The 72,089-nt window shown below is 32.5% G+C and overlaps 3 protein-coding genes and 1 long non-coding RNA gene across 6 annotated transcripts; 1 reads left to right on the top strand and 3 right to left on the bottom strand.

Moving 5' to 3' along the window:
- Window positions 1-1,136: 1,136 nt before the first annotated feature.
- On the top strand, window positions 1,137-2,880 carry LOC129881433 (uncharacterized). The gene is made up of 3 exons (XR_008765578.1): window positions 1,137-1,219; window positions 1,888-1,965; window positions 2,652-2,880. It is a non-coding gene; the product is annotated as an uncharacterized LOC129881433 (long non-coding RNA).
- Window positions 2,881-44,823: 41,943 nt separating this feature from the next.
- LOC129881971 (ubiquitin-conjugating enzyme E2 7-like) lies at window positions 44,824-45,606 on the bottom strand. Its single transcript, XM_055956080.1, has one exon. It carries the CDS (start codon window positions 45,604-45,606, stop codon window positions 44,977-44,979), a length of 630 nt encoding a protein of 209 aa, XP_055812055.1. The 3' UTR covers window positions 44,824-44,976.
- Window positions 45,607-46,264: 658 nt separating this feature from the next.
- LOC129882138 (uncharacterized) lies at window positions 46,265-60,616 on the bottom strand. 3 transcript variants are annotated; one of them, XM_055956303.1, is made up of 16 exons: window positions 60,255-60,616; window positions 59,857-59,983; window positions 59,416-59,456; window positions 57,952-58,045; window positions 56,070-57,070; window positions 51,967-52,098; window positions 51,269-51,341; window positions 50,911-50,950; window positions 50,598-50,670; window positions 50,137-50,202; window positions 49,258-49,338; window positions 49,000-49,172; window positions 48,683-48,793; window positions 48,529-48,575; window positions 46,802-47,021; window positions 46,265-46,697 (listed from the first exon to the last, which is right to left on the bottom strand). In XM_055956303.1, exons 1-16 carry the CDS (start codon window positions 60,530-60,532, stop codon window positions 46,429-46,431), a joined length of 2,826 nt encoding a protein of 941 aa, XP_055812278.1. In that variant the 5' UTR covers window positions 60,533-60,616; the 3' UTR covers window positions 46,265-46,428. The 3 variants fall into 3 exon arrangements, with proteins under 3 accessions (XP_055812278.1, XP_055812280.1, XP_055812281.1); XM_055956305.1 differs by lacking the exon at window positions 48,683-48,793; XM_055956306.1 differs by lacking the exon at window positions 46,265-46,697 and having other exon boundaries at window positions 46,889-47,021; window positions 48,672-48,793.
- Window positions 60,617-62,109: 1,493 nt separating this feature from the next.
- LOC129881970 (cytochrome P450 94C1-like) lies at window positions 62,110-63,722 on the bottom strand. The gene has a single exon (XM_055956079.1). The coding sequence runs from the start codon at window positions 63,720-63,722 to the stop codon at window positions 62,244-62,246; it is 1,479 nt and encodes a 492-aa protein (XP_055812054.1). The 3' UTR covers window positions 62,110-62,243.
- Between the last annotated feature and the right edge of the window lie 8,367 nt (window positions 63,723-72,089).

Here is a 72,089-nt window from a genome sequence, read left to right as displayed (position 1 = left end):
TTTGATTAAGGAATGAAGGATCCCATCAATCTCTTACACATCCATAGGTGGTTATAAATATTAAATAGAAAAATATCTAAATATTTAATAAGATTTTTCATTGGTCAAAGTTAACTACATACTTAGTCTAAAAGATGAATTTAATTTAGACGAGTTAAAATTGACTGAATTAATAAATGAACGAGTCATTAATTTGGTCAATCTTGTATGAATTGAACAGATTTTTTTATTACTACAATTTTTACCTTTTTCTCAAGTGTATAGGGAAGTTTTACCTCCTTAATGAGATTACATTAATCATAAGTGATATCTGCTTTTATCCCTATAAAATGTTGTTGAATACATTACTTCAACTCAAAATCAATTAAAAGTTATAATTAATTAGTAGAAATTGCAGTGCTCTTATGAAGTTGCTAATATCTCTATTTGATTTCTTACAATTTGTTTTATTAAACGATAAACTTTTTATTCTTCTTTACTACAACTATATATAAATAATATATCAAATAGAAAAATATTTTTAACAAATGTTTTCTGAGTCATTTTTGACTTTATACTTGGTCCAAAAGATGGATTGAATTTGATAGGTGAAATTTCATAATTCAATATTTTCCAAATAAATTTTATTTACATTGCAAGGTAAAAAAGTAACTTAAACCACAAAAAGAAATTAAAGTTACTTTTAGAAAATTTATAAAAGAAACTTTGTGATCTTATTAGATATTTGGTAGATTAGTCAATTTTATTCTGAGAAAATCATTTAGGTACTTTAGGCATATTTAGAAAGCTTTATAATTTTATGTCCTAAGAAGCTTTTAGAAAATATATTTACTTTATTGAGAATTTCCCAAATTAGATCCTATAATTTAAAAGTCTATATGAACTACTGTAACGACCTTTTAGGTCGTTTTGTATACTATGGCTTTGTATTTCATAAAAGACTCACCCCGTAAAATTTTAGTGGGTACTTTGGACTAATTGATAACTAAGGTTATTTAATTGAGGGGTAACTTTAGATATTTAATTTAATTAGTGGGTTAAAGTGTTAATTTAGTTAATGTCCTATACCACTTGTTCAATACATATAAAAATATATTAGTGGGTTTAGCTTTTATTTATTTATTAATTCATGATTAGTTGCCCTAATTACTTAAAAGAAAACAAACAAAGAAAGATAGAAACTTACCTGCGGCGTTGAGACGAGAGCACGGTGTGTGAGGTAAGTGCTTCGAATTGTTTTTATCATCTGAATGCATATTAGATTGTTAGGTTCATAAAAGTTGCATCAATTTGATATCGTTAGTGTATGTGTCAAATGCTATATTATTTTATTCTCTTTTTTTCCCTTCTAAACGACAAGACAGTGACCAAACTTGTTATTAAGAAAGTATGTAAAGGAGATTTTCCTTTAGTTTCTAGATGATGATACAATAGACTACTAGTCTACTGATTCTACAAGCTTGACATAGAGATACACTTTCCATCAACCAATAATATTTCTAAACTTGTATTTTTGGTAATCTCTTATTTTCAGTAAGTCTAAATTTGTCTTATATATAAAGGTGCCTTTTAGTAAGTCATTAAGGACAATAGGTTGAATTCAGTATAATTAGTGGAGTAGTTTTTTTCAAAAATGTTCATATATATTTATATTTTTGAAGTAATATTACCTGTAATCTTTGTATTATATTATATGAATATTATTAGATTTATGTTATTCAAAGGAATTGAGACTTAACCCTTACCTAAGATTTAGGAATATGAAACTTGAGATATTAGTTGGTATAAAAATTTTTAGGAATTTGAAGGAGTTATTGAGTCTAGGCTAGATATATAGTAATATGGTGTTTACAGACTCGTGTACTTATTAATATCATACATTGATAGGGTGGAAACGTTTTGAGACATTGACGAAAGAAAAGACATTGGTGGATTAGTTTGCTTGATTGCGGTTCTTCGGTTGAGGTAGGTTATGGTTTTTATTCTATATCATAGATAGACTCTTAATAGTGATTGATATTCATGGAGTAATATGTGTGAAGTTTACTACGCATTTTATTGTTGTGGTTTGGATGGTTGATATGTTGTTATGATTGGTCTAAAATCCCGAGGCAATTAAAATCCATAATCTTGAACTTGTCCTATCAAAAATGGTGCCTTGAATAAAGAAGGCTTGATGAAATATTATTAATGAAGTGGAATATAATCATAAAGAATGATAAATTAATTACATTTGGATCGGGTGTCACGTTCCGACACGGTACATTTGGATCGGGTGTCACGTTCCGACACGATATATTTGGATCGGGTGTCACGTTCCGACACTGTATATTTGGATCGGGTGTCACGTTCCGGCACGGTAATATTAAAGGGAAATAAATTAAAATTACTTAATGCTACCCAATCTCCAAAAAATCATATTTTAAAGAGTGTGGTGTGGAGGCTTGAGTCCTCATGTGTGATCTTGATATTGTTGATCGGTTATGTAATTGTTCGTTGGTTGCCACCTGTTAAGTGTTGTTGTTGATTTTCCACTATTATTTTATGTATATTGATTTCTATTTTGAGTCGACCGATGATACCTACTCAGTACGTGTTGTCCTGTACTGACCCCTACTTGTATCTTTCTTGTTTTATTATGTGGAGTGCAGCGAGTGTTCCACAGACTTCGACTCGACCTCAGCTCTAGTCAGTCTCAAGATCATCGGATTTCAGGGTGAGCTATCCTTCTAGCTGCGTGATGGATTTTCTCGGTTATGGCATAGTGTCTTTAGTTTTCAGACACATTTTATTATTTGTTCATTTTGGTGCTTAATGTTCCAGACTTAGTTTTAGAATTTAGATGTCCTTCATGTGATGACTTTCAGATTTTGGGGAACGTCAAGTAAAATAGATTTTAGTGGCTTTTGTTATTTTTGACTTTAATAGGATTGAGCTTCCGTAGTATTATCGTGATTTATAAGTTGAATCGTTAATGTAAGTTAGGGTTTGTATCGTTGGTTCTCCCACCTAGGAGGTTAAGTGTGGGTGCCACTCATGGCCCAGTTTAGGTCGTGACAACTACTATACTTTATACCACTATATATAATATTTCTCCAAACAATCCCAAAGTTCACAATATTTCTTTTTTAAAGAAAGTGCAAGAGTTAGAAAGAAAAAAAAGGCCAAAATTGTGATGAAGTCTGCCAATTTCTTTGTTGCTTTTGTTAATGATCACCATGGGTTTATTTCTCAATTGTTATTAACCCTTCATATTCTATTTTATTTTTTTATTTTTCATTGAAGCAATAATTAAGTTATTTTGGTATCTATAGATCACAAATTCTAACGATAAAATCAGTCGTTGATACTCGCATCAACATAAGCTACACACTTCATAGAGTGGGGAGGGGGATCTACACTGTGGTTCTCACACACAACCATGAAAAGATAAAATACTTATTAAGTACTTAAAATATTATTAAAAAAAACAAATAAAAAATGTAATTAAAAAATAGGTTGGATTTGATTGTGATCCATCTTTTAGTCCATTTTAATCTAACTCATTTTAATCCAAATAACTTTCTACATATTATTTATTAACTCACCATTTAATACCCCCTATATGAGATTACATTAATCACAAGTGGAATTTGATTTTAGCCTTATATAATGTTGTATAATACTTTGCTTCAAATCAAAATCAATTAGTAGAAATTGCATAGCAAAATAAAATAAAAATATGGGGAAGGCTCTTATCAAGTTTTCAACATTTGTTGTTACTGTGTTGTTAATCATCATGGGTAATTTTCTCCCTCTTTATTATCATCTCTTCCTAATTTATTACTGAATAATTTGTTATTTAATAGAATTTTTTAATAATTCATCACTAAATAAATTAGTGATAGAATTTTATTGTTTTTTATTATAAAATTTACCTATCATTAATTTCAATTCTTTTTTTGATAATTTGCCTGTTGCTAATCATCATTGTTTTGTCCCCTTTTTCTTACTCTCTTTGGTCATAATTTATAGTTAAATAATTGGTTGCTTAATATAATTTTTTAATTATTCATTACTAAATAAAATTAGTGACAAATTTTTTCTATATGATAATTTAATTTGTTTAAATATTTTAGTTGCAGATTTTTCATCCACCAAGGTGGAAGGGTTTTATTGTCTGGAGCATCAAGATTGTTTTTTATATTGTGAGTTTCAAGGTTTCTATGGCTCTTGTCTTTTTAATAAATGTTTTTGCTATGCCAGGTCAAAATTTGAAGTGGCTTTAGTACCTAATAATTGATAATGTCGCGATAAAAATTTATTTGCATTTGATATTTTCTGTTTACATGAATTAAGCGTGGATAAATTTTTACTAATGATGTATTGACTTCCGTCATATATGTATATTTTGATTTCCTCAATAAATGTGAACTTTAAAACTCTTATGTTAGAGTAATTTATATTTTGCTTAAAATGCATATATTTAATTATTGTCTCGCGTTTTATTATTTATATCTTTGTTCGAATATAAATTATATTAATTTAATAATTTAAGAAAACAACCTTGCAAAAATTACAAAAATACAAAATAGAATGGTAAAAAAGGAATAGAAAAACAATTGCTGCCAACCAAACCTCACGTAAACATAAGACAAATGTAAAAAAAATAATAAATATATTTTCCTCAATTGTGACAATTTAAGGTTTAAGATTTAGTAGGCGTTTGTACATAAAAAAGAATATAGGGAAAACTACATATTTATCTTCCATAGTCTATTCTTAAAGAGAAATTTACGTAAATATACTATTTTAAGAAAATATTTATCATTTATAGTAATAACATTTTTTTACTGAATATTTATAATGCAATTTTAATATAATTTTAACACTATTACTGTTGCGGCCATCGCCGCCACCGCTGTTATTATTATTACTACTACTACTAGTGTTGTTGTTGCTGCTATTACTATTATTACTATTATTATTATTATTACTATTACTACTATTACTACTATTACTACTACTACTACTACTACTACTACTATTACTATTACTATTATTATTACTACTACTATTACTACTACTATTATTACCACCACCACCAGCAACACTAGTACTACTACTACAACTACTACTACTACTAGTATTACTATTATTATTTTGTCACGATCCACACACGGGTGTGATGACACTCATCTAAATCCACCAAGATAACTCAGCCTAAAACTCAACGGAAAGTGAATGCGGAAGTAATTGAGATAAAGCGAGGTTTAACTTATTCAAAGACAAATAAATAATCTCAAATTTCCCCAAGACTGGTTGTCACGTATACAAGCCACTAATATTTTATCGAAGTACGAAAGAAAATACAGTCACAATGTCTTTGTCTCTAGAATAGGACTAAAACATAATAAAAGAGTAAGATGTGTCCGCTAGATGGATGTAACAGCTACCTCAGCACTCGAAATGATAGCCTCAGTCGTGGTAGAGAACACTAAGAGATCAATCAGGCCCGGACTCACAACCTACGCAAGTGTAGAAGCAAGAGGTAAGTACCAAACAACACAGTACTCAGCAAGTGGACAACTAAAACTAAGTAAAGCTCAATAGATACAAGTACTCTTGTCCTCCCAACCGAACCTCCTTAACTACAACCTGCATAAAATCAGTCCAACTCTACACTTGTACAATAATAACAGTAATATAGTCCACGAATACTCATCAATGAATCATATCAAGTCAAGTTCAGCATATACAGATCAATAAAGGGGTAAACATGAATTCACAAATATCAATAAAATGCGATGCAATGCAATGAGATGATGCATATCTGTCCTATCGGTACAAATCCGCTGAATTACTATCCGGAATCCATGGGGGACATTTTTGTCCATGTAACCTGTCATGGAGCGTGTGATCCGTCCCCTCAATATATGTATCCTGCCACAGAGCGTGTGGCCCGACCCCTTTATTTCATAATACATGGAGCGTGTGGCCCGACCCTTTTGTTTCATAATACCTGTCACGGAGCGTGTGGCCCAACCCCTTTTATTTCATATCATTTTCAGTCTCAACACAATATGTCAGAACCAATGCAATCAATTCATGTTCATATAATTCACGATAATAACATGATAACAACAATAATTTTTCCTATCTCACATCAACTTAGTCATTTCACATGTCCAAAATAAATCCATAATCACAACATATCAATTCCATCAATACATGTCATTAGATCACCATTTTATACCCCTCATCTCTATTTTTAAGGCCAATCATACAGTCAATAACCCAGTCTAATTCTCATTACTCCAATACACATAACACGGAAATACAAGCATCTACAAGCTTAAACTGATGTTTAAAAATTCACTTACCTTAATTAATCAAGCAATCACTTTGGGACTTGAGCCTTCCCTTTTTGTTGGGCCTCAAAATCAACGTAATTTAATCAAATAAATAATCACAATAAGATTTTGAAACTCACAACACCCTTATTACCATATGTCTAGCCTGGACCAAAAAATTTAAGCAAATCTATAAACACGTTCCTAATCTTGATGTCACTTAACATGTCAACTCCCATATTTTCTGAATTTCAAAACTAGGGTTAAACCTCAATTAAATTGAATAATCACTTTAAAATTTGAGTCTTTTATAACGCTTCCTAATGATTAAAATATGTTCAAATACATAATCTTCATAAGAATACGAATTCAATGACACACATATTGTTATATTTATTTTCGGATCAAAAATTGGATCAAAAAGTCATCCCGAGTCATTGAAGTCAAATCTGAATTTTTCTTTCCAATTATGTTTACTCATGATAAAATAAACTCACATGTCAAATTTCAGCTAAAACGGATCGTTATTCGACTCACAAATCAAGATTTTATGTGAAGAATCCTAGAGTCATATTTTCTTATTTCAGCGTTATTTCTCCACCAATATACCCTAAAAATATGTTCATACTCGCATAAAAATTTAATGGAAATGATGAGAGTAATTACATTGACGCTTTGGAATGAAAATCCTTATTTTTCTCTTCTCCTTTATTTTTCTTTTCCCCTTTCTTTTCTTTCTTCCTCCGTATTTTTTTCTCAGTTTCTGCATTCTGCGTTCATCGTCGTTGTTCTCTTCTTTCTCATTATATATATATATATATATATATATATATATATATATAATTCTTTTTCTTTTTTTTTCTTTTATTATTTTTTTCTTTTTCTAAACTAATTATGTATTAAGATTTACAAACCCTACTAACATATTTTAATAAATATAAGAAAAGTGGTATAAGATATTAAATAAATTAACACTTTAGCCCATCAGTTAAATTAATTCTCTAAAATTATCCCTCAACTAATTAACCAAAGTTACAGAAAGGTCCAATATTTTCAACTTAAATTTACGAAAATGGTCTTCTATAAAAGGAGGAGGACTCGTTCTCAAAATTACCTAACGGGTCATTACATATTTCCCTTTTCTTTTGTCATTTTATCTATTTTTAGTAGCAATTAATACAACCTTATTGTAGTAATAATTAATGAACCATATAGTCTTAGTTTAAAAAAGTTGTTATCTTTGTAACTAAAAACTTATTATGGATTGAATACTTCTTTACTATAACTACATATAGTATATCAAATAAATAAAATATTTTGATAAAAAAAATTATGGATCAATTTTGACTATATATTATCCCAAAAAGTGGATTAAATTTGAATGGATTAGAACAAATTGAATTAATAAATGGTCGAGTTATTAATTTGATCAAATTTGAACTAATAAATGGTTGAGCCATTAATCTGGTCAAATTTAGACAAATCATATTTTCATATGTTTATTTTGCAGTTTTTACTCTAAACCTCTGTATTATTAAATATTTTCCTAATAAGTTTTATTACATAAAAAGGTAAAAGAAGTAAATCAAACCACACCAAGAATAATTACGGTTAGAAAAATTACAAAAGAATATTTGTGATTTTATTATATTATTGGTAGATTAATTAATTTTATACTGAGAAAATATTTTTTTTCTTTCACGTGAAACTCCTAATTAAGATAGCTAGGTAATCGATTTCTTATTTAGTCATATTTGACAAACTTTTATATGTCCTAATTGTTATAAACTTTAAGGGAAACTATGTACTTTATTGAGAAAATTATATCCTATAATTTTAAATATCCTAAAGATGTTAAAATTGATTGGTTTTGATCCACTTTTAGTCCAAATAATTATTGACAACTGACAAGTCATTTATTAATATATCCTTTAACACCCCTACATGAGATTACATTAATTATAAGTGAGATTTTCTTTTACCCCTATATAATGTTGTATAATACCTTGCTCCAAATCAAAATCAATTAGAAGAAATTGCATAGCAAAATAAAATAAAAATATGGGGAAGGCTCTTATGAAGAATTCAACATTTGTTGTTGTTCTGTTGCTAATCATCATGGGTAATTATCCCTCATAGTTTATAGAATTTAATAATTCAATATTAAATAGATTAGTTATAAAATTTATTGTTTAATTATAAGTTTTGTCTATCATTAATTTCAATTCATTTTTTATAATTTGCCCTGTTACTAATCATCATTGTTTTGTTCCCTCTCTTTTATTCTCTCTTGTCATAATTTATCGTTAAATAATTGAATGTTTTATATAATTTTTTGATTATTCATCGCTACATAAAATGTGACAAATTTTTGCTGTATGATGATTTGATTTGTTTATATATTTTAGGTGCAGATTTTTCATCCAGCAGGTGGGAAGGGCTCAATTGTGAGAAGAATCAGGATTGTTCTTTATTTTGTGGGTTGAAAGGTTTTTATAGTTTTTGTATTTTTAATAGGTGTGTTTGTTTTGCCAATTCAAAGTTTGAAGTTGCTTCAACACCCAAGAATTGATAATGTTGTGATAAAAAATTATTCGCATTTGATATTTTATGTTTACATAAATTAAGCGTGAATAAATTTTATTATTGATGTATTGACGTTCGTCATATATGATGTTTCGATATCTGAAATACATGTGGACTTCAAAATTCTTATATTAGAGTAATCTATTTTTACTTAAAATATGCATTTATTTAGTTATTATTTAATCTTTGTTTGAGTACAAATTATATTAATTTAATAATTCAAGCAAATAATTTTGCAAAGGATTAAAGTGTAAGTTGATATCAAAGCACAAGCGAACATATAATAAATACATCTATTAAAATCATGTACTCCCTCGTCTATTTTTATTTGTTAATATTTGACTTGACACACCTTTAAGAAACAATAAATAGAGAGGTAATTTATTATTTCAGTCCCTATTAATTAATTATAAGTCATCCAAATTTGAAAAATGAATAACATTTAATAACAAGGGTAAAATAGATAGAAAGAGGTAAATTATCTTTTGATATTTCAAACTGGTCTGAACAAGTAAAGTTGGACAATTATTTTTAATATACTCGACAAGTAAAAATGTACGGAGGAAGTAATTAGGTGAACAGGCCCATATTCACTTTTTTTGTGTCTATTTTTTTAAAATTGTGGGATCTAATCCAGTAGCATGCCTTTGAAACTTAATAAATTTCTGTTGAGACTTACTACAACACTAATATTATGAACAAATTCATTTCTTCGATTAGTAATACATTAGCATTTTCAGAGCTCTCAATTAAATTTGCGTACTTCAACATATTTTATAACACCATCTTTATGGTGAATATCTTCTTCAAGGAAAAAATTATATAATTGCGGACATGATAAAAAGAATATTATAGACAAGATTTACTTTTTGCTTTTACTCTTTGATAATGCATGATAAGATATATCAAAATATTTGTGATGTACTACAAGTACTTAATCAAGAAGCATTCATATCAAGCTAATTTTTTATTTCTCTCAATTAACCTCCCACAAAAATGAATTATGGTATTCATCTAACCATACATGGTCATATTCTTGTTCATAATTTTTATTATATATTGACACATTCATTTTCAAAAATGGCCTAGCATTCGTAATGCTTATCACAAGTCTCTTTCTCTCGAAGGAATGAACTATAATCAGGTGTATGTGCTTCATAAATTTTTATTAGAAGTTTATTGTCATATCTTGAAATTTATCATATTTATATGATATGCCTTAATATCACTTTGAAAGATCAAGTGCACCACCGCTTTATATTGATGGTGAATTTATAAAACTTATCAATCTAGATCGCAAGATAATTGTGTATCCAATGGCATTTGATACTATATTGATGACAAAAATTATCTTCACCTTTTGAACAATCACTATGAGAACCCATAATAGTTTTACACCATAATATAATAATGAGGAAAGACATAAATTTCCTCCTGAAGTTGTACCGAAAAGTTAGTTACACAATTAAATTATCATGGCGACTTATTACACACCTAAACTACATAACAGTAAATTTATTACCCCTCTAAAACTGACGTGGCAAAAAAATAATAATAAAAAAACAACAAAATGACCGCACCCTCCACGTCCTTTCTTCTTCACAATCACCTACCCCCTCTTCTTCTCACCCACCTCCATTTAATCCCCATTTTGAATCTTGATTTTTTTTCTTTCAAAACGCATTAAAGTAAAAAAAAAAAAAAAAAAAATCACCCCCCCCACGTCCTTTCTTCTTCACACCTACCTACACTCTTCTTCTTCACACCCACCTCCATTTATTTCCCATTTTGAATCTTGATTTTTTTTTTCTTTCAAAAATCATTAAAAAGAAGAAGAATTCTAGCTAAAAACTTTTAAGTCAAACTTATTTTTTATTCCACTTTAGATATGGAATACAAATTATCTTTCATTTAAATTGTTTAGAATCAAGCAAATTAAATTTATAGGCAAGAACATTTAATATATTTTGACTAGAAAAAATAGAGAGTGTTTGGGTATGGCTGAAAAGACGAAGGAGGGTGAATTTGATTTTGGTGAAGAAGACGATTGGGGTTGGGGAGGAGGGGGGTTGGATGGGTGGTTAATAATTAATTAGGAGTTAATTAGTATAAAATATAGTTAATAAAAGAAAAGTTAATTAATAAAGAAAAAATATAAAAAATTATAATTTCCGATATGGCGCTGACGTGGCAGCGAGTGTAATACATCACATACTATGAGAATGGTGTTATACGTTTTAGGGGGTACACTTTTAAATAGTTTAAGTGTGTAATAAGTCGCTATGATAATTTAAGTGTGTAATTGACTTTTGTCACTCCATGCATACATTTTTTTCTTCAATCATTTGTCTTCTTTCAGACTTACAAGGCAATGCTATCATAGAACATATGAAGTGGGATAGACTTTCATAATTTTTCATCAAAAGTATAGTACTTTGTCATAGTAATAATAAACAAAATAAATTATGAGTTCAACAAAATCGGCCCACTAACTATCCAAAAAATAGCTAAAAAACGTGTGTATCCTTAACTTTTAAAACTTGTCATATTTGTAATTAAAAGCTTAATGCGGATGAAATGCTTCTTTACTATAACTATATATAGTACATCAAATAAATAAAATATTTTAATAAGATTTTTTATGGATCAATATTTGACTACTACTTAGCCCAAAATGTGAATTGAATTTGGATGAATTAGAATAAGTTGGATTAATAAATGGTCGAGTCATTAATCTGATCAAATTTGAACTAATAAATGATCGAATCATTAATCTGGTCAAATTTTGACGGATCATATTTTTATATGCTTATTTTGCGGTTCTTACTTTAATCCTCAGAATGCATAATTAAGTATTTTCCTAATAAGATTTATTTACATAAAAAGGTAAAAAAGTAAATCAAACCATACCATGAAAAAAATACTTTTTAGAAAAATTACAAAAGAATATTTGTGGTTTTATTATATAATTGGTAGATTAATTAATTTTATATTGAGAAAATATTTTTTTTACTTTCACACGAAACTCCTAATTAAGATATCTAAATACTCGATTTCTTAATTAGTCATATTTACAAATGCCTATATGTCCTAATTTTAAAAAAAAAATTGAGAATATATTTACGTTATTGCGAAAATTATATCCTATAATTTCAAATTGATATCCCAAAGATGTCAAAATTAATTGGTTATGATCCTCTTTTTGGTCAATCATAATTAATTATATTACATGAGATTACATTAATAACAATTGGGGATTTTCTTTTCCCCTATATAATGTGCTCCAAATCAAAATCAATTAAAAGTTATAAATAATTAGTAGAAATTGCAGTGCAAAACAAAATAAAATAAAATAAAATAATGGAGAAGGCTCTTATGAAGTTTTCAACATTTGTTGTTGCTCTCTTGCTGATCATCCTGGGTAATTATCACTATTTATAATTATCTCTTTATCTCTAATTTTTCGCTACATAATTAGTTTTAATAATTCATTGCTAAATAGATTAGTCATCAAACTTTATTATTTCGTTATAAAATTTATCTGTGACTAATTAAGTTCTTTTTAAATATACTAATTAGGGGTGTACATGGACCGGGTTGGTTTAGATTTTTTACAAACCAAACCAAACCATTTGTGTCGGGTTGTTAAATCTATAAACCAAACCAAACCAATAAAAATTGGGTTTTTCAATATCAATTTTTCTCGGGTTTTCGGGTTTTTTCGGATTTCTCGAATTTTTCATAGTATCTAATAAAAAGCACAGTGCAATGCTTCTTAAAAAGAGTTCTAGTACAAAATATCAACATATAAGATGGAGGCAGAATACTGTTTGGAGTTTTAACTTTATAATATAACTTTATAAGATGAGCTTTTTTTGTATATTATTTAGATGGACTTCTCAAGTCCAAATCTAAATGTAAGAAAGAAAACAAAATTTATAAAAAATTATAAAAAAATATTTATAAATTATATTTTAATAAATATTTTTATGTATAACATAATTTAAAAGTAGTATATCTATAATGGGGTCGGTTTGAGTTCGGTTTGACATTTTTTAGTTAAAACCAAACCAATCCTATAATGGTCGGGTTTTTTTTCCAAACACCAAATCAAGTCAAACCAAACCACTAGTCGGTTTTTTTTCCGGTTTCGTTCGATTTATTGGTTTGGTACGGTTTATCGATTTGCATTGTACATCCCTAATACTAATCATCATTGTTTGTCCTCCTTTCAATTTGTACTCTCTCTGATCCTAATTTATCGCTAAATAAAATTAGTGACGAATTTTAGCTATATATATGAGATGATAATTTAATTTGTTTTAAATATTTTCAGTTGCAGATATTCCATCTAGTAAAGTGGTAGAGGCACAAGTGCAAAAATGTCATCATACAAAAGATTGTACTTATTGTTTCATTCCTATTTGTATTTTTCATAGATGCTTTTGCTTTAAAAGGTCAGAGTTTGAAGTGGCTTCAGTACCTGAGAATGGCGTTGAGCCCGAGAATTGATGTCGGAATAAATATTTATTCGCACTCAATATTTTAGATTTACATGAATTAAGTGTGGATAAATTTTTACTGTTGATGTATCGACTCTCGACATGTATGCATGTTTTGATTTCCTATATTAATGGATATGAACTTCAAAACTCTTATGCTGAGTAATACATGTTGTCATAATTACGCAATTTGCTAAATGAAATGATGTTTTATAGTACTAATTATATATTTTTTTCACACACAGTCAAAATTGCAAAACTTGCGTTTACTGGTCACTTTTCGGCCTTACATTTGTTAACAACCAAAAGAAGGCTTCTGTAGTACTTAATGTGAAAAAGATTTGGTATCATAAATAAGATAAGCTTAATTTACTTTATTTTTTTCATGCAATAACATTAATTTAAAATGGGCTTAATAAATGAATTATATTCATGAAAAACTTACAGAAATATCATTAGTTTAAGAGTTAATTATATAGATACATTCTAGTTTGCAATATTATGAATCTTACCAGATTTTGGTTCATGCAGATATGTCCAGATACATGTATCTCGGTGTACATGAGGTCAAAATTAGGTGTAATTTGTTCTAAATCCACTGTATTCAAGTGGATTCACATGTATTTGAGATGTATACACAAATCTCGCTCGCCGGCCTCGCCTCTCTCCCATATCGCTTGTGGCTCTCCTATGTATCTAGTATCTCAGGTATCTAGTGCGTATCTGGTATGATTCGCATGTATCTGAGATACATGAATATCTCACTTGCTTCCCTCCCCATCTCGTTTGCCTCTCTCCCTATTTTAATGTATCTGGTAGCAAAAATACATGTATCTAAGTATATCTTTCTCAATATATGGTAAAAAACTCTTAATTAGTGATAAAATACGTAACTATTTAAAAGAATAAGTAGAATTAATGTATATGGTATAGATATATGTCTAATAAGGTAATTTTTCCTATATTCAACTATGGCTAAGACTTACTTGGGCTGAATTAAGATGAACTAAACAATGAGTCATACCTTAATTGCTCTAATTCCCTTTTTAATTAGAAAGTTTTAATTTCTCTATTTGGTTTCTTATATTTTGTTTGATTACCAAGTATAACTTTCTGCTTTACTACTACTATATATATATAATGTATCAATTAATAGAAAAATATTTTAATAAGATTTTTCATGAGTTAGTTTTGATTGCATACTATGCCCAAAAGATGAATTGAATTTGGATGGATAAAAAATAAACTGAATTAATGAATAAGTGAGTTATTAACCTAATCAAATTTAAACAAATAATATTTTTATATGTTAATCTTTTAATTTCTAGTCTAAACTTCAAAATTTATAGAAAAGACATACCACAAGTTTTACCACCTTGGGTATATAAGATGAACATTTGATTGTGTCCAAAAAAGAGTTTTTCATCATATATACATTTACCTTAAATTTTTGGTTAGATGCTTATATTCGTTCATATGATATTAGAATAAAATATTTAGCATGTTTAATTTTGACTTATTCAAGGACATCCAATTTATTTATTTTTTGGTAACAGATCCTACACGAGGCTCCCACCTCTCGTGCACAGCCAGGGGTTGAGCCGCACACCCCCAAGCCTTATTATACATAAAGCAGAAATTACAAGAGGGGGACATAAACCTTACCTCCGTTCTTAAGTTGGTTCATAAGTCGGCCAACCTACTAAGGTCGGTTAACTCATCCCCGATACAATGCAGTGCTTCCTAAGTACTAAGAAAGCGTTAACCTGCGAGAGGACTCCTCTCAATACAATGCAACTAAGAGAAAACGTAAATGAGGGAGACTCTCCCCTTTCATGTGAATATAAGAAAGAGACCTACATTAATCCTATTCAAATAAGCTACATTTTTTACATAGCTAAATTGAAGAAGAGCAAGTATACAAACCTTCCAATTTCCATGAATCGAGATCGTTCATTTCATCTTTGTCTTTCTTAGTCTTGTCATACCGAGTTTGTCCAAGTTGTAGAAGTATGAAGTCTCTTTTGGTTGTTGTTGGAGATTTAGGTGTTGTATACACACCATATCAAGCTTAACAACGAAGGCAATGTGCATTGGAGTTGTGTAGATTGTTGTGTATATTGGATGTTGTTGCAGTTGCCCATTGTTGGTTCCCGTGCTGTAGATGTGCATCATTCTTTCATCTCCAAAGCATGCTCCAAGTTGTCCATTGTTGCACTATGTAATTGCTTGCTAAGTCCCACTGCATCTGCAAGTCCTGAGTATGCCTGCACAAATAGGAAAAGAGAAAAACACAAGGAAAGAAATCCAAATGTTGGTTGAGGTGCTGTAGGTGTGCTGTGTATAGCTGCAGTTCTGTTGATGTCAATCAGCAGCTTCTTGTCATCTGCAGAGGCTGTAAATTTGCTACAACTCCATAACCAATTCAAGGACATCCAATGAGATCTTTAATTAGGTCATTATTCCTCTAATTGACAAGAGGTTTTGAATTGTATACTCAGATTTTGTGATGTAGTTTATTTAGACGTATTTAAATATATAATTATATTGGAAACATATAAAGTTTAGGACATAAATTGAACATCAATTTCTACTTTTGCCCTTTTAGTTATTCTTGTTGGAATTTCATCTCATGAACATCTCAATTCCAATTCTCATAAATCAATTTTGCACAAAGAAGAAAGGAAGATGGAAACTGAAGAAGAAGAAATTAAGAAGAAGACAAAGAAAAAAACAGATCACAAAACAAATCTAACATGATTTTGCAGACTTTGTTTTGTGATCTGTTTTTTTCTCTGTCTTCTTCTTAATTTCTTCTACTTCAGTGTCCATCTTGCTTTCTTGTTCGTGCAAAATTGATTTATGAGAATTGGAATTGAGATGTTCATGACATGAAAATTCCAACAATTCTCAAGCTGTTTTTGAAAATATAATTAGTTTAAAATAAAATCATAAATATAAATAATTAATTCTCTTGAAATTATCACCTAGAATAAGTGTATGAGAAGTCAAAATAGAAGAAATTTCCAACGACTTTCCTTAACTTTGAACAATTGGCTTAATATGAAAAAAATTGTCCAACAATTCACTTATTTTGAAATGAAGAATTAATATAACACGTATAAAAATAATGGTCAATAAGGGAGAGATAATTAACTCTTTTGACCAAAATTAATTAGAAAAATTCTAAAAAAGATTCTTATTCTTGTTTAGTAGATTTGATTTTGACCCTTTACTTAGTTTATTTTAATCCAAATAACTATTGACAAGTCATTTATTAATTCACCTTTTTAACACATTCTTTTATCCTTATATAATGTTGTATAATACTTTGCTCCAAATGAAAATCAATTAAAAGAAATTGCATAGCAAAATAAAATAAAAATATGGGGAAGGCTCTTATCAAGTTTTCAACATTTACTGTTGTTGCTCTGTTGCTAATCATCATGGGTAATTATCCCTCTTAATTATGATTATAATTATTATTATTATTATTATTATTTTTCTCTATCCTTAATTTATTGCTAAATAATTTGTTGTTTGATAGATATTTTTTAATAATTCATTGTTAAATAGATTAGTGATAATTTTGTTGTTTAATTATAAAATTATCTGTCATTAATTTCAATTAATTTTTGATAATTTGCCCTTGTCTAATCATCATTATTTTGTCCCCTCTTTTTTATTCTCTCTTGTCATAATTTATCGTTAAATAATTGATTGTTTTATATAATTTTTTTGTTTATTCACCGCTAAATAAAATTAGTGATAAATTTTTGCTATATGATGATTTGATTAGCTTAAATATTTTAGGTGCAGATTTTTCATCCAGCAAGTTGGAAGGGTTCTTTTGTGTGGAGAATGAGGATTGTAATTTATATTGTGAGTTTCAAGGTTTATATGGTTTTTGTATTTTAAATAGGTGCATTTGCTTCGACAAGTCAAAGTTTGAAGTTGCTTCAACACCCAAGAATTGATAATGTTGTGATAAAAATTTATTTGCATTTGATATTTTATGTTTACATAAATTAAACGTGGATAAATTTTTATATCGACTTTCGTCATATATGATGTTTCGATATTCTTAACAAATGTGGGCTTCAATATTCTTATATTATAGTAATTTATTTTTTTACTTAAATATACATTTATTTAGTCATTATTTGTCTCATGTTTTATTTTTTTATATCTCTGTTAGAGTACAAGTTATATTAATTTAAACAATTCGGTCAAACAATTTTATAAAAAATTAAATTGCAAGTTGATATCAAAGCACATGAGATCATAGATGTATATTACAAAAGTTTGGGGACGAATCGAAACTGCACCAATATTATAAATATGGGGACTATTAGTGTTCTATATAAAAAGAATAAGGATGACTCTGAGTCTACATTATAAAAGGACTATTTCAATCTTTCATACTTATGTAGTAAAAATGTTTTTCGAATATATTTTACAATATGATCGTCTTTTAAGTTCTCGAGTAATAGAAAAAAATAGAATGTATGTAGAATTTATTTGCCTATTAAAAAGTTAAAGAGAAGGCCATAAATAAATTATGTAAACCATTTAGAATTAGGATTAGGGGTTTTTATTGAGGAAATTTTATAAATAGCTACTATAAATATTTTAATTATGTTTTTTAGCTATAGTTTGACTACTTACGCTTCATAGATATTGTTTTGTTTGCTATAGGTATTTCCATTTGTATATATTTCGCTTGTCAATATACAAATATGGTAGGTTTATACAAATTCTTTATTTTTATATTTAGAAATTTTTACTATTTATACTCGGATAAAATAGCATATGTTGAATCCCCTCTGACTTTTTTGATGTGTTTACTTTTTTATATTTCGAATCTCTTAGTGAAAATCTAGACTCTATTTAATATGTTTACTTTTTCATATTTCGAATCTCTTAGTGAAAACTCAGACTCGGTCACAAGAAAAGAAAAGAATGCAAGGAGTTGGGTGGAAATTGAATGAAGAGGTGATTACTATGAATAAAATGAGTATTCTCTGGAAAACATGGCTGCGAGCTTGGTTGACTCATCCCAACTTGGAATTCATAGTTCGCGATGTAAAAATAGTGGATACTATCATGGAGAGATATAGGGACAGAAAAATTCCTATAGAAAAGTTTGAATTATCAAACAAGGTAGGAGATTTTTCTTTGATTAATAAGTGGCCGATTGACATTGCACTTCAGAATGATGTAAAAGATCTCGTCATTGATGTAATTTATACCGTTTCATTGCCTATTTTCACAATCTTGGCAGCAAAATCTTTAAGAGAATTGGTTCTCGACGGTTGTACTCTAATGCATGTTTCGTTATCTAGTGGTGTTGGTATCATGATTGCGAATTGCAATTCTTTGAGAAAGCTTTCTCTAAGTTTGGCCAGTTTAAATGAAAACATGCTTCAACAACAACAACAACAATAACATATCCAGTAAAATCCCACTAAGTGGGATCTGGAGAAGGTAGAGTGTACGCAGGCCTTATCACTACCTCAAGGAGGTAGAGAGACTGTTTTCGAAAGACGCTCGGCTCAGTGCCTCATACTCTATTTTAAATGTAATGTAATGACCTGTTAGGTCATTTTGAGAATGAGTCCTCCTCCTTTCATACGAGACCCTTTCCGTAAAATTTTAATGAGTTATTTGGACTATTCGATAACTTTGGTTAATTAGTTGAGAGATAATTTTAGAATATTAATTTAATTGATGGGATAAAGTGTTAATTTATTTAATATCATATACCACTTTTCTTATATTTATTAAAATAGGTTAGTAGGATTTGTAAATTTTAATACATAATTAGTTTGGAAAAGGAAAAAAAATAATAAAAAAAAAGAAAAAAAAATTATATATAAAATCTGATGGCCTAATGCCATCAGATGTAACGAAGAAAAGAGAACAACGCCGACGAACACTGGGAGAGAAAAAAAAAATACGGAGGAAGAAAGAAAAGAAAGGGGAAAAGAAAAATAAAGGAGAAGAGAAAAATAGGGATTTTCATTCCAAAGCGTCAAGGTTATTATTCTCATCCTTTCTATTAAATTTTCATGTGATTATGAACATATTTTTAGGGTATATTGGTGGAGAAACAATGTTGAAATAAGAAAATATGACCCTAGGGTTCTTCATATAAAATCTTGATTTGGAGGTCGAATAACGATCCGTTTTAGCTGAAATTTGACGTGTGAGTTTATTTTATCATGAGTGAACATAATCAGAAAGAAAATTTCAGATTAGACTTCAATGACATAGAATGAGTTAGTTCCCGAATTTTGATATATTGAGATAGATAATTAAATATTAGGTATATTATATTTTATGAATTTCATTAAATTTATGATATTGGAGAAATCAGAACCTAACCCTAGGCTTAAAATTTGGAAATATGAGAGTTGACATGTTATTTGACATCAACATTAGGAACTTGATTATAGATTTGGATAGGTTTTGGGTCTAGACTAGACATATAATAATATGAGTGTTGTTAGTTTCAAAATCTTATTGTGGTTATTTATTTGATTAGAATATACTTATTTGGAGGCCCAATGAAAAGGGAAGGCTCAAGTACCGGAGTAATTGCTTGATTAATTAAGGCAAGTGAATTTCTAAACCTCAGTTTAAGCTTGTAGATGCTTGTATTTCCGTGTTATGTGTATTGGGGAGTAATGAGAATTGAACTGGGTTATTGACTGTATGATTGGTCTTAAAAATGGAGATAATGGGTATAAAATGGTGATCTAATGACATGTATTGGTGGGATTGATATGTTGTCATTATGAGTTTATTTTGGACATGTAAAATGACTATGTTGATGTGAGATAGTAAAAATTATTGTTGTTGTCATGTTATTATCGTGAATTATATGAACAGGAATTGATTGCATTGGTTCTGACATATTGTGTTGAGACTGAAAATGATATGAAACAAAGGGGTCGGGCCACATGCTCCGTGGCAGATATTATGAAACAAAGGGGTCGGGCTACACGCTCTGTGGCAGATATTATGAAATAAAAGGGTCGGGCCACACGCTCTGTGGCAGGTATTGTGAAATAAAGGGGTCGGGCCACACGCTCCGTGGCAGTATATATATATGGAGGGGACGGGCCACACGCTCCGTGGCAGGTTACATGGACAGAAATGTCCCACGTGGGTTCCGGACTGTAATTCAGCGGATGTGTACCGATAGGATAGACATGCATCATCTCATTGCATTGCATCACATTTTGTTGATATTTGTGAATTCGTGTTTACCCCTTTATTGCTCTGTATATGTTGAACTTGACTTGAGATGATTCATTGATGAGGTTATTGATGAGTATTCGTGGTTGTAGTTAAGGAGGTTCGGTTGGAAGGACAGGAGTACTTGTGTCTATCAAGTTTGGCTTAGTTTTAGTTATCCACTTGCTGAGTACCGTGTTATTTGGTACTCACTCCTTGCTTCCACACTTGTGTAGGTTGTGAGCCGGACCTGCTTGATCTTCTAGAATTTTTTACCACTTCCAAGGCTATCATTCCGAGTGTTGAGGTAGCTGTTACATCTATCTAGCGGACACCTCTTACTCTTTTAATATGTTTTAGTCCTATTCTAGAGACAAAGACATTATGACTGTATTTTCTTTCATATTTCAGAAATGTATTAGTGGCTTGTACACATGACAACCAATCTTGGGGGAGTTTGAGTTTGTTTTACTTATTTTCGGTTAAGTTAAATTTGGATTTATTTCTTTTTCTTCCGCATCTATTTTTCATTGGGTATTAGGCTGACTTATCTCGGTGGATTGAGATGAGTGCCATCACACCCGGATTCGGGTCGTGACATGTAAACATGCTTTACTAAGTTTGGTTCTCTTGGCGATGCTAACTTCTTCCCATATGGCATATCTGTTTGCCCACAGATGATGTCTTGCTAATTGAGCCCCTTCTTGATGCCTGAACCTTTCTACGGAATGGATCTATTGCTTTATGCTATCATCTAACTCAGACATGCACTGTCTCGCTCTTCGTAGCTCTTGCTTTAGATGGGCTATGACTTTGGCATCTTCTGAATGTCGGCGTTGATGATCCAACTCATTCTTCTCATACTTCTCTTGGAGCTGATAGAGTCGAATTTGATGTTTAGCACTAACATCTACAACATGATGAGGGACATTCGGCCCTGGTTCGACGATTCCACTAAGGATCTTCTTTACCCATTCTCTGTACTCCGCAGAATAATCAGGTTGAAATCTATTTGGCAATGACTCACCTAACACCCTTCGAGTTTTTCATGTTCTAAGTATCTGTTCAGCAAAAGAGACTTGGCTACTTTGGTGGTCTGTTGCAAACTTTCTCATGTTTGTGGTTTGTGGAAGTTCCTATTTTCCTCCTAGTTGTCTAAGGACTCGAGCGGGGGCATACGGTTGGGTTCCCTTTAATCCGGTTAATATCAAGTAAGGGACCTTTTCTCCTCGAGTCTTCATTTGCTCTGGTAGCACCATACTCTCGATTGACCATTGTACGTTTTCTTCTCTTAATCCCTGAAGCCTTAGATATCAAAATTTTTGACCTCCAATTCTGTGAAAATGATTACAATATAACCACCGATCGTGACCTTCAAGTTTGTCTGGTCATCTCAAAGGATCTAGATGTTTCGGGTCATGAGCTTTGAGTAAGTGTCTCATCATCCACCATTGAAGTATCAGATTACATCCCTGAAAGAATCGTCCACCATTTTTACACTTATTTAAAGCTCGATATATGTCCGCAAGAATCATGGGCACCAAAGTATAGTACTTGATTGCGGACCCGTAGTTTACCCCATTGAACATGGCTTGAGTGACCATTACTACACTTGGATGGATAGTATAGTTTGGGCCTTAGGAAAATACCATTGTCCCAAGTAGGCATATTGAAAACGCAAGGGGACGTGTTTCCTTCCATTTTTCCTTTGAGACAAATTTGTCTTAATACTTGCTCGTCCAAATCGAGTGTAAAGTTTTTGAAGTGGAATTTTGGTCTAGGAAGCCTGTCCATCCATTTAGCTTTGACAAGTGAAATTTTTTTCTTGATCTTGTCAAAATCCCATATTTTGGGAATAAGGAGGTCACTATCAGGCTTATGCTTTCATTTGTTACACATGCATATACTCTCGTAAATAGCAAGGATTTCCTCGATAGTTGGGGTCATTTCTACTTTCCCGAATCTAAACATCATGTTATCACTGTCCCAGAATTTTACCATTGTTCTAACTAAATCAGGCCAAGCCTCCATTTCCATAATTGACAGGATATGACTTATGTGGCTTTGAACCTTTTTCTTGTCTTCGTTGTTCATAAATTTTCACAACACTCGGAGGTAAGGATGAGGTAGAGTCACCATCCGGGTTCTCAAGGGTTCGTCTATTGGGTCCATCCTACAAGAAAGAAAATAAGTTACCCCCACCTTCGTTGGATAATTGATTTGTTTAAAAATGACATATACATCATTCAATTAAACACATAAGCATGATTGTCTTTTATTGATCAATGGGCCAAATAGACACAAAGTGGGCTTTTAATAGGCCTAATACGCCTTGGGTATTGGGTCATCTTAGACCAATGTGCTAAATCAGGATTTTGGTTTCGCACTACGATGTTGACTAAGAGTGGCTTTGCAAGACTGGTAACTCAAGCGGATAACTCAGGTTGGAACTTACGACAACCATTGGACGCATTGTGTATAAATAAATTATCGATCATTCTGAAAAAAGGGTCAAGTATAAAAAGCCCGGCTGCGGTTCTGTAAAACCGTTCTTTAATATATTATATATTTAATCGAAAGATGCCATAAAATGCAAATGACAGTTTAATATATAAATTAAACACATAATTGTGCAATTAAGAAAAACAAGAATTACTAATTATTACAAACCCAAACAGTTAATCGAATAAACAATCAAATCTAATGGTTAGAACCTAATTAATTCCCCAGCAGAGTCGTTATTTCTGTTGTGTCGGGAAAAGACGGTTTAAAAATAATTTCAACTTTTAGAGAAAAAAATCAATTTTAGAAAAAGAAGAGTCGCCACTTATTTTTTAAAAGAAATTAAGAAAACTTAATTTAAAAGACCTTAAAAGATTTAAGTCTTAAAAATTAGAGAAAATGGGTAAGGGTTCAAATTTTCACTTTGAGAAGGTGTCAGCACTCAAAATGGCCGTTACCGTGCGGTTAATCCGATAATTTAAAATTATTTGACTAATTTTGGGAAAATTACTTGTAAGTAGTAAAAGATATATATATATATATATATATATATATATATATATTTATTTGAGCAATAAATCAACTTGAAATACTTGAGATAATTTATCAAGAAAATATACTCTATTAAATGACTAAGTAAATGAATTTTAAATATCTTTAAAGAGAAGTAGTAAATTTAATTTATTTTAACTAAATTAAAGGCGATTAATACTTTGATTAAATAAGAAAAATCACTTGAGCTATTTAGAAAAAAATCAATTTAGGGAAAGACACTTTAAACTACATTGATTTGAAAGAACATCAACCTAAATCTTTAAGATAATTTGGAAGAAAATTATATTTGTTGAAATGTCTAAGTAAAAGAAAACACTTAAATGAAATTATTTTTAAAGAATAAATTAACAAAAAAATGGTTTCTCTCTTAGAGGAGTTCAATTAAGTTAAACCAAACTAAATCAACTTCTAAGCAAGTATAAATAAACATAAATAAATTAGTACAATCCGAATGAAGTATAAATGAATAAAATATGAAAATTTGGCCAACACTTAGTTTTTGTACACATGGATTAAGTTATTGGGTCATCTGTGTTTTGGGCCTTAGGCCCAATTTTACTGTATATCGCAGATGTATATACACTGTACATCAGTATATACAACACTATTTTCATGTATATCGAACTGTATATACATCGTATACAACCTATTTTCAACTCTAGCAATCTGTAAATCATCATCCCTTTTCATTTTTGTTGAAAAAGATGACTCGAAAAAGAGAGTATTTGGGCCTTCGTGGCTCAACGTCAAAATGCAAATAATGGATGTCACGACCCAAGCCTAGGTCCTAGACGTGACATGGCGAATGAGGAATCCGAAAGTACCTCAATCAAGCCTCTTAGCATTCTTTTAGCCTTTCATAGGTAATGATGATAAATAAATAAGCGGAAATCATAATAGTAAATCTTCAACTTACATATGTCCAACAATACCTCTAACTATTAGATTTAATGAGGCTAAGACAAGTCCCTAGCTCACCCTCAATTATAATAGAAGAAATGTCATAGTAAAATATCTTAACATATCATAAGCTAGAAAGATAAAGGAGTATTGTTCCCGGAACATGGGAACTCACCAAAAGTAGTCTTCAATGGAATATCAACTAGCCACGTGGAGGAGAACGAGGAGGAGCACTGATCCCTACATGGTGATATCATGTAGGTAAAAGAGTATGCGTTAGTACTTTGAATGTACTAAGTATGTAAGGATGCATGAACATTGAGGAAAACATTAAAACATTTATGTAATATGGAACATAATTTAATGTATGCATAATAAATCATATATATATCCTTTAAAACATTCATTTTGTGGGAAATTAACCATAACCGACATTTAAGACCATACGAGCTATTACATGGAATCCAACATAACCCCCTACGTTGGCTGGGGAGACTACTTGCCGGGTAGAACTCCGTCAACTTCATTCATTTCTTTAACTTTAACTTTAAGGACTATTTATGGATCCATTAACCTAAGCCTACAAGGGCTCCTATGTTGGCACATAGTTAATGAGACAAGGGGTTGCTATTAGGATTCCCTTACCGAATCCCACCTCAATGCCTCATTCGGTGCTAAGTCAATCCCACGGAATAGTTTAATACTTCAAAATATTCATAGCATATAACTTGAGAATTCAAACATCATATTCGGTAGAATAGCTCATTAAAATATTTGATAATTCAAATATGCAAGAATTGTCCTTATTGCATAAAGAATCTATCATTCATATCATTTCATCATTCTTTCATTTCATAAGACTCCCTTTTTGATCATAGATATTGCTTTCATAAACATTTATTTGGAGTCAAAGCTTTCAAGTCAAACTTTATTAAAAACATAGTAAAACTAGGTGGGTTCAAATCACTTCAACTTGCAAATATGTATGTAAATAAATATTCATAAATACTTTGAAATCCATTAATTAAAAATCATGCTTTAAACAATCCACCATGAATTTCAAGAGCCTTTAAATAGATAAATAGAGGAATTACTTGTAAACCATCAATTCATATATATGAAATTATGTTGCATCAAAATACAGCAATAATCATTAGTTTAACCATGATTCATACTATTAAGTAAAAATAAGAATTTACCATAAGAAAATATTACTTGAAATCAATATATTTAATTGAAAGAGTTTTTGGACTACATGGGTGGAAGAACCCATGGATAAACACACACATAACTTAGAATAGAGCTTAAAGAAAATAAATATAATTTATCATATAATCAAAATAATTTAGACATGAGAGTGGAAGGAATACTCTCATTAAAGCCTTACATACCTGGAATCCGAATCTTTAGTCGGAACCGAAAGACTTAATGAACACTCTTGAGTCCTAACTTTTCTCCTCGCCAGAACGTTTTGTGTACTATCCAGAGTATATGAATCACCGGAATAGTATTTCTTCACTACTAAGGACTAAAACTATATTTGAGAATGTGTAAAGAAGTGTATAGAGAGAAGATTTGCTTTGAGAAAGCTTGATGAATAAAATGAGGAAATAAGGTGGGTATTTATAAGTGGGAAAGAGAGACCTAACAATAAATAAAATAATTATAAAGAAAAATCTAAAACTTTTATGGAATATATTGATGTCATGGATGATGTTAAATGGAGGACAATTTATGTCATGGTTAGGTCTGCGTACACTCTACCCTCCCCAAACCCCACATGGTGGGATTATACTGGGTTTGTTGTTGTTGTCGTAAAGATTAATAATGTTATAACTTATTAAGAGATTTTTCATTATTGTATTTTGACTAGAATTCTTTGGGAGAATAGCAATTACTGATAATTGCAATTACTAATTTCAAAAACTCACATTATTAATTAAGTTGTTTGTTTGGTTTATATTGACCCCTTTTCTATTGTTTTCTTATGTGAAGATTGATTAATCCTTATTTGTTTATTAGATTTGCATTGACTTCTAATTAATATCATTAAGCACTTAATTTTATTAGCAAAATGTATTCAAATTAATAACCCAAAAAAACTATTGTTGACCAACTTCTCTATTGCTCTACCACTATATATATTATTCCAAACAAGACCTTTCTCCAAATCATTCCAAAGTTTATAATATTTTCTTATTTTAGAAAGTGAAAAAAATGACTAAAATTGTGATGAAGTCTGCTTTCTTTGTTGCTTTGTTGGTGATCACCATGGGTTAGTTTCTCTTACTTATTTTAAATTTTCGTTTTTGTCATTGTTACATGAATACAGAAATCTCGAAGCAACGATAAAGTTATTTCCATATTATTTATATAGATCATGAGTTAGTTCGAGTTCGTGTGGAATAAAATTTGATTCTTGTGTCCGGGTAGAATGTTACATTACAACCCCTTAGAGGGGATGTGCCAATCTCCGACATGGGCGAATCTATGATATTATGGATTCACGTGAACTCAGTAATTTTTGTCCAAACCATGCATATATATTTGATTGTGAACCTTATTAATTTAAGATCATGATAAAATCCATAAATTTCAAATCTTGAATTTGTCTATATATTTTAAGGTGGATGTTGTAGCATCACAGAGCTAGGTTTCATCTCAATCTAGTGTTTTCAACGCGTAGCATTAACTTATGTATAAGAATCCACTAAACTTGCAATATATACACCATCAAAAATGATATTTAGCGGCAATTAATTAACAACAATAGCTTAATTGTCGCTAAATATGTATTTTTAGCGGCAATTAACACTCTTTGTAAATGTCCGTATAGCCTACAGCGACATTGGATCCAATGGCAGTTAACTAATGTCGGTAAAGACTTTAGTAGTCTTTGTTAATATGTATATTTATTGCCGCTATAAGCTGTTTTTGTTGTAGTGATAGTAAGTCTGAACCCATAATTTTGTAAATACAATGGGTTCAATGTTAGAACTATAACGATTGAACCAGTAGAGCTTAAATCCTGAATCCGCCTATGTCTCTAATCTTTAAATCTTATGTGAACATGAAATGCTTCATACACCGAGCCACACTTTTTAATTAATTTATGTTTATATAGTTGCAGATATTCCATCCTTCAATGTTGAAGCAATTCATGAATGTGATAATCCAGAGGATTGTGAAGCACATTGTCCTCGTACTCTAGCACCTGTTTGTATTGCTCATAGGTGCATTTGCTGGTCCAGAAAAGAGATGGAAATGGCTAATACACAAGGAGTGATAAATACCAAAAATTGATGTATTCTAATTTGATTGAATTGATGTAGACTCTGAGATCTTAATCATGAGTAATAAATACATGTTGCAATATTTATGAATTTTGTCATTGTGTTTGTTTTAATTTGTAAGTGTACTTATGAGTTTGCTATCAAGTTTGTTTGTTTTTTTCTTTTTTCAATGCATCAAATTGCGAGTGCCAATCACGACGGATTGGGATCGCGACAGAGAATTCTTATTTATAGAATAAATATGGTGATTCATGAGATTACATTAATAACAAGTGAGATTTGCTTTTACCCCTATATAATGCTGTAGAATGCATTTCTCCAAATCAAAATCAATTAAAAGTTATAATTAATTAGTAGAAATTGCAGTGCAAAAATAAAATAAAATATGGACAAATCTCTTATGAAGTCAACAACATTTGTTGTTGCTCTGTTGCTAATCATCATGGGTAATTATTCCTCTTTTTTATTCTCTCTCTCTAACCCTTATTTATCACTAAATTATAATTCATTTTTTAATAGATTTTTTGTTTTTTGATAATTCATCACTTAATAGATCAGCTATAAATTTTTATTATTTGATCATGAAATTTTGTTCGTGCCTAATTTTAGTTATATTTTTTAAAATAATTTCCCCATTGCTAATCATTATGAGTTTGTCCCTCTTTCTATCTCTCTAGCCCTAATTAAGTCTCCACTCCCCAAATACCACAAAAAAAATACAAATAAGGGCCAGATTAATTTTTTTGCTAATCCATAAATAATCCATTAGTAAATAGGATTTTTTAAATTCGTTGTTAAAAATGATTAGCAATTGATTTTTTCTGTTTCATCACGCAATTTGTCTGTCACTAATTCCAATTCTTTTTGCAGTATGAACTTTTTAATTTCTCTTCCTTTTGTTTTTTCATAATTCGTCCTCTCTGAATTTCAATTATAGATTCGGCAAAATTCAATAATTTTGACCAAAATCTTGTATTTACGTTAAAAAATTAATTTCATATGTATAAATAATTTATTCAATATTCAATAAGCTGCATTTTTTAAAATTCAAAAATCATGAACACAAAATTTTAAATGCGTTCCTATACTTCAAATATAAATAATTATATTTTAGTTTATGTGAGAAATAATGATTTTATTTGTTTAAATATTTTTCAGTTTCAGATATTGCATCCAGTAAGGTGGCAGAAGCAAAACTAGTAAAATGCCATGATAAAAGTGATTGTTCTTATTGTTTGATTCCTGAGTGTATTTTTCATAGATGTTTTTGTATTACCAACTCAAAGTTTGAAGTGGCTTTTGTACGTGGAGTTAAACCCAAGAATTGATATTATATAAAAATTTATTCGCGTTCGATATTTATATCTATAAATATTGGGTGTGGAATAAGTTTTTATGATGGATGTATCAACTCTTATCATGTATGTTTCGATTTCCTAAATAAATGTAAACTTCAAAACTCTTATGCTGAGTAATCGTACATGTTGCCATAATTACCCAATTCTCTAAATGAAAATATTTGGAAGCTATATATTGCCCCATCTAATACAAAAATAAAATTCAATGAGGATTTGGTTCATCCAACACGTACATGTAATGGGCATTACACTTTTTTATGTTCTATAGACTTGTATGTAACTATTGAGAGTGAAGATATTCTACATTGTTTTACCTGACTTTCACCAGAACACTAATCCAGATTCCACACGTTGCTGTGGACTGGGGAGAGAGTTGTGGTGAAATCCGACTTGCCTTTTCATGGTCGAGAATATTCTACCCAAAAATTTGCTATTAGTTTAAAATGATTAATATGTAGAATCAGAATAAGTAATGGCTGAGTTATGATTTTTTGAAGAGAGATGCAAGGTTGAAAATATGGATGAAAATTTGTGTCACAAAATTTCATTAATCATAGAATTTTAAATAACTGCATAAATAAAGTAGCAGGCTCCTACAAACAATATTATATTCAACTTTTATTAATACTACAAAATTTGAATATTTTACTAAATTAACTATTAGACTCCTATGACTACTAAATGACTAATTATTCTAGAAAAATTATAGCAGTAACAGATGCAACATCCAATACATACATATATATATATATATATATATATATATATATATATATATATATATATATATATATATTCTCTCCGCCCATCTTTATTTGTCCATGTTTGATTTGGCACACCCTTAAGAAACAATAAATAGAGAGGTAATTTTACTGCATCCCCCTATTAATTATACGTCATCTAAATATTGAAAAATAAATAATATTTAATTGCAAGAATAAAACAGACACAAAATGATAAATTATATGTTGGGTTTTCAAATTAGCCAAATAAAATTGGATAACTATTTTTTAATATATTGGATAAGTAAAAATGGATGGAGGAAGTATAATATATTAATTTACCATCACGTTATTTGGGAGATTAGCATTTAATGGCAATTGTTAGTTTCAAAGATTAATAATGTTGGATTTCGCAAGTGCTTTTAGGTTGGTGATAGCCAATTCAAGTGTCACGCCCCGAAAGGGTACCCTAGGCGTGGCCGGCACTCAGAAACCATCTCTGGCTTCCGAGAGAACCACTTGGTCTCATTACTCATTTGTTCATCAGCGGAAGACTTAATAATACTAATGTGGGCTTGTCATAATCAAAGGAAAAATAGATAATTCTTAGAAGAAGTAGTTTCTAAGGAGAACTACTCTGATTACATCATCAAACTCTGTCTATGAAGCCTCTAATACTCTTAGATGGTGCCAATGACATGTCCATGGCTACCTTAAAAGAAATATAATACTCAACAATAATTAAAGGATAAAGAGTTCCTCCGAATACAAGAAGGACTCGCCAAATAGCTGAAAAATAATGATCTTCAACGAAACGCTTGTTGAGGATCTCTAACACCTGTATCTGCATCATAAAACGATACAGGTCAAATGACGTCAGTACGTGGAATGTATGAGTATGTAAATGGCAGGAAGGTAAGGACAGATATCAATAAACTCCTCTCGAGAAAACTCAGCTCAAAACTCAACATCAATATGTAATGCAAGTTTAAAATATAAAAATAATAGTAATAAGCAATGCTTACTCAGTTGGGAGTTTCTCTAACCGACAACCATCACTTATGAGCTAGCGATGATACAACGAAGCGATGTCGTTGCCACATCCATCCAATACCTTGTCAGGGTAAAGGACATCACCATCTTGGATCCACTCATCAAAGTCCTCTTTTTGGGACTTAAGAGGCATAGCCTCCATCCTACGCTGGCTACGTAGTTCTGGGGTTTGAGTCAATTAAACTCTTACCCAACTCGGTGCTCAATACTACTCCCAAAATATGTGCTCATATTAAACTCATCATCTAGTCTCATTGGAATTTAATTTAAATCATCAAACTCACCTCATTTCATGTTTATCAATCATTATACTTCCAAAAACATCATTTACATCTCATCAAAACATCTTGCTCAAAATATCATTTTCTCAAATTCATTCAAATTCAACTCTTTTGTTCTTTCAAAACTCAATAAAATACATATATAGTATTAATTAATATAACTTTCTTTTTATCAATGAAAATAATAAAAAGCCAACATCTTTATTCAAACATGTGTAAAAATATTCATGAACATCAAATCAATTAAGATTCATGGGAAAGTAGCCATGAACAATAATTCCAATAATATGAGAGATAATAATAATAATAATAATAATATTAATGCATAAATATATCAACTCAATAGAAGAAGAATTAATTCATCTAGAATTCAAGATTTGGATAAAACTCAACTATAACTCAATTATAATGAATTTAAATATTGGGCGCATGGACGAACTCAATCCAATGCTATGAAAGCCTTACATACCTTAAATCCGAAGGTTTACTCCGAATTGGAACACTCTTGGACCCCTAGCCTTTTCTTCTCGCCGGAGCGTTTTGTGTACTACCCGGAGTATAAGAATTACCGGAGTAGTATTTTTATACTACTAAAACTAAAACTATATTTGAGAAGAAGTATATAGAGAGAACAAATGCTTAAGAAAGCTTGATTAATAAAATGAGGAAATAAGGTGGATATTTATAGGTGGGAAAGAGTGACCTAACAATAAATAAAATATTTATAAAGAAAAATCTGAAAATTTAATGGAATATATTGATGTCATGGATGATGTTAAATGGAGGACAATTTATGTCACGACCCAAGCCTAGGGCCTAGACGTGACATGGCGAATGAGGAACCCGAAAGTACCTCAAACAAGCCTCTTAGCATTCTTTTAGCCTTTCATAGGTAATGATGATAAATAGACAAGCGGAAATCATAATAATAAATCTTCAACTTACATATGTCCAACAATACCTCTAACTATTAGATTTAATGGGGCTAAGACAAGTTCCTAGCTCACCCTCAATCATAATAAAATATCTTAACATATCATAAGCTAGAAAGACAAAGGAGTATTGTTCCCGGAACATGGGAACTCACCAAAAGTAGTCTTCAATGGAATATCAACTAGCCACGTGGAGGAGAACGAGGAGGAGCAGCGATCCCTACATGGTGATATCATGTAGGCAAAAGAGTATGCGTTAGTACTTTGAATGTACTAAGTATGTAAGGATGCATGAACATTGAGAAAATATTATAACATTTATGTAATATGGAACATAATGTAATACATGCATAATAAATCATATGGATATCCTTTAAAACATTCATTTTGTGGGAAATTAACCATAACCGACATTTAAGACCATGCGAGCTATTACATGGAATCCAACATAACCCCCTACGTTGGCCGGGGAGACTACTTGCCAGGTAGAACTCCGTCAACTTCATTCATTTCTTTAACTTTAACTTTAAGGGCTATTTATGGATCCATTAGCCTAAGCCTACAAGGGCTCCTATGTTGGCACATATTTAATGAGACAAGGGGTTGCTACTAGGATTCCCTTACCGAATCCCACCTCAATGACCCATTCGGTGCTAAGTCAATCCCACGGAATAGTTTAATACTTCAAAATAGTCATAACATATAGCTTGAATATTCAAAACATCATATTCGGTAGAATAGCTCATTAAAACATTTGGTAATTCAAATATGCAAGAATTTTCCTTATTGCATAAAGAATCCATCATTCATATCATTTCATCATTCTTTCATTTCATAAGACTCCCTTTTTGATATTGCTTTCATAAATATTTATTTGGAGTCAAAGCTTTCAAGTCAAACTTTATTAAAAACATAGTAAAACTAGGTGGGTTCAAATCACTTCAACTTGCAAATATGTATGTAAATAAATATACATAAATACTTTGAAATCCATTAATTAAAAATCATGATTTAAACAACCCACCGTGAATTTCAAGAACTTTTAAATAGATAAATAGAGGAATTACTTGTAAACCATCAATTCATACATATAAAATTATGTTGCATCAAAATAGACCAATAATCATTAGTTTAACCATAATTCATACTATTAAGTAAAATTAAGAATTTACATAAGAAAATATTACTTGAAATCAAGATATTTAATTGAAAGAGTTTTTGGACTACATGGGTGGAAGAACCCATGGATAAACACCCACATAACTTAGAGTAAAGCTTAAAGAAAATAAACATAATTTATCATATAATCAAAATAATTTAGACATGAGAGTGGAAGGAATACTCTCATTGAAACCTTACATACCTGGAAACTGAAGCTTTAGTTGGTACCGAAAGACTTAATGAACACTCTTGAGTCCTAGCTTCTCTCCTTGCCGGAACGTTTTGTGTACTACCCGGAATATATGAATCACCGGAATAGTATTTCTTCACTACTAAGAACTAAAACTATATTTGAGAATGTGTATAGAGAGAAGATTTGCTTGAGAAAGCTTGATGAATAAAATGAGGAAATAAGGTGGGTATTTATAGGTGGGAAAGATGACCTAACAATAAATAAAATAATTATAAATAAAAATCTGAAAATTTAGTGGAATATATTGATGTCATGGATGATGTTAAATGGAGGACAATTTATGTCATGAGTGATGTCAAATGTATCTAGATCTTTCTATGGTAGGTGAAATGAGTTATCTTTGACAGAATACTCTTTTTGGGAGCTGCATTTGAATAAGATAAATTCCTTATTAGGATTTGGTGTCTTCATAAGAATTGTAGATATGGAAGTCTAGTTTCATATCGTTCAAGAATCAACCAATTTGGATAAACCTACAGTGAGATATGATTTTTCTTCTATAAACACTCATTTCCGTAACAACATCCTACCTTACAAAAATTAATTTATTTGACCTACTTAACCTCCGAATCTTAAAATATGGTCTTCATAAAAGTTGTAGGTAATGATCTTGTGGTTACTCAGAAATTTGAATCACTCAATTTGGATATGTCTATGAAAAGTTATGACCAAAATACAGAGACTGTATCATGTTTAGGCAAAAATTGAAACATCGTATACAACGTTTTTAGGGGATATTACAATTTATGTCATGCATGATGTCAAATGTATCTAGATGTTTCCATGGTAGGTAAGATGAGTTCTTTTTAACATAATACTCTTTTTCGAAGCTGCGTTTGACTAAGATAAATTCCTTATTAGGATTTGGTTTCTTCATAAGAATTGTAGATATGGAAGTCTAGTTTCATATCGTTCAAGAATCAACCTATTTGGAGCAACCTACAGTGAGATATGAATTTTATTCTATAAACACTCAATTCCGTCACAGTACTATATCTTGCAAAGATTAATTTATTTGACCTACTTATACTTCGAATCTTAAGATATGTTCTCATGAAAGTTGTAGGTGAGGATGTTGTGGTTACCCAGAAATTTGAATCACCTAATTTGGACCAACCTATGAAAAGTTATGCCCAAAATACAGAGGCTGTATTATTTTCATTGAGAATTGAAATACCGACATACAACATTTTAGGGATTGTTACATCAAGTTTCCCCAAAAAGGAGGACCACTTGGTAACCTTTCAGAGTGTGGTGGCTAAGACTCATATAGATTTTTTACTCCTTAGGAAGGATGATAAAGGTCTGTGCAAAGACTGTAAGGTCATTCCGATCGACAACCTTACGATCCGACATAAGCTCTTGGTGATGGATTTAGGGATCAAGATGATGAGAAAGAAGAGGATCGGGGATGACCGACCTAGGATCAGATGGGGGAGTTTGAACACGGCTAGCGCCCTAGAGATGGGAGAGAAATTGAAGGATATGAGGGCCTGGGATAGTAGTGGGGATGCAAACACTATGTGGGATAGGACGGCTAGTTATATTAGGGTTGTAGCAAGGGAAGTGTTGGGAGTCTCGATAGGTAGCCGTGGTTGACATCGAGGGGACTGGTGGTGGAATGGAGAAGTGCAATGGAAGGTGGAAGCAAAGAAGATAGCGTATGCGAAGCTGATAGAAAGCAAGGATAAGGTGGAGAAGTGGATGAATAGGGAACTTTATAAGATAGCAAGGAAGGAGGCAAAGTCGGCAATTTCGACGGCAAAAATGACAGTTTTTGAACGCCTTTATGCTGAACTAGAAGAGAAAGGCGGGGATAGGAAATTATTCAAGCTAGCCAGGGTACAGGAGTAACGAGCATGGGATGTGGATCAAGTGAAGTACATTAAGGATGAGCATGTAAAAGTATTGGTAGAAGAGACCCTCATTAAATAGAGATGGTAGTCGTACATCCATAAACTCTTGAACGAAGAAGAAGACAGAGAGATTGTGTTGGGAGATTTGGAACATACAGGGAGGCTTCACGATATTGGGTGTTGCAGGAGTATTTCGATCAAAGAGGTTAAGGGTGATATGCGTAGGATGCGTTGGGAAAGAGCAACCAGACCTGACGAGATTCCTGGGGAGTTTTGAAAGAGCGCGAGCTCAGTAGGTTTGAAATAGTTGACTAGGTTATTTAATGTCATATTTAGGATAGTAACGATGCCCGAAGAATGGAGGTCTAGCGTAATGATTCCTCTATACAAAAATAATGGGGATATTCAGAGCTGCAACAACTATAGAGGTATCAAGCTTCTAAGTCATACTATGAAAGTGTGGGAAAGAGTGGTGGAGATGACGTTTAGGAGAGGCGTGTCTACTTCAGAGAACTAGTTTAGATTTATGTCGGGATGCTCAACTACAGAAGCCATCCATCTTATGAGGAGATTGGTGGAGCAGTATAGGGAGAGAAAGAGGGACTTGCATATGGTATTCATCGATCTAGAAAAGGCTTACTATAAAGTCCCACGAGAGATACTATAAAGATGTTTGGAGGCTAAAGGTGTACCTGTGGCATACATTAGAGAGATCAAGGATATATATGAGGGTGCCAAAACCAGGGTAAGGACAGTAGGAGAGGACTCACAGCACTTTCCAGCTGTGATGGGGTTGCATCAAGGATCAGCCCTTAGTCCATTTTTATTTGCCTTGGTGATGGATGGATTGACGTGACAAATTCAAGGTGAGGTGCTATGGTGTATGCTTTTTGCGGACGACATAGTCATAATCGATGAGACTCGTAGCGGAGTTAACGCTAAGCTAGAGGATTGGAGATATACCTTGGAGTCTAAAGGGTTTAAGTTGAGTAGGACCAAGACAAAGTACTTAGAATGCAAGTTCAGTGAGACACCTCAGGAGGTTAGCGCGGAAGTTAGGCTTGGTGACCAGTCTATCCAAAAGAAAAGTAGTTTCAAGCACCTTGGGTCTATCATGCAAGACATCGGAGAGATTGACGATGATGTCACACATCGTATTGGGGAAGGGTGGATGAAATGGAGGCTCGCTTCCGGCGTGCTATGCTATAAGAAGTTGCTACCACAACTTAAGGGCAAGTTCTACAAAATGGTGGTTAGACCGACTATGTTATATGGGGCGAAGTCTTGGCCAATTAAGGTTTCTCATGTTCAAAAGATGAAAGTAGCTGAGAAGAGAATGTTGAGATAGATGTGTGGGCATACCAGGAGCGACAGGATTAGAAATAAGGCTATTCGGGACAAGGTAGGAGTTGCCTCGGTGGAAGACAAGATGTGGGAAATGCGACTGAGATGGTTTGGGTATGTGAAGAGGAGAGACATAGATGCCCCAGTAAGGAGGTGTGAGAGGTTGGCCATGGATAGTTTCAGAAGAGGTAGGGGTAGGACGAAGAAATATTGAGGAGAAATGATTAGACAGGACATGACACAATTATAGCTTACCGAGGACATGACCTTAGATAGGAGGGTGTGGAGGACCCACATTAGGTTAGAAGGCTAATACATAGTCTCGTTATTCTTCCCTATTAGTAAGCACATTAGCGCACTATAATTTCCTGTGTGGAGGACTCAGATTAGGATAAAAGGCTAGGTGACTTATCCTTACACCATAGTAGTTGTAGTTCTTCTCATTGTTTATTGCCATTTGATTTCTTCATTGTATTGTTGTTTATAGGTGTGGGGTCATTGTACTTTGATTATCTTATTTATTTATAGTAGTTAATGCCTCTTTCTTACGTACTATTCTACCATGACTTTCTCACTTTTGCTATTCCTTGTTTTCATCTTGTTTTCGATATGCTTGTCCCTATCTGACCTTTTATCTTGTTTTTCTCTCTTGAGCCGAGGGTCTTTCAGAAACAGTCGCCCTACCTTTCAAGGTGGGGGTTAGGTCTGCGTACACTCTACCCTCCCCAAACCCCACATGGTGGGATTATACTGGGTTTGTTGTTGTTGTCGTAAATATTAATAATGTTATAACTTATTAAGAGATTTTTCATTATTGTATTTTGACTAGAATTCTTTGGGAGAAAGCAATTACTGATAATTGCAATTACTAATTTCAAAAACTCACATTATTAATTAAGTTGTTTGTTTGGTTTATATTGACCCCTTTTCTATTGTTTTCTTATGTGAAGATTGATTAATCCTTATTTGTTTATTAGATTTGCATTGACTTCTAATTAATGTCATTAAGCACTTAATTTTATTAGCAAAATGTATTCAAATTAATAACCCAAAAAAAACTATTGTTGACCAACTTCTCTATTGCTCTACCACTATATATATTATTCCAAACAAGACCTTTCTCCAAATCATTCCAAAGTTTATAATATTTTCTTATTTTAGAAAGTGAAAAAAATATGACCAAAATTGTGATGAAGTCTGCTTTCTTTGTTGCTTTGCTGCTGATCACCATGGGTTAGTTTCTCTTACTTATTTTAAATTTTCGTTTTTGTCATTGTAACATGAATATAAAAATCTCGGAGCAACGAGAAAGTTATTTCCATATTATTTATATAGATCATGAGTTAATTCGAGTTCGTGTGGAATAAAATTTGATGCTTGTGTCCGGGTAGAGTGTTACATTACAACCCCTTAGAGGGGATGTGCCAATCTCCGACATGGGCGAATCTATGATATTATGGATTCACGTGAACTCAGTAATTTTTGTCCAAACCATGCATATATATTTGATTGTGAACCTTATTAATTTAAGATCATGATAGAATCCATAAATTTCAAATCTTGTATTTGTCTATGTATTTTAAGGTGGATGTAGTAGCATCACGGAGCTAGGTTTCATCTCAATCTAGTATTTTCAACGCGTAGCATTAACTTATGTATAAGAATCCACTAAACTTGCAATATATACACCATCAAAAATGATATTTAGCGGCAATTAATTAACAACAATAGCTTAATTGTCGCTAAATATGTATTTTTAGCGGCAATTAACACTCTTTGTAAATGTCCGTATAGCCTACAGCGACATTGGATCCAATGGCAGTTAACTAATGTCGGTAAAGACTTTAGTAGTCTTTGTTAATATGTATATTTATTGCCGCTATAAGCTGTTTTTGTTGTAGTGATAGTAAGTCTGAACCCATAATTTTGTAAATACAATGGGTTCAATGTTAGAACTATAACGATTGAACCAGTAGAGCTTAAATCCTGAATCCGCCTATGTCTCTAATCTTTAAATCTTATGTGAACATGAAATGCTTCATACACTGAGCCACACTTTTTAATTAATTTATGTTTATATAGTTGCAGATATTCCATCCTTCAATGTTGAAGCAATTCATGAATGTGATAATCCAAAGGATTGTGAAGCACATTGTCCTCGTACTCTAGCACCTGTTTGTATTGCTCATAGGTGCATTTGCTGGTCCAGAAAAGAGATGGAAATGGCTAATACACAAGGAGTGATAAATACCAAAAATTGATGTATTTTAATTTGATTGAATTGATGTAGACTCTGAGATCTTGATCTTGAGTAATAAATACATGTTGCAATATTTATGAATTTTGTCATTGTGTTTGTTTTAATTTATAAGTGTACTTATGAGTTTGCTATCAAGTTTGTTTGTTTTTTTCTTTTTTCCATGCATCAAATTGTGAAGTATTTGAGTCTTAGCCCAATGAGTTTAACGATGCATTCAGTATTTTTACTAAAGAAGTTCAATATTTGATGTTGATGAGAATGATTTTCCATCGGACAAGGAAGAGATTTTTGGAATGTGGAGCGATAGATAGGATTCCTATGCCTTTAATTAAACATAAATTCGTTTTCAAACTTTGTGTTTACTAATTTTAAACTCTATATGTGTCGTGAATGCAGATTAGGAGGGCCAAATGGCCAATGACTACTAAATATCAGATCGTTAAACCAAAAAAAATAAATACATGAAGGTATAATTTGGGTTGGATGTGTGAACAGAGTCACACATGCAAAGTAGAAAATAATTTAAAAAAAACAATTTTTTAGGTTTTGATTTGACTCTATAAAATAAACATTAATGAATACTTTTAATGGTGTGTGACTTTTTAAACCAACACTATGTTGTCCGGACTCTCAAATAACGTAGCTTGATAAGTTCCAAAAACAAGTTGTTGGACTATAATAGCCTGCATTTTTGTCATGTTCAAGTGAATTTAAATATGTTCAAAACAACTGAATTCTACTATAGATTTTTCTTTTATTTATTTTTTTCTCAAAAGTGATGAATTAATGTAAGTTGTTCCAATAATATAATCTACCAAATTAGACTTCCACAATAAAAGCTTGAAATTAATTTTATTACTTCAAGTATTATTTCAAGTCATACAATATCTCAAGGTGTGTGTTACACTCTTTGGACAGACGGGAGACGATGATCGAAGTCAGACTTGAGTATGGGACGAGAATTCGCTTATTTTGATAAGCTTTGATACCATTATATATATATAGAACCTTTTGTACACATTAAAGTCAACAAATTGGCATATTGTTTTCTCCAAAAATTGTACTGCAATTAAAATATGTATGGCCAAATACTCTCTTGAATGTTTTTCTTGTTACTAATGACAATGGGTACGTTACTCTATTTTGCGACGGATTATCAAAAAAGTTGCTAACTACGCACAATTATGCTACAAATTAGCGACGAAATTAGTAGCTAGTTCAATTAGAATAATATATATAGGGGTGCCTTTGATTGATTAGTCTGCTTGGTTTTTACTAAATGTTATGAATAGGTATGTTGTTTGGATTCTTCAAAAATATTATCAAATCAAATTTAAAATAAATACATTATTTTTAGAGAATTTGAGCCTAACATACACTCAATCGTCGATATTCTTGAAAAGTTCAAATTATAACATGTGTTGCATGACAAAATGAAGTGCATCACTTTTGCCTCAACACAAGACGATTTCAATTTATTGGCATTCGACATTTTACGTTAGTTCAAACAATTTAACTTTAGCAATTCAAATTGCATTTTTTTGGAAAACTACCTTATTAGACATACATCCATACTATATATACTAATTCTACTTATACTTTTAAATAATTATGTATTTTACCACTAGTTAAAAGTTCCTTACCATATATTGAGAAAGTTACATATCGATATATTTATTTTTGCTACCACATACACTAAAATAGAGAGAGAGGCGAGCGAGATAGTCATTTTGTCATTTTATTTATCTTCTAAATATGAAGTATGATATTAGTAACTCATCTTTACACATTTTTAAAGAATCTTGGTGGTTTTCATATGATTGAATGAACACTAATTCTGAATTTAAAGAAAGTTCAAACAAAAGTAGAATACTACAAAATAAAAGAAAAAAATAGACTAGAAATTTTAAAAATTCAATGGAGCAGGGTAAAAGTAGGAAGAATCTAATCTCCGAGACCCCGGGACATTGGCTTCCGCCACTCCACCCGCTGCCAATGCGGAAGGACATGACAAGGCAAGTTAAATTTTGTAGGTTAAGATTAATATTTTCCTCCCATCTCGCTCAGTTTTTCATGTTTTAATTTTCATGTGTTTACCTCTTTACTTCGAACCCCTTTTACAGAAATCCTGGCTCCGCCACTGGAGGATCAATTCTAGCTTCCTTCAGTACTTTGAGAAGAGTTAGTTTCTCCTTACTTTATTTGTCTAATCAATAATCAATCTATCAAGTGGTAGTCTCGAATGATTGGATCTAACTATGAAAGTCTTCTTGTTAACTTCTTTTAAGCTCAATTTAGAATGTTTAGCTATTCGAAGGGGTTGAGTAAGGTGATGGCTAAATGATGCACTTTGAGAATATTTTAATGGTGAGGTTGACCAATGGTTTGATGGACTTCATGAACGTTATATTTTTTGGGTTAGCTACCTAGGAGCAAAAACAGTACTTGTGTGGTACATACGATATCTGGAGTGGTTTGACAATTGGAAGTGAAATGATTAAAAGGACGACTAGATAATGAACACTATAACTTTGGAAACTACCATTAGTAAAGTCGACATAACATGTATGGGTTGCTTAGGGAATGATAAGAATGATGTTGCACCAATTGAGGTCAGAATCTGTATTGCGATTTCATAAATTGAGTGTATATCAAAGAGGGTCATGATATGACTACTACAATGATATTGATGCTTATAGTTAGAGTTATGGAGTATGTTACTTCTGCTAGCGACTTGATCAACAAAAGAATGCATGTCACTTTGGCTAGAGACAAAATAGATTTGGTAATATTTTACAGCTATTCGATAGGTAGAAATGTACAGGCTATTTGGGTGTAATCTTCTCGATATGTATGATGTTTTCTAGTAGTGGATATAATAGACTTTCATGGTGTGGTACTAGTGGTATATGGAGATGGATATGTCAATTGTCAAGTGTGAATACTAACTACTTAAGGTGTTATCAGTTGTATCACATGCTCGTATAATAAGATTCTATATTGCATTCACATTTGAGAAACCAACTAGTTTGTTATTACGGATGCTTGGGTTAAGCATTGTTTATAAGAAAGATTTTAGTGGTAGATCTTTGGTGCGATTAATGCGTTTAAGTTGTGAAGTGTATTCCGAGGATTCTAAATGAGGATCGGTGATTTCATCATAAACTCCAAGGGGTGGACTAATATCGAAATGACAAGATTATGGGTAAAGGAAGTCCCAGTGAGTATACTTGTGTGAAGAAAATTGAGGATTTTAGTAAGAAAGTGCATATAAAATTGGGTTAGTCCTTTGAATTTTATTGGTATAACTGAGTTTAAGGTGTCATGTTGATGATAAGGTTGACTTCAAGATGATGGCAATAGCTACTAAGCATAACGGTAATAAGAGTTCATGTATGTGTATTTATCTGGTGTGATTCGCCTGTATCTGGGATACCAGCTACATAGGAGAGTGACGAGCGAGATGGGAAGGAGACGAGTAAGATTTGTCTATATATCCTAGATACATACAAATTCACTTGGATATAGTGTATCTAGAATAAATTACACCTAATTTTAACTCTATATCCCGAGATACATGTATTTAAACTTATCTGGACGCACTAAAATATGATAAGATTCATAATATTACAAACTAGTGTATTCAAGTAATTAGCTCCTAAACTAGTCGAATTTTCTTCGATTTCCCTTTTTTTTCTTCAAATTTTGCAATAAAGGTATCAGCAGTGCAGTGTGAGTGGATGCAAACTGCAAATATTATTGTTCTTTACTTTTTACACCAATTTGTATCCAGTGGCATACGTAAAACTTTTAGAAAATGGTGTCGATATTTATAGAAGGAAAGATAAAAATTTAATTATCGTACTTATAAGTAGGTTATATCTTGACTCATTGGTTTAGACTAGTTTTAAGTTAGATCGAAGAGGTCTTGAATATGTTATATTTTGCAAAAACATACTTTGGTTGATGTTTGAACCTCCAATCAAACAACAAAATCAACCGATGAACCAACACACCAATAGGTATTTTTTGTCAAGTAGTGTTATTTCGTTAAATATATATCTTTATGAATAGTATTAATATATATATATATATATATATATATAAAAAAAAAATCAGGGAAGGGGTATCGCTTGACACCTCTTCACTCAACATAGGTGCGCCCGGGTCGTAACAATGTAGCCGTACTTGAAGGTGCGGCTAGATCACCTCCTTTTCAGGGAAAGCTTATGCCAATTGGTGGGGTATTTTGGTTTGACACTACACACCCCTAAAAAAAGAAGGGAGCTACGTCTAAGTTAAAACTTGGAGATGGAAGTCTTCTTTTCTTTCTTGACGGTGAAGTAAGACCAAGTTCAAAAACTTATCATCCTAGGTAGGACTAAGTTGCTAGGACCTAAGTTTAATGGACTCAGTATGACATCCAATTGGCCTAGGATCAATCATTTATCCTAAGTTGATGATTTGATCAAGTTGCCTCATAGTAGATGAAAAATGTATTAGAAGAGAACAAAAATAGAAGCAGATTTTCAACAGGTAAGGGAAGAATCACTTCCAATTACTTATTTAGGGTGCTTGTTATTTGCAGGAGGAAGATAATTCAATATTTCAGACATGTTAATCACCAAAATTCTCAGAAAAACTTGGCTTATGAGAGTGCTACCCTACTGAGGAAGAATCTATTAGTATCAGATCAACACATGATATTATTCTGTAGAAAGTTTTGGTGCTAAGTTATGGTAGCATACCCACAAAGTTCATGAAAGCTAAATATTCCAAAAGATTTCACTTTGTGGGGGGGTTATGAAGTTACCAACAAACTCACAATTATCGAGTAGAGGATCAATCAATAAAGGAAATTATAGCTTTTGATGAGATAACTGAACAGAAATTCATAAATTGAACAATGTCCCTTCCTAATGACATTGTTTACAATATCCAACTAATCGGTTCGCCTGTCTTGGATGATTTCCAAGATAAGGAAAACTAATTCAAATGAAAATTTGATGAACAAGATCATTTGACATAAGAAGTGTTCATTCAAGATCTCTTTCTTTCTGTGGAAAGAACTCAGAAACAAAGTAACAATTCACCTCAACCTCATTGGATTTAAAGTGTGTATCTATCAAAGTCCTATATATGTTGTTCTAGATTTCAACAACAAGTAGAATGGACGCAGACCTTATCACTACCTCATGAATACTTAGTGCATCTAGAAAAACAATAATCTTATGTTTAGCACCATTCAACAACAACAGTATTCGACACTACACCGATGGATCGTATCACCAAATATTAAAAATCCTATTCAAAATTTGATTTTGCAGGTACTGCCCTAGAGTCATCATATGGTAAATCTGGATGGCAAGATGCAAACAAATATATGAGAATTTCAAGCTAAAAATTCCCCCATCAAACAACATACAAACTCCTAGGTCATCCAGATATTCCACAAACACTTCAAAAGGATGAACCATGTTGATCGGACTCTCCAAAAATATTGGAGCACTCATGTCGAATCCTCCAAAAACACACTATTTTTGGAGTATTTGACACACACCTATTAATATTTTATTTTTGAAGAGTTAGAGCAACATAGAAAAGATAAACACCTTTATGCATTGAGATAATTTTTACAAACTCTAATTCAACAATTCAACTATAATTCAGCAATATTAAAACACAATCTAATAAACGAAACTATAAATTCTTTCCCAATTTTAAACAATTTTGTTAATTTAAATACCAAAAAAGTAAAATAGTTCTAAATAAAACGAGAAAATAAAAATAAATAAAAGAACTTTTTTTTTTCCTTGCAAGTTAAGTAAAATAAAAATTTTTTGCTCACAACATCTCTTGTGATTTCCTCACGCATCTTTTCACCTTCTTCACAAACTCCGCCCTATTATCCCTCCATTCCTTCGCCGCATCAACATTCGCCGGCGATTCATCGTTCGGACTCGTAAGCATAGAAATTATACTCAGCATAATACTCTCCACCGTATGTACCGGTGTCCATCGCTCACTCGCTAGCTCATAGAAATTCGGATCATCACCTGGAGGATGAAGAATCGATATACAAACCCTACCGTCAGAATAAACATTCGGATGCCAGATCGCCGTTGTGAATTTCACCGTCGGTGGATTGTTAGGATAATCCGTCGGAAAACTCATTGTAGCGTTGAAGAATCCGCCGTCGAATAAAGTTTCCGGTGGACCGATAATTGAGATACTCCATTCAAAAACGTTGTTCTCGTCGATTAAACCGGCGGAGAAACCTTCGACCGGATGACGGTTTAGGTCTTTGAGCTGTTTTTGAAGGAGGAGAGCGGCTTGTGAAGAAGCCGTGTATGTTTTTAACCAAAAAAGAAAAGAGTTTGTTTCTATTGAGAGATTTGTTTGTATATTTGGAGTAATTATTAACCGCTTTTTTAATTTTCCAAATTTGTGTTGGATTCTATATTGAGGTTTCATTGATTTTTTTTAAAAAAAAAAAAAATCTATTCCATAATTCAACTCGAGTTTATTATCTATATTTTTTTTTTGTAGTATTTGTGTAGTTATATAAAAAATTATTAAAGAGAAAATATGTAGTTTAAATTTATCGTTTTTAGACGGATAAATGGATTGTGCAATATGGAAAAATTTTAGGAGTTACGTAATTATTACAAAAGAAAACATTGTTTATAACCATGTTCCTCCATAATAATAATAATAATAGTATATATTATAAAGACCAAGTTTTTTGAACTGAGTTTTCGTGTAAATCAAGAGTTTATCAGTCAATTATACTCTTATAATTTATGTCGCTACATTGAATGAATAATAATTATATTTATTCATCATTTATGTTGATTATATTCTTTGAGTTAGAAACAATTCTAAAGAGTGAATTCTTTTTTACTGCTCGTGTATATCAATAAGCTACCCTCGAAGGTAGGAGTAAAAAGTAAAATGTACATATATCTTACCCTCTTCAGACTCAATTTGTGGAATTACAAATTACATTGAATGTGTTGTTGTGTTTATCGATAAGTTATAATCATACTTCTCTTTAAATTACAAATTACACTAAATGTGTTGTTGTGTTTATCGATAAGTTATGATCATACTTCTCTTGAAATTGCTAATATACATAAGAGTTTATAAATATCCAATGCTCAATAAACTCCAAATACTTCTCTTGAAATTGCTAATATACATACAACATACTCTATCTCTAAGGGGATAACTTAATACTAATACTAATACAAAGCTTACAATCTACATCCTCCCCTTGTAGTTACTCAAAACAGTCTATAAATCAATCTGTTGACAGCGTACCAGCCCGGCAGCTCCTCCATAGCATAGCCATCTCTCACTGCCTTTGTTCATATTCCATCTTATCCGGTGGATCGACAAAATTTTGGGAGGTAACTTTTCAAATTTCTGTCTCAATCGTGTTGCTTCTTCTTCATCAGCTTCCGGTTTCTTGCTCGTAGTTTTTGTTTTTGTTTTGGATTCCTGAGACGCTAACTCGTCATCTGATCCTCCTTCAACGTTTGGATCATTGCCATAACATAGAGCTGCAAGATGACAGGATGAACCATGCTCAGAATGGGTAGGCGGAGTTATAATTGAGATAGCAAAATTGGTAAATGAAAATCAGTAGAGCAGTTCAGTATATTACCCAGGGGTTGTTCATCTGATTGCTCTATCACTCGTTTGTCCTGACCATGTGGAGATCTCGGGATGGCATCACGCCACTGTTTCCCTGAGTAGATCATTCGGAAGGGAGTATTTGGCACTGGAGTAACGACGCTGATACCTGATTCATCCTCGGAAAATGATCCACAAAGAAAATGTGGGGTACGAGTTCTCACAGCATCATTATACATTCTGCTAGCCATCTAAGTATAATGGTAATATGAGTTAACGTCTCTGATTGGACAAGCATTCAGTTTACCTCTAAATTTACATGCTAGTAGACAGAGATACAGAAGCTCGTCAAATATAAAATGTATCATTATTCAAGAAAAGTACCACTGAATGTACGAGGTTACATTGTATACTCGAGAGACCAGGCTGCCAAATGAGAAACATGGCTACTGCAGCTGTTAAAGCTAGCAGGTATATCGGGAGAGTGAAGAGATTGGATATTCTACACTAATGTTGGGTGTACAACATGCATTTTCAGACCCGTCAAGTGCTTTATTGACAGTGCAGACTCTCATTTCGGACTTGTCTTCTTTAAAGATAAAGAGTAGAGAACCCTTTTTTTATAGGTATATCAAGAGAAACTAGAAACAGCAACTTCTAAGATGTTTGGAGGTGATAAATCAAGGGTTCGAAAGCTGGAAGAGATAAAAGATGTCAAAAAGCTGTGCCATTAAAGAATATCAGTGCATTAAGGAAATTAATTGAAGTGATATAGATAGAATAAACAGAGAAAGGCTTGTTGAGTTCGTGATGTTGAAAGAATTTGTAACTAAATGTTGCTTATACAGAGGAAATTGGACGAGTGGTCGAAAGTTGCAGTGGAGACCAGTCGTTATTCAAGAGAGAATGCATAAATATATGCTGTAAACTCAGATTTTACCATATCTTTCTTTCATTTTCGTGTTTATTAGTGTACAGTAGAAATCAAAACATTAGAAGACAATTAGATTCTTAATATACAGTATTCTGAACCTTTTAGTTTTTTTGATAAGTAAAAAATTCTGAACATGGTTATACTGTTACGAAGAATCTGTAGGGATTGGCTTAAAAAGTTGGTCAAACCAACTTTTAAGTTATTTTTTAATATTGAAAGTGTTTGGCAAATTAAAAAAGTTCTTAAAATAAGTTAAAATTTTAAAAAAGAAGTCAAAAGTTAAGACTTGGTCCCCCACTGCTTTTTCTTTTTGACTAAAAAGTCATTTCTTTAAGCCAATCCAAACGGACTCGAAGTCTGAATCTTGTGTTATAACTAAGGCGGCAAGGCGATTGAAACGGAATCTTCAACAGACCTTTTTACAGTTAACATAAATCATATAGTTACTTTGCCCTCATATCAATGAGAACAAGGTATTGATGACGGAATTGTAGGGAACAAAAAAGAAAAAGAAAAGGCAGATTATGGTACTACATCGAGAAATATTGTACTTCCAGGCTAGTTAAATGAAAGCATGGATGTCAGTGTCACTGTCAATGGACAATTTATCTTTTAAAATGTCCTCCTCAGGGGAACTGTATAGATTTCATTTTATGTTTTACTAAAAACTTCTTTAGTATAACTTTTCCTCCCTTTTCCAGATATCTATGACCACAGTCACAATGCCGACCAGACTCTTCCGAATATTCAATACAAACAAAAATATAGCAGGAAAAACCATAAAAAGAACAGATTTAACAAAAATCAACTTAAGCGGTACACACCTGAAACCGAGCAGCTGTACCATCTACCCCACAGTATGCAACCATGCCTAAAACTCGCAAAAAAGTTCAAACAAGCATATAAGTTAGAATTCAAGGAAAATGTAACTTCATCTATCAATATCAAATATGTATTCCAGACGCACAATGCCCCCACCCGCAACACCCAAGGCCTTAGAATTAAGCAGATCCTTCGTCGTCATCCAAGCTGTGCCACTATGCATAGAGAGTTTCATACCCTTCTCTTCTACCCCCATCCTCAGTCCCCCTTAGCGAGAACAAAAGGTGCAAGTAGTAAACAGAAAGCTCATGAATCAGTATACGCTGCCCCTTGTTTTCTCACAAAAAATCCGAGTCATTATGCAAACGCTTGTTTGATCACTTACGAACATCTCATTTTGTTACTACTTAAATCTATGTAAGCAGTACGATCTTTGCAGATGGAAAAGATAATAGATATTTGAAAGTTGAAACCTGTTACTCGAGAAGCTTGCACACTCCATATCCCAAGTAGAGACCGAGTGAAAGTATGGAATCCCTGTTGTTTAGTTCCAACTAAAAGGTTTCCTGTGACAGGTGCATCATATGCAGCCTTCGGCAAGCCAAGGATCTTTAGTGTCCCATCATCACATGATATTACAATAAATCTATGAACATTAACAAGTACAATTTGAGAGAAAGACGTGAAAAGTAGATATCTAAATCAAATTCCTTAGCAGGATATGCTCATACCTTGGCTCTGGCAACCAGTCCACACTGCAAATATGAACTCCCTGGCCTACATTATACTCCCGCAAAGGACGGAAGGGATCCCTGTAAGAAATACAAGGTAGGATATTAAGAAAAAGAAAAAAAGATATGTATATACACACACATACACACACACATTTATAAAGGCAAATACAACAAGTAACTGGTATGGGCTTGGCAACCTAAGTATTGCTTGAAAGTCCTGTAACAAAATCAATCCAACTGGCAACTGCAGATTTCGTATAGCAGGGTTGACCACTGTGTTGTAACCATGTCTGCCTTATGATACTATTTAGCAAAGGAACGAGAAAGTACCCTTCATACCCTTACAATCTGAGGATAAACAATTTTCTAACAGTCTGTAGTCCATATAAATTATCAGCACATGAGCATACAACCAAATAATGGGTTTTCATTAGAAACTACAGCAAAACAATATAAAACATGCCATATTCCATTGCTGAATATTGCTTGAGCTTGCACTATGTATAGTTCACAAAAGTATGATGAGCCCTGGGACTTAACATGTAATGCAGAATAAAGCCTAAACATATATACACACAAACTAATCAAAATCAAACATAATTTCTCTTCAAGAAAAAAAGGACACACAATGAACCACGGAAAATAAAAAAAAAATTGCAACTCTTTTATCTAAAAAGCATTGACGCTCAAGAGACTAAGAGGGCTGTGAGAGAGAATAAATACAGAAGAATGTGTATGGATTACTTCAAATCATTATTACCTTCTTCTCTCGCTTTTCTTTCAGCAGGATGAAAATAAAACGGTATAATTAGCAAGGGAAAAAATCACAATGATAGAGCCTATCACAGGACGTAATGCATAAAGAAACAAGCTTACCTCAAGTCCCAAAATTTCAGCCCCTTGTCACCAGCTGCAATGATAATATTTGCATTCCGGGAATCACTGCATACAACATTGTATCAAGTAGGCCAATCAGTGTACTAGACAAAATACAAGAGAAGCTTAGACAGTCACTACATATGGCACATGCACTATGTTAATCATACTGTTGAAAAAACTAAAATTCTTGAACCATAAAAAAAATAGTTGGTACTGAAAGATAGACATCACAACAAATCCCTTCATGCTGATTCACACTACAATTTTCATAGTCCGACTTATGTCGAAACAAATTACAAGCCACAAAATAACTAAGTAGACACAAACTGTACCTGTTACAGGATAATGCAATTAATGCTGCTTTATGAAAACTTAAAAGCAACATGGCCTTTATTTTAGATAAGTTACCATATAGATTGCTTTTGGAAATGACATCTAATAATTTTAGCACCACAAACCTTTCCAACGGTGCCCAGGAAAGCGCCCGAATACGACCTGTATCTGCCCTGAAGCAAAGCAAAGGCCTTGTGTCTGCAGGCAAAAGGACTGTAACATGAAATCACAACTGTACAAAGAAAGCACTATAATATGACTTGAGAAAAGTCTTTTGGGAAGGAAGAATATGACTCAAACTTTAAACAAAAAACAGCATTCAAGTCATGTCGCATAACTAGAACAAGTGAAAAGAGGATTTAGCAAACACAATTGCCACCTCACTAAGTTGAATCTCATGAAACCAAAGAAAAGCGCAATACAGAAGTTAATTAATACCTTTAGATGAATTATTGGCCGAAAACTTCCACAAGGCAACCTATCCAAAAGCACCTATCAGTTTTACAATACTAAATAGTAAAAGTCTAGCAGACTCACTCTAAGCTTTTTGTAAGTACTCAAAACGCATTTCACATGAACAAGTTATTGGTTAGAGATAATGAGATTGCTATACTTTGCAGCAGCATGGCTTCAAGTGTATGAAATAAGTGCAAGGCATATCGGACAAACAGACTCCAACAATTAAGATTTGAAACAGATACTTGGGTTCAGGGATGCAACTGAATTTACCGTTGCCAGTAGAACTATTTTGAAAAAGCAATGGGAAACAACAAGAAAATTAAATTAGAACCAGTACCACTCCATCATGACATCCACCGAGAATCATATCATGCGGAGGGGAAGAAGACCACTCCACTGTTAACGGAATGCTACAAGAGAGATGGAAACAACGAGAGAGGTTAATTTAAGAGAGATTGAAAGATCATGTAGAAAGAGAAATAAGCTTTACAGTAATAAACAAGTTTCCCCCTAAGGACAATGTTAAACTTGTAATACAAATAATTTAAAAGTTCAGAAGCTATCATCCCAATACCCAATATGGGTTTTGTAAGATGAAAGTTTTGGGGGAGTGGAAAACTACTAGCAAATATGGTTATGCACGTATCATACAAGATGACAAAGTTAATAGTGCAGAACGCTCAACCAATACAGGGAGATGCTGCTCGTCTACTGTGAAGCTCAACACTTGTCTAAGTGCCAACTTTGAAGTCTACAACCCCATATCCATCACTATGCTGAATCATGAAAATCTATTTGAATGGTACTGTTCCAAGAAATTTCCTGATCTTAGTTCACCACGTGACACATAATCCCAGCTTCAACAAGACAAAGATTGTTAACAGTCTACAAGTCATAAAGAAAGGAAAGGAAATGTAGAAAGTAAAACTTCTTAAAAACTCATATGTACAAATAATAGTAAATATGTCACAGCAAAAACATTTTGAATCGTCAAACAGAACAGAAAGAGAAATTGAGCTCTGAGCACTAAACTACCTTTGCCCATCACACCCCTTAAGCATTGAACATCTGAATACAGGTTGCAATTTCAGGAAACGAGGGTCAGTACCCTTCTTTTGAACAGCAGGATAAATAGCTTTAATTGTATGAGGAAAAGGAACCTCCCACCTGCATTAGATAATGACGGTGAGACTGCATAATCATACAACATAGAAGACCAGGGAATTTATGGTGGGAGAAAGACGGAATGCAAGAAGCTGTAAAAAAAAAACTAAAAGAAGTAATAATGAGGTAGGACAAGGTATGAAAACAATCATGACTGACTATACTTCCATGTAAGACTAATAAATTGGTCCATTTCATGGAGATAGAGGTGTAACTGAATCAAAGTCATTTCCTCAGGCCAATACTTTTGAGGCCTTAAACATTTAAGAAATTACTCCAAGTTGAGCCTTCTTGGTGCTGTTCAACATCCATGTGTCTTGGTTGATAATTGAATTGTGTCAGAACAATATTAAACAAAGACCCTATTTATAGACAACAACAACCACAACCCAGTGAAATCCCACAACGTGGGGTCTGGGGAGGATAGAGTGTACGCAGACTTTACTCCTACCAAGGTACGACGGCTGTTTCCGAGACCCTATTTATAGACACTATAAAACAATCATTTTCCAAGTAGAATACTATAATCTATTCTTATTTTTATTCCTATTCTAAGTAGGATTGTATACACCTATTCTTATTCTAACACTCCCCCTCAAGCTGGTGCATAAAAATCATATGTACCTAGCTTGTTACAAATATAGTTAATACGACGACCGGTGAGGGACTTGGTGGAAATATCTGCAAGTTGATCAGTTGACTTCATAAACTTTGTAAAAATATCTCCTGAGAGTATCTTTTCTCTGACAAAGTGACAATCAATCTCAATGTGCTTAGTCCTCTCATGAAACACTGGATTTGATGTGATTTGTCAAGTTGATCACTTGACTTCACAAACTTTGTAACAATATCTCCTGAGAGTATCTTTTCTCTGACAAAGTGACAATCAATCTTAATGTGCTTAGTCCTCTCATGAAACACTGAATTTGATGCGATATGTCGATAAAACACAGAGTGATAAATTCCATAATTGCAATGTTGAACTTTCCAAACCAAGCTTGAGAAGACTGTTTCAGACCATAGATTGACTTGAGAAGACTGTTTCAGACCATAGAGTGACTTACACAATCGACATACAAAGGTTACCAGACTCCCCCTGAGCAACAAAATCAGGTGGTTGCTTCATATTGACTTCTTTCTAGAGATCACCATGGAGGAAAACATTCGTAATGTCCAACTGATTAAAAAGTCAATGGAGAACGACAACTATAGATAGAAAAAGGCGGACATATGATATTTTAGATACGAGAGAGAAAATATCATTGTAATCTAGTCCAAATATCTGAGTATGCCTTCTTCTTTTGTTTTTTTTTTGGCGAAAGTAAATCTGAAACAGAAAGAAAACACTACAGGAAAACTCAAATCTTTTAGAAACAATGGAATGGCCGCTAAAAAATGCTCGAAATCTGGTATAAAATATATGGAACGTCTCGAAATCAAGATATGAGTAGGTCTTAAACAAGAAAGTCACCGTAAAACTGGCCGAAACATGCTCATGCCCTAGATTATTAGATTTGATGACTGAAAATGGTCACAATCTAAGAAATAAAACTATATGGGTAGGTTCAAAATGATGGCATGACCCTACTGAGAAAGAGAATGATATGGGTAAGGTCAGAATGATGACACGACCCTACTGAAAAACAGAAATTATATGGGTAGGGTTGGAATGATGGCACGACCCTACACAAATAAGAAAGTAGTCACCAAAAAGATGGCATGGTGCTATGCAAATCAGATATGAAAAAGTAGTCACCGAAAAGATGGCACAATGCTACACAAATCGAATATGAGAAAGTAGTCACCGGAATGATGCATGGTACTACGCAAATTAAATATGAAAAAGTAGTCACTGAAAAGATGCAAGGTGCTACGCAAATTAGATATGAGAAAATAGTCACCAAAAAGATATACGGTGACCCAGACTTTTGCTAACATAATCATCGGCCAGACGGGCGGCATATATGAGTAATAGCCGCCGGCCGGCAGCGGAAGCTCTTAAATTCTTTACCAAGATCGTAGAGTGATACCATGTGAGAAATATAGGAGAAATATTATTGAATTGTGTCAGAACAATATCACACAAAGACCCTATTTATAGACACTATAAAACAATCTTTTTCCAAGTAAAATACTATAATTTATTCCTATTTCTATTCCTATTCTAAAGTACGATTGTGTACATCTATTCCTATTCTAACAATAATCAAAATGGACTAGACTACTGTAGCCCACAAAGTATTTGACTTTAGGAGGAACCTTCTTCTTCTTTTGTCCTCCTCAACTCTGGAAACCCATCAAAAGTGAAATTTCCAAGTCTTCAGCCACATACAAAGATCACGGCATACAACATGGATGTAAACTCAAGTTTTATATGAAGATCTGTCAAACTTTGACAGAATATTCCAAATTGCAAACAGATGTCTGAAGCTAAGATTGGCAAAAAGTGCTTAAAATCAATAGAAAAAGTAAGAAGCAGATCAAAGAAACATCTCAAACTCCTTTTTCTCAAATAAAAAAATAAAAATATATCAAACTCCTCAACTGTGTACAAAAGCATTATAATGGAAATAAAAAGACCAATTAAGTGAAGAAGATAAGGACAAAAAAAGAGTAGAAAAGCGAAGAATTTCTGTTCCTGTTAGAGGTCACACATAATGCTGAGGTCACACATAATGCTTCAAGAAAGTACAACAACAACAACAACAACGACCCAGTGAAATCCACAAAGTGGGGTCTGGGGAGGGTAAAGTGTACGCAGACCTGACTCCTACCACGGTAGGACGGCTGTTTCCGAAAGACCCTCGTATAATGCTTCAAGAAAGTGAATTAGAAAAATGAAGGACCTGAATTCTCCTGTGAGAAGAAAAGAATATTTGAACAAGGCTGAGTGACATAAAAGTAATGGAGAAGAAGAAGGAACTTAAGAGCAGAATTAGAATGATAAGGAATTTAAATTAAATGAACAAAATTCAAGAGATAGTGACCAGAAGAGATGGTTGGAAATGTCTCAGTCGATCACCTAATTTCCTCATTTCAGAGGCTCCATGAGCATCTACCAACAGTATAAGGAGATGGTATATGCTGGGATTTATTTTTGAAGTGATTGGGTTAAGTTGTTTTACAAACTAATTTAGGAGGAGTATTTTTCCATGAGAGATCTTCATTTTTTTTTATACTGGAAGTGGTACTAGGTGAGAGATCTTTAAAGGTGATACTGCATTTAAAGCATCTTTTCAATTATTATTTTTAAGGAGTGCATTTAGAGCCTTATTATCATTATTTTTTATAGTAAACTAAGCCATAAATTTTAAATTCAGTACATATCTTGATAACAATCTAACCTAAAGATGTAACAGTAGTGGCTTATAAAAACCATGATTAAGAAACTGCAACATAGAACTAGGTCAAAATCAAATCAAACCAGATATTTGCTCTGTATTACATTTGATTTAAATATCCAATGTTGCACTCTCATATTGAGATTAGGAGGTGCAAAGCAGAAAGCACTGAGCCACTGACTAACAGTTAGAAGTATTTACAAAGGGAGGCAAAGAAGAAAACATCCTTTGCAGATTTAGAAAGCTTTTTTGCTTTCTGATGTCTAAGATATTCAGCAGCGGTCCATCTATGTGCCTTGTAGAGTGGAGGAAAGGAAAACCTTCATGTGTTATGTCTTTGCTGGTTTCCATAGCTTGTGTAACAAAGGAAATGATTTAAAATGGCGCTTGGAATGGGTTTAGTTTAATTCACGTTCACAGCTCCATTGTGCTGCACTCTCATCATTGAAGTTCTTAATAGGTTATAAAATTGGTGGCCTTATATCTTTCCAATTTCAAAACTAAGGTGTTACTGCAAACTAATTGCATCAAGTGGATTCATTCTGTTCTAAATCCCAGCAGGAATCTAGAGTAAAATAAAGATTTTCCATGAAAGTTATATGTAAGAGAAAAAAATTTAAAGGGAGAACATACACTTCTAAAGATCCATTTCCCAGTATCACAGCAAGATAACCCATTCTGTGTCTGGAGACATCATAGTGATTTGAAGGCCTCCATTTAACATCCCGTGCTATTTTTCCATTGTGAGCTAAACATAACACCATTCTAGGTAGAGAAACATCCGTTGGTATGTGCTGCATTACATGAAAACCATTCTCATCAAACTGTGAGGAATGAATGCCATGGCTCTCAGGTGTTTGGGACGTGTTGGGAGATTCTTCATTCACATCTTGCGCCAGCAAAGCTGAGGTAGAATTATGAGTTTGGCTTTCCATTCCTTCTTTTTCTTTTTCTCTTCTCTTTGAGGAGGCGCCACTCTCATTGGACCCTGCTGATACAAGACGATTGCTAGCATATGTCGGGTAACTCACAGCAGGAGACTCTTCAGCAACATCTTGTGTTAGAGGAATCACACCAGAATTCTCAGTTTGACCTTTCGATCTTACCTTGTTTCTCACTCCTCTCCTCTTTGAAACAATAAGCTGAGAATCTTGAGATGCCACATTGATAGATCTTTCTTGATTTTGCCCAAAATCTACTTGGGCTTTATTCATATTTCCACAAGACAAATCTACAGAAAGTTCTGTTGATTGCAGCTGGTACTCTAGAGCAAGAGGTTGTAAATTGTGGTCGTCACAATCTCTATCACCTAAAGATTCAGTTACAGGTTTCTTTCTCGGTCTTCCTCTTGGTTTTCGAGGTCCGGATGCATTTTCCTTAACTGCTTCACCAGGGTTCTTTTTTGGTCTTCCTCTTGGTTTTTGAGGTCCAGATATTTCTCCTGTAGCTGCTTCACTTCTTGTCAAATTTCGATATGTCTTTTTGTTAACCTGAGCTAAATAATCTTCTTTCACAATTAAATCTTTTTGCCTGAGATCTAAAAGACACCATATCTGAATTACACCTCTGCCTGTAAGTGGGGCATCAGTCTTGTGATATGATGAATCAGGAGAATGAGGAGCAATTGCGACAAACTACAGAATCAATTGAAAAAGCAAGAAATCAATATGGATCATAGCTGAGTAAGTGTGCTTGATAGAGTTTTAAAAAAAAAACAGATAATGACACAATCTTTCTTGATAAAGTAAATCAACATGAGACACTCAGTACAGAGTGAGTTAAAATTATAAACACCAAAATAATTACATTTCACTGATTAAGTTGATTCCATTTCCTTCTCCCCCGCTATGAAACTCCATTGGGCCATTACGGCTGCTCCAGACATAATAACTTTTGATGCGTAAGCCATCGTATTAAATGACACACCGAAAACAGCTGCATTTGCATATACTTTTAAAGCAATTAAAGAGAGGAGGAATCAAGCAGTTTAGGGACAAATGCTACAAATCAAGCGAAATTCCTTGTGCTACTGTAACTCAAAGATAGGATCTATCAGTACGTTGTCCCCACTCTTTAACCAGATTTTCTCTTACATTGTTACCTTAATATGTTTCTTGACAAATCAAGATCAGCTCTCATTCTCTGTAGTAACCAATTGCATCTCAAATAAACAATAATGATATTTCCCCACTCCTTAACCTATTTTCTCTTACATTGTTACCTTAATATGTCTCTTGACAAATCAAGATTAGCTCTCATTCTCTGTAGTAACTAATTGCATCTCAAATAAACAATAATGAATGTGGAATGTCTGCTCAGAATAGTCAAAGTTTCAATGACAAATTGTAAAATAAAGTTCATCAATTAATATTCTCTCTAGGACAAAAGAGAAGGTACAAGAAAAAGAATTGGAGATGAGACAGACTAGTCCATTTGACATCATTGAATTTCTTCTTTTTTTTCTCTTTGAGGAGAACAAACAAAGGTTCAAAAAGTAGATTTATAAGAGCGGTACCTCACTTTTGATAGGAGCATCCGTATTTTCATAAGCTTGGGGACACCAGTCCATCCCCCACGCTAGACCTCCAACATACATTACAAAATCTTTGCTGCAAAAGATACATTGTAGACACCAGTCTAAATCATTTTGCAAACCAATCTATAAATAAATTGACCAGTGTGTAACCAAAAGCACAACGAAGTCTTGTCCAAAAAATTTAAGAAATCATAAGCACTATCTGTAACAGAACAATCATGAGAAAATGGAAGCATGAATGTAAGAAAAAACAGTTACAAAAATTCAATGTTCAGAAAATAGATTCACTAACCAACTCTAGTACTATGAAACAACGAGGAGAGAAGAAGACTTCTGAAACAGCTAATGGATGGATTAAGGGATTCTGGATTAAGAAGTTGTCAATCTCGCATATACTATAGGCTGATGACCCATTGCCTTTATGTGAAGCAAGTAGATGGAAAAATCAGAAGATACACAAGAGTTTGAAGCCAACTTGAAGGACCATTCTGCAGTGCATCATGTGGATTATTTGATTGGAAATGAACAATAGCTTTTTTGATGGAATCTTATATGTGTAGGGGCAATATGCTGGAAAATCCATCTTATCTTTTGGAATTTTGGGGAACCGTGACAATGCTGTAACTGTTGAGATTTTCTAGTTTGGGCCTTTTGTACTTTTGCAGTACCTTCTTGGTACTTTTCATTAATAAAAAATTACCTCACCTTATCAATAAAAGACTTCTGAAACAGTAATCTGAAATTTGTTGGTCAAAAGAAGGGATTTTTTAATTAAAAAGTCGCTAGAACAATGGCTAGAATTGCAGATAAAAGAGGAGATGCTGCTGAATCGACTATTGGAAAGAAATTTTTGCCGACAAAATTGCCACCAGATGAGGCATGGGGCCACCAGCAGTGGCCAAAATGGTCACTAGAAAAAGGCACGGATTGTAAAACATAGAAAAGAAAGAAAGCTATAGAGCGGTGGGATGCATAACCCTACCTTCCATTTGGTGTAAGCTACGTAAATCTGTACCAATATCATACCCTTTTTTTGATAGAAAAGGTAAAGATTTTATTGGGAAGAACCTAGAAGGTACATAAAAGAGTACATTAGAGAACAAAATCATCTTTTTATTGACTGATGGAATCACAATGTACAGAAAGAGCTCTGCAACCTGAATGGTGAAACATGAACATCCGAGTCAATTCAAAAACATAATTTGCTTTCCCACCAAATTATAATAGCTGGATTGCATAAGTTTCACCCTTTTATAGCTTATTGACATGCAAAGGAGGGGGGGGGGGGGATAAATAGCCCCAGAAACATATCATGTCAAGTAATATATACAACAACAACTAAGCCTCAGTCCCAAACAAGTATGTATCCTCACTAACCACGTAACTCCATTTAAACTCGTCTCATGTCAATATTATACAATATTAAATAATAACTCTGCTTACCTCGATTCTTTGGGAACTGGCTGCTCATTCACCAAATGCTTCTGCAGCAAAGTAACTTAACTCATCAGAACTAATAGCATGTTTGGCCAAGCTTAAAGTGCTTATTTTAGAAAAATAAGGTGTTTGACCAAGTTTTTAGAAGAAAATTCCTGCTTGAATAGAGGAGTAGTAGAAGTTGTTTTTCACAAGCTAAAAAAAATAACTTTTCTCCAAAAGCACTTTTGAGTAAAATGCACCTAGAAGCACTTTGAGATAGCTTGCCGAAACACTAATTGTTGCTCAAAAGTGTTTTTCAAATTCATTGGTCAGACACAAACTGTTTCTCACCCAGAAGTGCACTTTTCAAAATAAGCTAATTTAGAAGATTGACCAAACATGCTATAATTCCAGAAAAAAACAATAAAAATCGAAAAATTTCAGCAAAATATCAAATAAATGTACCTTTGGAACTTCCGCAGAAGAGAATTGAGGCAAACTTACTTCACCAATCACATCTTTTCCTTTTGAACTCTCATTCTCACAAGCAAATTTAACTTCTCTTCTTTTGTACTGGAGATATCTCCATTCTCTGCATGTCTCGACATAATTTTACATCACAAAAGTTCAAAATTCAGCGTATATGAGCAGAAAAAAGTAATTTTTCGACTTACATTATGTAATGTAGGAAGTTAAGCGATTAATCTCAATTACATGAAATTAACAAATTTTCACATCATAAATACTGCTCCGTTCACTTTTACTCGTCATATTTCAAGTTTTACGAGAATCAATTTACTAGGCTAAACTTCAAAATTCATGCACTTTGAGTAATTCAAAAGTAATTTTATTTTTCAACTTACGTTAAGAATGTGATGGAGGAAGCTAAGCGATCAAGCTCAGTTCGATCAGTATCGTCAATTTCTGGTACACCGGTGAGCTTAGAAATTGTATCAACTGCTTTGATGTGATTCTCTACTGAATAATCGAACAATGAGACTGGAATTCCGGCGCCGGCGACTTTTTCCGGCGCGGTGGTTGGAGATTCAGGAGCATTGTTTTTGGATTTTGGTTGTAATTTTCGCTTCTGCTTACAACGCTTCAATTCGGCGGCGACTGGAAAATCGTCGCCGGTCTCCATGACTGTTGTTGATTTTGTAGCAGAAGCGCGCCAGAAATCGGCGTTGGATTTTTTGGGATTGTTAGCTACTGGGAATCGAACCCTCGTTTGGTTGAATTATGTAACAAAGCGATAGAGTTGAGAGTTTATATATTTTACGAAATTCAGTCAAAATTTAATAATTAAATAAATAAAAATGGGCTACAAAATATGTGCTGATAGGGAAAATTACGCGGATAAAAAAATATATACTAGTTAATAGGTAACATAGTTATAGTTTGAATTAATTATGGCTAGCGACAAATATTTAGTTGTAATTACAGTTTGAGTTTTGTATAATTCGGGTGATTATACAGTTGAGTTTTGTATAATTCGCGCGATTTATACAAACGTTATGCACGAATCGAATTGTATTGTGAAATATACAAATACTACAAATTGTATAGCGAATTATACAAATGTTGTTCATGAATTGTATAGCGAAATAAGCAAATTTTATTCAAAAACTGTGAATTATATAGCGAATTATACAAATATATACAATGCTGCACGAATTATACAAACGCTGCTATAACTATAGCTACAAATTGTTATTAGCAAACTATAATTATGGAGCATAATTAAGATATCTTTGAGTGGCTATATGCAAAAAAAATAATTCATAGTAGTATACTATTACTAATGGGCCTAATACCTAAGTTGGGCCTTCAAATAATCACAAACTTTATTCGCTACAGTTTGATCATAGATTATGAACTTAAAAATTTGAATTTTTGAAGTTTTGTTTGGACGTGTATTTTACTTGAAAATATTTCTTAAAGTTTTGTGGAATGGAAGTCTTAGAAATTGGTTTGAGTTCGGTCAATTTTTGGGAACCTGAAAATATTTGAAGATCATATTTTTAAATTTCATGGTCAAACAGATATTTGAAATCTACTTCCAAAATCATGGTCCAACGCTAGCTTAGTTTGTTGTTGTATGTTGTATGCTTTTGTCTCAACTTCAGGCCGACTCTTTAGCATGTTAAGTCTCGCTTTCATCAAGGTCTATAATACAATCTAAGGATCGAAGTCATTGAATCATACCTTAAAAAGTAGTTATTCCATATTTGAAATTACATGGATAAATAAGCCTCGATCACATAAGTTCCTTATTTAATTGATGTTTGATTCAAGTTTCATATCTTGCAATAGAATAATAACAAATCATTAAACCATCAGGCTTTGCATTTATCGTACTCGACGGTTGTGCACTAGACTATTTCTAACTTCAGGCCAACATTACAATACCATCATCACCACAAAAGGCACGACAAACTGATACCATTGATATAACTCAGAAAGAATCACATTTTAAAAGTTAGCTCTCATATTAAAGTTCGATTACAATAAATATCTAACATGTGGAATGATTAATAGCAAGATTGAATCTTTAAAAAAACTGTTCACTTGCAGAGGGAATCTTTTCAGAGAGATTATACAATTATTTAATGTGCTAAGCTGAGCCTATGCACTAATTAGCTAGATATTTTGTAGAATTGTGAAGGAATAAAAATTACAGAAAAAACAATAGGACCACTTCGAATGAAATTGTTCATACATGCCATCCCATAAAAAGTCAATTCTGGCCAAAAGGGGAAAAAATATTGTGCCCTTATACGAATGGTACAATTTGACCAAAAAATAATAAACAAACTTACATTTGTCAACATGCAAGTTTAACTTCATGAATATTAGGTAGTACTCTTAATTTCTCTGACAAACACTGACAAACCGCCACAAAATGAGGCGGTCAAACCAGGAGAGAATCGAGGGGTGTGGTGTGATGAATGAGCTAATTCGACGTTAAATCTCTGAAGAAATGAAAGAGTCATACTTTTAAGCTCAATAAAAGCCATTTCTTTACCCAAACAAACTCTTACCCCAGCTTGAAAAACCGGATACTTAAAAGGATTTTCTTGAAAAAAAACACCGTCTTTATTAATCCATCTCTCTGGCTTGAATTCTAAATAATCAACACCCCATAATTCTTCCATTCTTCCCATAGCATAAGGATGATAAGTAACCCTCGTTCCCTTTTTAATAAAAGTCCCATCAGGTAAAAGATCATCATCCAAACAAAACTTTGAATCAAATTGGATTGGAGGATAAAGTCTCATACTTTCATAAACACTTGCTTGCAAATAATGAAGATCTCCCATTTGTTCACAATTTGTGAGTTCTTGATTTTGTCCAAGAACTTCATTTGCTTCTTCTCTAATTTTCTCAGCTACTTGTGGATTTTTCGCGAGTAGCCAAAACAAGCTTGTTGATGCAGATGCCACCGTGTCTCGTCCAGCTAAGAGGAAGCTAATCACAATATCTCTTAAGTAAGTCTCATTGACAACATCCCCCTGCATGAATCTTGATAGAAGATCCCTATGATTTGAAAATCCTAATTTTTGACGTTGCCTTATAACTTCTTGTGCTAGTATGTTGATCAATTTGAGGGCTTTTTTCAACTTCCTTTCACTCCCTATGTTGAAAAATCTCTTGATTTTCCAAACAATTGGAGACACATGCATAGCTCTTTTAGCTGATAATTGTGATGCTAAGTCAAAAGAGATAGCAAATTGTGAAATTGGTAGTGACAATTCCAAACACTTTGGATCTAATCCAAAGGAAAATCTACAAATACAATCAAAAGAAAATCTCCTAAAAACATCTTGTAAATCCAAAATCTCATCTTTATTATTAGCTAATAATGGGATAAGCCTATTTTGGATTTCATTGTTGATTACTTCAAATGCATATGATGTTATTGAATTTCGTCCAAGTTCAAGACTAGCCATTTTCCTTTGAAATCTCCATGAATCCCCATCCACATTGAAGATACCTTTACCAAGAAAGTCACCTAAGATTGTTGAGAAAATTTTCCCTTTTGGGAAATTCTCAAATCTTGTTTTGAGCATGTACTCGACGTTTTTAGGATTCGCGGTAATGGTGTTACTAAGAACATGTATGTGAATTGCTCTAGTAGGGGATTTTTGAAGAAGATGAGTATACCAATCACACAAATTAGTGAATTGAGGATACCAACTTGATGTAATGTAACATTGACAAATTTCACATTTGCACAAAAACTTTAGTCTCACAAAATAGCAAAGGAGAAATAAGAAGGAAAAAAAGATGATGAAGAGAAAAAAGATAAGGAAATTAGTAGTAGAGTCCATGTATTATGAAAATACAAAAACCAATGGGAGAAGAAAGGGATATATATAAATATATATAGGAATGATCAACTTGATCTTTTTATTTATAATTTAATTAATAATAAATCATACTTACATAACTAATAGGTCTATTCAAGATTCTCCACCAACTATTCTAGAAAAGACTATACATATATAATAATAGAACAAGAAACGAAAAAATAGCGCCCCTCCCACTAAAAGAAGAAATGAAATCACGGTTATCTAAAAGATAATTATTAATAATTATTTATGATGATAAAAATTAATAAATTTGAACAATAAAAATAGACTATAAGTGCCTAATCAAATTGATGAAGTCAGGTAGGAATAAGGCATGAAAATAAGGTTTGGACATGAAAAGTTCATTTACTGGTTATTAGTGTATATAAGTTAAATTCAAATTAGTTAAAGCGCACGATTGTAATGTGCATCTTTTATTTTCTTTTTTTAATAATAACTACTAATGGAAGCACATGCTATTATTCTTTAATTAATTTTTAATAGGATTATACTATAAGGTTTTTTTTGAAAAAAAAATATTAGGCAGTACATGACTCAGCAAATGCTGTTTATTAATGGGGGCATATTATTATCTTCCATTAAAGTTAATAATATAACCTAAAAAAAATTAAGCAAAGTACTATGGTTTATAAAAAAATTCCTAGGCATTTTTAGTACTCTACTCGACCACTAGTCCTTTGTCGCATATTCCATAAAGTAATAATGTAATATGTGTTTCTTAATTTAATTAAATAGAAAGTTTAATTTTATATTAAAAAATTAAATTTTGTGATCATAAATAAAAATATGCATAACAAAATAGAATCTACTCGACTCCCCAACACCTACACTATTGGTTCGTTGATACCCTATATTTGTCATGGCACTTATTAGATTCATTATACCTAAGGTGGATTTTAATTTGACTTTAAATTATAATTATAATTTTTTATTTTGGTAATACACAAACAAACACTTTAACTATTAAACACTTAACTAAATAATTACTTGAATTCTACCTGATAAAATGCGTGAAATACACACAAATTACACGCGTCAGAGGTAAAATTATTTTCTCAAGGAAAATCTTTCCTTGTTCATTGTTTATTTTTCGGCCACCACCCTCGTCGGAGCTCCGACGAGCCATCAAACTAGTTCCCCCACTCCTTTCTCGTCTTCTGCGGCAAAGTAGAGCCGGAGAACAACCTTCCCCTTTCCCCTGTTCTCATCCATCAAACCACCACCAACCACCACCAAGACCAACAGATCTCCATCGCAAACAGCCAACCAAATGAGAAGCCTATGCTTACAAATCAGATTTCAACAAGACCGCCATCGATCAGCCACTACAAGACCCACCACGAACCAGTAAGGCTTCACGCTGCTCCTAACTCCAATATCAACAACCAATGAGACCCAACATAATCGGATCTCAAAACCACAATAGCTCCAAACATATTTTTCCAATCCCAACGAGTTCCGAGCTCCATGACCGGCGTTTCACCATATTCTATATTATAATTTATTTTCTTAATTCTAAAACCTACGTTATTTAACCACTGAGTGGCTCACTAATTCACGTCAGAGCATCTGCATATCACGCATTTTGGCTGCAAAATTCAAGTGTTGGATAGTTAAAGTGTCTGCTTGTCCACTGCCAAAATTAAAGGTAAAGTTATAATTTAAAACTAAGTTAAGAATTCTATTTATGTATTATGCGTGGATTCTAATATGATTTGTGTTAGATAAGTTATAACATATCAAAAATATCCTTTGAAATTTGTCACTACAAAAAAAAAACTATTGAAATTAGCTACCATTTTTTTTTCTAATTTATCACTAAATAGCTAGCCCTTATAGCCAACAATTTCATTTAGAAATACCAGTCGTTATTACATAGTTAAATAAAATATAATTAGTGATGAATTTTTTATTTTACGAAGTAAGTTATTTGCCGCTAATTTATTCTTCTTTTGATTAAATATGTAGTCAGTGTTTGGGTCTCAAATATATCATGTAATTCCTATATAGGAGTGTCATTAACATAAAAATAAGAATATTAAAATTTAAAAATTACTAAATATAGAAAGTGAAAGGTTCGTTTTTAATCAGACAAAGAAGAAAAAGATATATAAATTAAAACGAATGATATAATTTAGTCTGGACAACCTTTTAGGTAGTGATTTCTTAAGTACACGGAAGTATTTATATATAGTACTTGATTTATCAATGACAACTAAGTATAACTAAATTTTCTAGAATGATTATTAGGTCCAATATTTCACACAAACAACTTTGGGATAACAAAACTGACGTTGTCCAATTGATCGAAAAAATTAAAAATCAACACGAGAATTCGATGTTCTAAACTTCTAATCGATACAAAATTTCATGCATATCTCAGTAGTAATAGATTTTTAAGGGGGCAGCTTACAAACTATTTAGGCCTTTCTCTGGCTTTATTACAAGTATTGCTTTCTTATCCAGCTCTATCAATGAGCCTTTTTTTTATTATCTTTGATAACAATATTGTTGTCGAGGATATATAGCTAATGTAGCGTGTAAAGAGACTTTTGGAGATTTAATTAAACACTTTATAGCACGAGCTGACGATAGTACTGCACCATGTGCCATTTGCACCTTGCTTCAATCTCTAAGCTATGCAACAATGAGATCTGACTTAGTTATTGCATTGATTATAATAGAGTAGTAATAGATTTTAATTTTTAAGGGGCTGGCTTACGAACAAGCTAGGCCTTTCTCCGGCTAGATTACAAGTATTGCCTCCCTATGTCCTGCTCAATCAATGAGCCCTTTCTTCTGTTATCTTTGATAATAATATTGTTGTCGAGGAATAGAGTGTAAAGAAACTTCTGAAGATTTGATCTAACATTTTATAGCACGAGCTGACGAAAGTCCTGCATCATATGTCATCTGGCACCTTGCTCTAATCTAAGTCATGCAACATCGAGATCTGACTTAGCTATTACATTTGAGTCCACAAAATTGATTACAATAGAGTTTTTCTTATTCCTATTACAATAATAGTTACTCCAAGGGGTACAACTATTGTTCTTTTTTCATTCTTTCACGTGTTGTAAATATTTGAGGACAATAAGAAGTATATAGCAAAAGAAATTACACCCCCCCCCCCCCTTTGAGTTCTCGAGTGAACGGGTCCAAGCCATAGGAAAATATTCGGTCTTTCTCGCAACATATCTAGTTTATCCTGAAGTAGGGTACTAGCTATCTAAGGGTAAAAATAATTTGTATCGAGTTTTTACATCAAATCAATATAATGTAATAATAAAACATATAATTTTTAAATCACGTGAATTCAATAACTTTTATTTATATTCTATATATATGTTTAAAAAACTACTAAATATCTATTAATAATTGAATTGAATCTAACTCAAGATCGTTATAAAAACTCATTCATTTTAAATCTTAAATACGCCTCCGCCATAATAGATATGTATATACTTGTGGATATATATAGATGATGACTATTTTTGGGAAAGGGATTGAAGAACACATTTGAATTAAAGCATGTTTATTACTTTAGTTGTTGGGTGAAACAGGTAGAAGGTCTATTATGTTGTTTGGTAAAAATAATTAGTAGCTGATCATAATTTAAATTCTTGATTACAAAGTTTCTCCCACTCAAAAATTAAATTAAAAACAAATTAGTTTAAACAAATTCAATAGCACATAATCAACCGGGGTTGGTCTTTCTAATCAATCAGAAAATGAACCGGTGTGAAGATCTTGAATGCAAGAGTGAGTTTGCCTTGGTGGAAGATCTTGAGTTTGAGTCTTATAATTAAAAATATTTTCTATAAGAACGTTTCTCCCTTAGCAGGGCCCTATACAATGCTACTTCAAATTAGTTAGTTCTTCAAGGTGATATATAGCCCGTTTGGATTGACTTATTTTTAAGCAGTTTATAAGTTAAAAACTGCTTATAAGTTTAAAAAAAAAGTAGGTGTAGGCCAACTTTTTTTTTTGACTTATAAGTTGTTTTCAACTTATACACTGCTTAAAATAAGTTCATCCAAATAAACCCAACTATTTATTGAGGCTTATTTTAAGCACAAAATGACTTTAAGTTGGTCATCCAAACACTCAAAAAAAACTGAAAACAACTTATAAGCAGCTTATAAGCCAATTCAAACGGCCTCATAGTCTACTCAGTACATCTATTTCGGGCATAGAGGATCATAGGTGTAATGAATCTTGTTTCTCATCAGAATAATCGAAAAATACGATCGCAAGATTAGAATTCAAAGAAATTGATGTGGACTTGTACAAGGTATGTCAAGTATATTTATAGTCATAATTGTTATCATAATTTTTTTAAAAAAAAAAACTTTCAGATTAAAACAGAATATCATCTTAATATTGAATATCATAGGCATAAAAGAAATTTAAATCAAAATAAATAGAAATAGTAACTATGTAAATTTTATTTTATGAAATGGCAAGTCATCACTCATAGAGATATGTCAAATGAGCCGCCCTCCCCACCTTCCACCAAATAATAAATAAATAAGCCATCAAGACAAAGACATAGTAAGAGTTTTAAGTTCTTTCATAGACCATATAAGTAATATTTATATAATATTTTAAGTTCTTTCATAGACCATATAATAGTTATGTAATCAGATCATTCAGAAAGTAATCATATATAATTACATTTGTTAAACATTTACCAGATATCTATAATGCACGATAAGTATTGAACCTATTGTAATATAAAATTATATTCTGGGAAAAGGTTTGGTATATCCCTCAACTTTGACATTTAGAGTTGATATATCATTCGTTATAAAAGTGGCACATATATATCCTTATTGTTACACAAATGACTCACATATACCATTTTTATTAGAAAAACATTCATGTAGGGTATATTTGATTCTTCTCACATATCTTTTTTCTTTTTTGACTTCTTTGATATTTCAATTTATTATTTTGATGGTCAAATTTATTTTTTCACTAACTTTCTTGTAAAATTTATCATATATGCCCCAATTAATTACAATATATCTGGGGAAAAAAATAGTTTTGAATTTTTTCTTAGTTTTTTCTCTTTTTCATTCAAGTTTTTATTTTATTTCTCATATTTTTACACTAAAGAATGAAAGAAAAAAAAGGAAGAATAAGAAACTCAAATAAATATAATTAAAGAAGTCAAAATAAAAACAATGTGTGAAAAGGATCATATATACGCATACATAATCTTTTAAATTTAAAATTAAAATTTTCACTTCCGTTAGATAAAAGGGTATATGTGAATCACTTTTGTAACGGTAGGGGTATACGTGAGTCATTTTTATAACGGTAGGCGTATATGTGAGCCACTTTTGTAACAATAAGGATATATGTGAATCGTTTTTATAACAATGGACGTATATGTGAGTCACTTTTATAACAAATAATATAGCAATTTTAAATGACAAAATTAAAGAGTAGACCATTTTCCCTTATACTTATTATATAAAGTTCAGTTACACTATCAATGTACAACTTAAATTGTTTGATTTTACTATTTGAGACGCATTACTTATCTTATTGCATCATTTTTTTAAAAAAACTTAATGTGCATTTAAAAAAAATTAGTTTAAACCAATTTCACTAAATAAATAAATATTCGTGTGCATTTAAATGACATGAAGTTGACTTTACTTCTAACTATTACAAACTAGGGATAATTAAGACTAACTGATATAAATAAATAAATAAATAAAAAATTAAGACTATTAATAATTTAGAAGGATCTGAATAGAATACATCAAGTAGGGATGTATAGGGCAAACCGATAAACCGCATCAAATCGACAAACCGAACCAAACCGGAAAAAAACCCGACTAGTGGTTTGGTTTGACTTGATTTGGTGTTTGGAAAAAAACCGACCATTATAGGGTTGGTTTGGTTTTAACTAAAAAAAGTCAAACCGAACCCAAACCGACCCGATTATAGATATACTACTTTTAAATTATGTTATACATAAAAATATTTATTAAAATGTAATTTATAAATATTTTTTTAAAATTTTTCATAATTTTTGTTTTCTTTCTTACATTTAGATTTGGACTTGAAAAGCACATCTAAATAATATACAAAAAAACTCATCTTATAAAGTTATATTATAAAGTTAAAATTTCAAACAGTGTTCTGCCTTCATCTTATATGTTGATATTTTGTACTAGAACTCTTTTTAATAAACACTGCTCTGTATTTTTTATTAGATACTATGAAAAACCCGAAAAACCCGAAAAACCCGAGAAAAATTGATATCGAAAAACTCGACTTTTATTGATTTGATTTGATTTATAAAAAATCTGAACCAACCCGGTCCATGTACACCCCTAACCGTCAAGTATAGGATAATTGAAAAGTCAAAGAAAGCTGGTAAGAAAGCATCGAATTTTTGACAGCAACTTTGTCAAAAGTTGTTGCCCAGCACCGAAAATTTGGCAGCAAGTTGTTGCCCCTTTTTCTTTTTGACTTTAAGAAAATTAACGCGTAGAAGTTTGGCAGCAACGCGTTTTCATCACTTATAAATAGAGGACATTCTGCCTTCATTTATTACCATCCCAGAAAGAGAGAGTAAGAATACAAAGAGAGTTATACACCAAGATAAATATTGTAGTCTTGAGTGTCCTCTTTAGTAGTTGTTCCTTTTACAAGAAAGAAGTGTTAATTGTTGTTTTCTCCTTGTATTTGAGAACAGTTTACTTCATATTTTATAGTGAGATCCTTCTACCCCGTGGTTTTTCCCTTCTATCATTTAGAGGGGTTTCCACGTAAAATTCTCGTGTTCAATTTATTTTCATTATTTTCATCATATCAAACTTTAGTTGTGGTGCTTCCTCACCCTAACAGTGGTATCAGAGCCCTCGGTTATTCTGTCTATTTTATGCGAAGGTACTATCTGTGAATAGTAACATTTCGTGAATAGTAAAGTTTGTCACGATTGTTCGCAAAATATTCAGAAATAATCTAGAAGGGTGTGAAGCAAATAACAATGTCGAGTACAACAAAGTTTGACGTTAAAAATTCAATGGGACTAATTTTTCATTGTGGAAAATAAAAATAAAAGCGATATTGAGAAAAGACAATTGCTTAGCTGCAATTGAAGGCAGGCCCGCAGACTTTGCTGATGACAGCAAGTGGAATGACATAGACAGCAACGCAGTTGCTGATCTACACTTGGCACTAGCTGATCAAGTATTGTCTAGTGTGGCGGAAAAGCGGACGGCGAAGGAAATATGGGATACCCTTACAGGGTTGTATGAGGCCAAGTCTTTACATAATAAAATCTTTTTAAAAAGAAGATTGTATACTCTTCGAATGGCAGAGTCCATGTCAGTTACTGAAAACATCAATATTTTGAATACTCTGTTCTCGCAACTTACAACAATGGGTTGCAAAATAGAGGGGACTGAACGTGCGGAGCTTCTACTTCAAAGTCTGCTTGACTCGTATGATCAACTCATCATCAACTTGACGAACAATACAGACAGTCTAGTTTTCGATGAAATTGCAGCTGTTGTCTTGGAAGAAGAAAACAGGCACAAAAATAAGGAAGACAGACAAGCAAGTTCGCAGCAAGCTGAAGCTTTGATGATGGTGAGAGGAAGACCAACGGAACGTGGTCCCAGTGGGAGTCACAATCATGGCAGATCTCAATCAAGAAGTAAGAAGAATATCAAGTGCTACAACTGTGGCAAAAAAGGGGACTTCAAGAAAGATTGTCGGTTCAAGAAGAAGAGTGAACACCCTGAGCCATCAAATGCTCAAGGGAATGTTGCATGTACCTCGGATGATGGCGATATTTTATGTAGTGAGGCAATATCAAATAATGAAGGCAGAAAACGTTTCGCTGATGTCTGGATCATGGACACAGGAGCAACATGGCACATGACTTCCAGGAGAGAATGGTTCCATCAATATAATCCTATCTCAGGAGGGTCTGTATTCATAGGAAACGATCATGCTTTGGATGTTATTGGTATTGGGTCCATCAAAATAAAGATGTATGATGGCACGGTTCGCACCATCCAGGAGGTACGACATGTAAAAGACTTGAAAAAGAATCTATTGTCTTTAGGACAACTAGATGATAATGGATGTTCATATAAGATTCATGGTGGAATCATGAGAATATCCAAAGGAGCGCTTGTAGTAATGAAAGCGGAAAAACTTGCGGCAAATCTATATGTGCTTAAAGGTGAAACACACCAAGAAGGAGAAGCATCAACCGCGTCAGCAAGTTCATTTGAAGAATCAACGATGATGTGGCATCGTAAACTTGGCCATATGTCGGAACGAGGTTTG

The sequence above is a fragment of the Solanum dulcamara genome, chromosome 3 (genome assembly GCF_947179165.1).
Source record: "Solanum dulcamara chromosome 3, daSolDulc1.2, whole genome shotgun sequence".
Classification (NCBI taxonomy): domain Eukaryota; kingdom Viridiplantae; phylum Streptophyta; class Magnoliopsida; order Solanales; family Solanaceae; genus Solanum; species Solanum dulcamara.
Note: the sequence above shows the minus strand (reverse complement) of the source record. Positions and strands in the feature narration are given on the sequence as shown.

Excerpts from the sequence above, each read along its gene's own strand:
- LOC129881970 (XM_055956079.1), bottom strand. The coding sequence starts at position 63,722 with ATGGACTCTACTACTAATTTCCTTATCTTTTTTCTCTTCATCATCTTT.
- LOC129881971 (XM_055956080.1), bottom strand. The coding sequence starts at position 45,606 with ATGAAACCTCAATATAGAATCCAACACAAATTTGGAAAATTAAAAAAG.
- LOC129882138 (XM_055956303.1), bottom strand. The coding sequence starts at position 60,532 with ATGGAGACCGGCGACGATTTTCCAGTCGCCGCCGAATTGAAGCGTTGT. Across the intron at positions 52,099-56,069 it reads GGAAATGGATCTTTAGAAGT|GTGGGAGGTTCCTTTTCCTC; the intron begins GTATGTTCTCCC and ends TATCTAATGCAG. Across the intron at positions 51,342-51,966 it reads AAGGGGTGTGATGGGCAAAG|CATTCCGTTAACAGTGGAGT; the intron begins GTAGTTTAGTGC and ends TCTCTCTTGTAG.